At 37.3% G+C, this 72089-nt stretch overlaps 4 protein-coding genes across 4 annotated transcripts in view; 2 read left to right on the top strand and 2 right to left on the bottom strand.

Moving 5' to 3' along the window:
- Positions 1-333: 333 nt before the first annotated feature.
- On the top strand, positions 334-516 carry Smp_201240 (unnamed protein product; the record flags this gene model as incomplete). The annotated part of the gene is made up of 1 exon (XM_018791817.1): positions 334-516. The coding sequence occupies one exon, from the start codon at positions 334-336 to the stop codon at positions 514-516; it is 183 nt and encodes a 60-aa protein (XP_018645042.1).
- An 11467-nt stretch (positions 517-11983) lies between these two features.
- On the bottom strand, positions 11984-44292 carry Smp_139230 (n-acetylgalactosaminyltransferase, putative; the record flags this gene model as incomplete). Its single annotated transcript, XM_018791816.1, has 7 exons — positions 11984-11994; positions 18949-19192; positions 21900-22063; positions 26228-26497; positions 31559-31731; positions 39701-39926; positions 44178-44292. 7 exons carry the CDS (start codon positions 44290-44292, stop codon positions 11984-11986), a joined length of 1203 nt encoding a protein of 400 aa, XP_018645041.1.
- Positions 44293-57600: 13308 nt separating this feature from the next.
- On the top strand, positions 57601-58700 carry Smp_031590 (hypothetical protein). The gene is made up of 2 exons (XM_018791815.1): positions 57601-58187; positions 58232-58700. Exons 1-2 carry the CDS (start codon positions 57990-57992, stop codon positions 58307-58309), a joined length of 276 nt encoding a protein of 91 aa, XP_018645040.1. The 5' UTR covers positions 57601-57989; the 3' UTR covers positions 58310-58700.
- A 5710-nt stretch (positions 58701-64410) lies between these two features.
- Positions 64411-72089, bottom strand: part of Smp_139240 (Peptidase C1 family) — a gene marked incomplete at its 5' end in the record, with an annotated part of 9010 nt that continues 1331 nt past the window's right edge. The window contains 3 exons of the mRNA XM_018791814.1: positions 64411-64741; positions 67927-68081; positions 69502-69714. Coding sequence (XP_018645039.1) covers positions 64531-64741; positions 67927-68081; positions 69502-69714 — 579 coding nt within the window. The 3' untranslated portion in view covers positions 64411-64530. The remainder of the gene's footprint in view (positions 64742-67926; positions 68082-69501; positions 69715-72089) is intronic.

Here is a 72089-nt window from a genome sequence, read left to right as displayed (position 1 = left end):
AATAGGCAGTTAATCCTGTATGTTTTATATAAGTGATTAAGTTGCAAACAGATATGCGTTCGTGTTGCCATGTGGCTAAAAAATTACGAGTGGTTAATATTTCAACAGACATATTTCACAGGAGCATTTACATGCTGCTGATGCTTGTTAAAGAACCACGATGACCGATTACAGTCGTAGTTGATTGGTTAGTTCTATCGATTGAACTAATTATTTCAGTTGAAATACTAATCAACATTGATATGAAGCAACGAATGTTCACAGAAACTGATAAAGATAGCCGAAGTTAAAAATGAAAAATAATAAGTATAGAATGCAATAAAAAAGATCATAATGATAGGTTGCGTTATTCGAAGTCTTGCTCACCAGTGTAGAACATCAACGTTGATGTTCTATGTCGAAATGATTGGGGGCCTACTAGAGTTAGACGAGAATGGTGACGAACCAACTAACGCTGAAGTCACGCCTCGCGACCAGCCCTTACGTGGATTGAACCATCGACGCATCAAAGGATAATGGACGCTATGGAGACTGTACAACACAAAGGACGTTATTACAAGAATATATTAGTTAAGGTACAACTACGGAAGTACAGAAGTGAAAGAATAACCACTGCTGCGTGGGCCAGTCCATGGCGTACGATTGACTGGTGCGCGTTGACTATCCTTGACTTTGACAGGGATCAATGATCTGTTCGAATATTCAGTGACATTTCACCGACCCTACAACACTGTTATCAATGACTCACAAACCGCCTTCATTGGTTTAATAATCTAGTATATGCATATAAATATTACTGTATATTAGACTAAAGCTTGGTGGAGATCCAACTGAAAACAATATCTGTATTAGTTAGGAAAATCACAGAAGTTACTGCAGTGAATATCTTGATGGTTGGACTTCATTCCACTTGATCATTATCAGCTATTCTTGAATAGAACAAAGCCTGATTTCTATTACACCTGAACAGTACATTTGAATCTGCTCGAACTCATTTTCCCTCAGTGTTCATTTACATGTACAACTGCCGTATTTAAATTATCACTGTCTTGTGAGTGGTCTAAAATAGATACCTGTCGAATATCGAGTTCAAGTTTAACTTCAGTTGAATACTATCATTTTTGAATTTGTGGCTGAGCATGCTTATTACTAGAGCATATCAACAACGTAGTGTATATTGTCGATCAGCAAGAAAATCGCACTTATACATTGGAGCAAACGGTACGGAACCTTGGATTTTAGTGGTGAAGCAGTTGAGAAACATGCAAGCTCGGTCCGTGAAAGATTTATGGAGAACTGTACTTGGAGATTTACATCGGCTGAATGGTTTTATAACTAGCACATCAGTATAACAAGATCGATTAATCTTCAGTACTTTAAAGTACTAAAAGAAATACCAAAAGCAGTAGTATCGGTAATAGTAAAGTCACATTAAGCTTAGTGAATATGATTCCAACAAAATAAAGAATATTGAATAATCTCAAAAATTCAGGAAAAATAGCAAATGGAATTGATTCAATCCGACTTATTCAAAGTCTCCAATCGTTGATTTCATTAGTCGCGCGAGCCCCAACCAAGTGACCTGAAACTACCAACATAGCTGAGTCCAACAGTGACTGAATTCACGGACCATTCCCACCTTGTGGCTTCATACCCCCTAGGTTTCTTAAACCAGCAAACATCGCCCGTCGAAGGAAATGGTTTGCGGGTATGTGTAATCCAACCACCCAAGTCTATAAAAATTCAGTGCCACTAACTGGTTTGCCTTTTTCCAGCATAACACTTTGCATCTAACCTCAAGAGCAATCATTCAGGGGTCCTAACACCAGACCAATATTTTAAAGGCACCGAATATTTGGTAACTTGAGAATACCCTCTGTTCTAAAAAGATATCGTGTACAAGAAAGAACTACACGGCATACTCGCCATTTGGTTCAGAGGTGGACGATTCACCAACGCCACAGCTGTGAGCTGAGAAAAACCAACCGAGCTTTCTGAATCCGTAGCGAGATTTTGTCAGATTCAACCCGTCAGGGTTGATGAGATTCGAAAAATACGTAAAGCTGACATCACATTCAACTGTGATCAATGTGGACAAGAATACTACTGAGGCGGAATGCGTGTCAAGGGTGGTTAATGAGCCCCAAACGCCTACATTTTTACTCAAGAGCACGAAAAGTTTGTATTTACTTGGCGTCTGCAAGTGAGATGGTGTCATCTGGGTATTTTAAGTCGGTAAGTGAACCTTTTAGTAGATAACTAGCTCAGAGTGTTATTTTGATGAGGGTGTCTTTGAGAGTATTGAGCAACTCAGGTTGAAAGTTAAAAGCTATATTTTTTATGGGGCCCACTGCGTTCTATGTTTACTAGTCTTGAAATCTTAAAAAATCAAGAATGAAACATTAGATAAAACAACTTGTATTCCATGTATGTGCATTTCGTAAATAAATAAGAAAAAACCCCAGATTAGACTTGCTTAACAGTTCGTTAACTGCTACTCATAATTATGGTTCACGATTAGAAAGAAATCTATTTTCACTTACTAATTATACTGAAGATGAGGATGAAGAGTTATTACCATCAATTATGTAATGCTACAACAGATTTCGTTTTAAAATACATTCTAACTGTAATCATATGAAAAATACAACCTGGTGATGTTCATAAGAAGTGAAAGTCGTTGGATGCAAGCTGAACAGAAAAGATTAGATTCAGGAGAGAAGCTGTTACACTCTGGTCATGAGGAAGATAAACATTCCCACACACAAGGAGTTGCATTGATGTTGTCTAAATAGGTGCTAAAAATATATATGGGATGGGGATCTCATTAACATAGAGTCATCAAAGCATCCTTCACTAAAAGAAAGAAGGAGAGAATCACAATGAATGTTGTCCACTTAAATGCGATCACCAGCGATTTCAACGAACACAACAAAGATGAATTTCATGAGGAGCTGCAGCCGACAGCAGAAAAGTGCTCAAAAAAGAACTTAACAATCCTGGTGGGAAAACCAAACACCAAGGTCGGAATGGACAACACCAGGTATGGAGATAACATGAGACGACATGGACTGACTGGGAGAAACGAACGAAAATGGTGAGAGATTTGCAAATTGATGTGTCTTCAACAAAATAGTTATAGGTGGCACTATATTCCATCCACAAACACATACACGAAACTAAATGGTTTTCTCTGTACCACACCACACACAATCAGACCGGTTACATATGGAACAGTAAGAAATTTAGGAGGTCCACGGAAGACGTGAAAACGAATATAAGAACTTATATAACTTCAGATCACCATCTACCTGGTGGTTGCCATGATGAAACTAAAGCTAAAGAAGCACTGTACAACTGGGGGGACAGCATTACAAAGGTTCAATATAGCCTTCATTCGAGATATTAACAAACTGATCCAATGCAAGATAGCTCTCAACAACAGGTTCCAAGCTTCACAAAACCTACTCAAAGAAAAGGAAACTACCATTGACAATAAGTGGATAGGGATCAAAGAAGTATTAACCTCAACGTCCCAGGGGTCCTGGACCTCAAGAAGCACCATCATAAAGAATGGATATCTATCGAAACTCTGGTCGAGAAACGAAGAACAAGAACACAGCAATTAAAAACAGTCGAACATGAAAAGAAAAATCCAAGACACATGCAGAATACACAGAAGCAAACAAACGAGTGATCCGATGTATTAGGGTTGATAAGCGGAAATACGAGATGACCTACCAATAACAGCGCAACAATCTAGGAGAGAAGGAAATACGAGACAAATATATGATACAACGAAGAAACTAACAGGGAAATACGGTAAAGCATAGTAACCACTCAAGAACAAAGAAAGCAAGCCATGGAATTGAAAGTAGACATTTAAGAATCGAATGAGTTGGTTGGAAAATTCTGGTCAGGGCCCCGGTAAGCAATTACTCAGTTGTATTAACTGTTACATCTGTAAAAAGCCGATCCGATCATCTCCCTAATTTATTTTATACAAAAGACAAAATCAACTCCGCCTGTAGCTCTTCTAGAGTTACTGCCGGTCCCAAGCCCACACAAAGGAGGAGGGTTGGGCATGGGGTTAGCGACCCCATCCCGTAGAAAACCAACTCGCTAAAAAAACGCTAACCAGAAAAAATAATTCAGACCATTTAAACTCTGCCCTGGGAGTTGAAGGAATAATTATGACGCCTCATGATGAAAGCCGAAATTTTTCAGAAGTCACGAGGCCGATGCACCTTCTAACAACCAGAGCAACACTCTTTATAGGTACATGGAACGTCCGGACAATGTGGGAGACAGGGAAGACCAGTCAAATAGCAATGGAAATGAGGAGATACAACTTGGCAGTACTCGGAATCAGCGAAACCCATTGGACACAAGCTGGACAACAAAGGCTAGGTACAGAAGAGATGCTGCTCAAGACAGTCCTACTGTACGGAGCTGAAACGTGGAGAACTACTACGACCATCATCAGGAAGGTACAAATATTTATAAACAGTTGTCTACGTAAAATACTCAACATCCATTGGCCGGATACTATCAGCAACAGCGTTTTATGGGAGAGGACAAACCAGATTCCAGCTGAAGAGGAAATTAGGAAAAGACGTTGGAAGTGGATAGGACATACATTAAGAAAATCATCAATGTGCATTACAAGGCAATCCCTAACTTGGAATCCGGAAGGGAAACGGAAAAGAGGAAGGCCAAAGAACACATTACGCTGGGAAATAGAAGCAGATATGAAAAGGATGAATGTTAACTGAAAGGAACTGGAAAGGATTGCCCTGGACAGAGTTGAATGGAGAATGCTGTTGAGCGGCCTATGATAGTCGACGAGGGGTAACAGGCGTAAGTAAAGTAAAAAGACAAAATCAGTTAATTACATATGACATGAATGAAATTGTATTCTTCCTTTCTGGACACTGATAAAAGAACTTTGCTTTCCACACTTATTATTTAATTGGAACAAAAAAATATACAAAATAGACAAAAACTAGTGACTATTTGCCAACCACCAATTTAAACACTCAATAGGTAGATTGATACATTGGAAAAATAAAAAAAGAAGCATTTAGCTTAAACATTCCTAGTTGATTGTTTTGTTGTTGTTGGTGTAAATTACATGGCTTTTATATCAATACAGTTTTGAAACAAACAAACAACAAAAACAATTTGATCCAATTCACTACTACTTATAAGTAATATACAAGTTAAATTGACAAAAATAGCCTACCAAAACCGCTGGTTAAAACAATCAGTTATCTCAACTCTGATAGAAGAAGAAACTTGACTTTCCTTTAAAGAAAACTTCATCATGATATAGTATCATTAAAGAAGAAGATATCGGGGGGGGGGAGTAGTCCAAATTCAAACATACTTTACAATATATAATCAAGGAATTGAAGTAACTATATATCAATATCATCTTGAGAAATTTTGACCAAAATAATAGTCTCAAGAAAAATTAAAAAAAAATAAAACCATGATTTACATTTTAGTATTTCAGTAGTAGTTTAAAAAAGAAGGCCAAAGAACACATTACACCGGGAAATAGAAGCAGATATGAAAAGGATGAATAACAACTGGAAAGGAAGGCACAGGACAGAGTTGGATGGAGAATGTTGGTGGGTGGCCTATGCTCCTCCACGAGGGGTAACAGGCGTAAGTAAGTAAGTAATTTGAAAAATTCACTGGTTATTAGTAGCATGTACAAGTAGCAAAGAAATTTTTTTTTTTATAAAATAATGATTTTGATTATATAGATACATATATCACATCTCAAAAAGATAAATGGATGTAGGAAAACATCATTTTCAACAAAGAAATCATCATCATCATTCTTTTTTTACAATGAAATTGATGTGTCATTAAATAATGGAGGAAGAGTCCAATAGGAATCTTGTGTATTAGTGCATACTCCTAAAATGTAATAAGATAGATAAGTGAACACATGTGAAATTATTCAATGGATAGATTATTTCAATGATAGACAAATTGATAATAGGGATGTATTAAGAAGATATAAGCGTTTTATCTTACTCCATGTTAATCTTATGCTTACTTACTTACATACTTACGCCTGTTACTCCCAATGGTGCCCAAACTGAAGCAGGCGGTTTTCTTAGGGGACCACACCCGGAGCATTTGACCTAAAAATCTGATCCACAAGGCAGTAGAGCATCGTAAGGAGATGCAGTCCCATGGTAGCCAGTGACCAACGATTGATTCATACACCGTTTGTTCCCTCAGGATACTGAAGTCCATGTGCACCATTGGTTTGGAATCAGGGTTTTCCAACTCCCCTAGGTGGATCCTCCACATCCACCAACCCGGTTAGAGCGCCGGACATTCGCTTTTCGTCCTCTCAATTTTGTAAACGATACCCCCGCTGAGAGAAGGAAGTGAGTAGGACTTCCCTAGCAGAGGCTAAATATTCACGTGGCCATGTGAGAGCGTTTCGAGAGAGAGAGCGGACTCTCCCCACTTTCGGCCCTACCAGGGCATTTGGGGGCATATATATATATATATATATATGATGACAATGCTAATTCAAAACTCGAGCGAAGTAGCTGTCTTGTGAGTATTGATCCTTCTGGATGGTATGCTAACCTCATTTTATTGAAAGTATATCCTGATATCTATCAGTATATTAACTTTTGAGACGATAATGTTGGTTAGCATAAGAGTAGAATGACTAGACTAAATGGTGGTAATAATTTATGAAATCATTGATAAATATGATGAATAGAATCAATCATATTTGTATTAACGATACTATTGAAGTAGAGACGAAGCTCTTGACTGAAACATTAATGAATAAGGGTTATTCACTGAAGTTTATAAACCGCTAGAAGGGTTGTGATGTGAACAGAGACACAAGAAGCCTTGAAAAACTACAGAAGCTAATTTTGAGGACGTTATTCCATTTAATTCAAATCTTGTAAAACAGTAACATTTAATTTTGTCCTTAATCTATTCTACAGATCATAAGCTTTCGTTTGATGTATGATTCACTGCCATAGCATTTTCTGTTCCAAAGCTATTGTAATTTAAACGTAATCTTTTGTATTCTATTTTCTACTCTAATCCCCCAGTTTTGGACATAATTGTATTTTCCTAATTGTTGTACGTTGTGGTCGAGTTAGTCATCTATTTATTCATGTATCTTTTTACACTAATCTAAAATCGGGATTCCGATCAGAATTGGGAATTAATCGATTAGTGTTCCAGTTGACTTTGTCTTCTCTCTCTCGTGCTTGTCAGTCGAACAGGTGATAAAATAGTTTTCGTATCTCTATCGTAAGCAGTTGATCTCACTTTGGAACTCACGTATACTAGCCTCAAGGTTAAGTCAGTCGGCCTATCGCGTCAAGGCCTTAATCTATATTCGACAAGTTATCCTCTGCATGAAAGTGGATAGACAGATCAAGGACGTAACAGGTTGTAATACGATTAGACTTATGACGCTTCTGGCACCCGAAAAACGAGTTTACATTACGTCACTATTTAGAGGCGACTCAAATAGTCTCATGTTGGAACAGACTTAAATTAGCCATCAACATGACATTTTATGCAGCCGTGTTATTTTTGGAGCGATTACGGAGTTCCTACATCTGAGAACATGACAAAGACTCTGTGACCAAAGACTAATAAGCTAAATGTTTTGACGCGTCCCAGCTCCGCTAACTAGAGTGAGAAGTCCAAGTCCGAGTTCGGAAATATATTCCGAAAGCAACCACAAGCACAAACAATCACAACAAACACAAATCAAACGTATATATACAGCGCAAAATTGTCCTTGGGAAGCGTTTTAAAGTAGCATACTAAAAGATACAACGAACTAATAGCGTTTAAGATCCCCCAAGTGGAAACTACGACATGAAGGTGAAAACGAGCGCTTTTGGTGCGAAAACAAGAAGTCCAAATTTTCAAGATAAAATTACGAAAATAAGCCATTTACTAAGTGAGTTCTGGTGGTGTAAAATCCTCAACAAGCCCAACTTGTCATTATTGAAAAGACAAGGTCTATGTTTCACCAAAAAACCCAAAGAAAACGTAAGAGATTGTATCACATCCCATGGGATATCTTAACAAGTATATGTGTGATCAGATTACATTCGAAATGTATTGCACAAATATATAACATAATTCTGATAATCTTCATCTTCTCATTGCATTCTCGAAACTATCATGAAACTATCTTTGAAGTTGAATACACTTGTGCCTTATCTCATTATTATGTATATAATACTTTTTCAATTATGAAAATACTAAATCTCCATAAAAACCCTTCTGATAATAATAATCATATGCTCACTAGTGACTGACTTCAAGAGGTAAATCCTGGAGTTCTAGTGAGAAGCAGTGAACAGTGGAGTTCAACCAAGTCTGTTGTAGAGACATCAACTGACTGAAGACAATTGGTGAACGGTTACTCAATTTCGTGGATTGGTTGGAATTAGACATAAACACCATCGGATGTCGGCTCAATGGTCTAGTGGTTAAGTGCTCTGGTGTGAGACTGGTAGATCCTGGGTTCAAATCTTGCGAGGCGAGATCGTGGATGTGTACTACTGAGGAGTCCCATAATAGGACGAAACGGGCGTCCAGTACTTCCAGGTTTTTCCTGGTGGTCTAGTTTCAATTGAACCATGATTTCAACTATGAAAATACTATTGATTAAATGAACTTATAGAATTAAAAAAATAATCATTTAATAAAATTGTACATTTATAAAGAGAGAGAGAGAGAGAGAGATAAAGAAGAACACTTACTTAATGTAAGTCGTACACCTTTACTCATTGATATAATTACAAGGCACAATTTTGTAGTTTTATGAATTATTTGCTAAAAAAAATACAAAAAAACAAACAAAAAAATATTGACAAAAATAATCATTGATTGTTGACATGGCAATTATTTACTTATAATTAATGTAACATGAAGTGAATTAGGTTCAAATGTGAATACTAAAACAAACAAACAATAGAGGTTATGGAGATTAAAATTTTAATAATAATAATAAGAATAATAATAATATGCATTTATTATATTTTTTTATGGTTTCTATTCAACTACTCATATAAATTGTATTCAATATTAAAATGTAACATTGCATTAATATAGAATAATTGGAATAAGTTGTAGTTTCACTTTAGTTTATGGCAGTGAAACATGGCCGATAAGAGTAGAGGATATACGTAGGCTACTAGTATTCGATCATAGATGTCTTCGAAGCATCGCTTGTATATCCTGGGACCAACGAGTAAGTAATGTAATTGTTAGGAAACCGGTACTAGGTAAGGATGGCAAATCGATTGATGAAGTAGTGAAACTTCATCAGTTGAGATGGCTGGGACATGTGTTACGTATGCCCCACCACCGACTGCCCCGACATGCAATGCTTTATGGTATAGGAGCAGGTTGGAAGAAAGCTAGGGGCGGCCAGACCAAAACATGGCATAAATCCATGAAGTCACTGACAAGTGGACTGAGCCATGCTGGTAGGTGTAGACTACCTGGTTGGGATTCGCGAGATGATAGCAATCAATGGTTAGAGACATTGAATGACATGGCTCAAAATCGTTTGCAATGGCGAAGGTGCATCCACTCTTTGTGTTCTACCAAATTCTAATCTGAATTCTTCATGTTTATCTTTTTTCTCTTTCCAAATTTATTTCACTGGATTATACTCCTTGAATAACACCTTCAAACTCTAATCTTTCACATTAATGCTTATACTCTTACTACTTCTACCACTATGGGATTTGAATCGACAACTGCATCTCTGTGCTAATGTGGTATGTCAACTCGAACTAATGTACGTACGTACGAAGTTCTACGCTGTGACTGATTGAGAAATTGTTTTATTGTTAAAAATTACTCTATTAACTCTTTTTAAACTGAAAGAAAAGGTAGAATTAAATGTAAAGATTTGTATCATACATTTAACTCCGACCTGTAGCTCTTCTAGAGTTACTGTTAGTCCCAAGACTGAGTGAAACAGGAGGGTTTGGCATGGAGTCGTCAGCAACTCCATCTTATAAAAAGCAGCGCTTTGTGAAACTCTGAACTGGGAGATGAAAGATCTTCATTTAGATGGATTATGATGTCTTATGGTGAAAGACAAGATTCATTGGAAGTCATGAGGCCGATCGCCTCCCCCTTCTAACAACCAGAGCAACAATTAATAAATATAGGTGCCATACATTTGTGTATATAAAAACATATAAATAATATATATTAACTGATAAGCTATCTGTAGAAAGTTTTCTGTATGTTTTGAAGTTTCTATTCAATAAAGACATATTGTGGTGAAAAAGAACACGGGTGAGGACGATCGAAATGTGAGATGGTGGAGAAGATTTGTAACTCAGGTGGGTGATTTTGATGTAGATTTGTTCTCTGAGCTTCTACCCGAAGTTTTTTGCTGATGATGTCGTTCAGAAGGACGATGAAAGCTCCACGACCAAACCATCCAGCTCAGAGAACAAACCTACATCACAATCGAAATGTATTTGAGCACAAAATTACAGAATATCTCACTCAAATCTGACAACCATACAGTAAATAGTTAATTTGCAAACTATCAATCAATTGTCTCAATCTTGACTGTTCTTTCTGCAAATATCAGTCCATCTTCTCTGATTTCATTGTTCATGCATTCACATACCAATTACGTTTCGTTTCCATTTTTTCGTTATCCATCTTCTGCTGAAATACATTTTATGCCTGACCATCACTATATACTACTTATGTGGATATAAGTAACCCACATCATAATATATACTAAATAATCTCTACCGATTTTTTATTTCAAGTATGCTGAAATGATTATCAATCGAAGACTATTGAAGTGAATAATAAATGATAGAATGCCAAAAGTTAAAATCAATCGACTTATCTAGATAATTTTATTAGATTGAGTAGATTTATTAGTTCCACAATTTACTCAATAAGCAGTTCAATAATTCATCTACACTTTTTAGTAGTCAATTCATGAATCTAATCACATAATAGTTTCTGTAAAAGATTTACAAATGTCAAAGTATCTTCAGCACAGGATTTGACATTATTTACTTTTGTCCACCATTACTTACTTTCGCCTGTTACTCCCAATCGAGCATAGGCCACCGACCAGCATTCTACAACCCACTCTGTCCTGGGCATTCTTTTCTAGTTCTATCCAATTTTTGTTCATTCCTCTCATGTCTGTCTCCATTTCTCGGCGTAATGTGTTTTTTGGTCTTCCTCTTCTCATTCGGCCTTCAGGATTCCATGTGAGGGCTTGTCTAGTGACGCAATTGGGTGATTTCATCGATGTGTGTCCTATCCACTTCCAGCATTTCTTCCTCCGCTGAATGGAATCTGGTTTGTTCTCTCCCACAGTAGCTTGTTGTTGATAGTGTCTGGCCAACGGATCCGAAGTACCTTGCGTAGACAACTGTTAATCAACACTTGTAACTTCTGGATGATAGCTTCCGTAGTTCTCCAAGTTACCGCTCCATACAGTAGAACTGTCTTGATATTTGTATTAAAAATTCTGATCTTGATGTTGGTTGACAATTTTTTGAGTTCCAGATGTTCTTCAGTTGCAAATATGCTCCTCTTGCTTTGCCAATCCGCGCCCTCACATTTGCATCAGATCCACCGTGTTCATCGATGATGTCCACCATTACATAATAATTTATTAACAGAATCCTATTATCATTACAGAAAACAATAATGGCAACAACTTACATTTTCGATAAATTCAAATTTTTGACTGATACTATCCTTTTCACACTTTTTAAAAACTAATATTCCAGTTCCAACACTTTTACTACTCCCACCATCCATACATCCTGCATGAACACGAATTGTACCACTTTCAGTTATTGCAAATACTTGATTACCACCTTGTCCATGACAATGTGTAACACCGACAGTTTCACCAAGTTTATGACCAAGAGAATCAAGACATTGACCAGATTTATGACGAATCTAGTGGATATGTAATGTGTGTAGGTATGAATTAGATCGTAAATTTTTTTTAAAAAAAGATAATTTATTTATATCTAACCTAGTTGCCAAAACAACAAGCCCCCTTCTCCTGTAAATCAAAGTTTTATGAAAAAGCAAATTATTGTGTATTTTCAGTAATTCCCAATCGGGTTTGATCTTATTAATTACATATTAGAGGATTCGAGCCAACAACCTTCAGTCAGTCACAACGTAGAACTTCGTACGTACGTACATCAGTTCAAGTTGCCTTACCACATTAGCACAGAGATGCAGTTGTCGATTCAAATCCCATAGTATGAGCATTAATGTGAAAGATTAGGGTTTGAAGATGTTATTCAAGGAGTATAATCCAGTGAAATAAATTTGGAAAGAGAAAAAAGATAGAAACATGAAGAATTCAGGAGATTAGAATTTGGGAAAACACAAAGATGGGATGCACCTTCACTATCCAACAACCTTAGCTTTTGTGTTTAACAAAGCCTGCAATACACATGTCCTTTGCTTGGTCAGAGAAATTGTAACCAACAAGTGAACTGTTTTTTCTCTTCAACAACGTTGTTGTTGCTTTACATCTACTCCTTTCTTATTTATTTTACTTATTCTTTATTTAAACTCATAATGCATATAAAGCTCATTACGTAATTTAAGTAATTATGATACTGATCTCTTTTGTATTTTAACTGACTTACGTATATTTACTTATGTAATGATGTTCGTTAAACATATCACCTGTCGTCTTACTACAAATTTTGACTAATCCATCTAAGAAAATAATAATAAGATCAGTTTAGATTACAGCAAGACTCTCCGATACAATACAACATGCACCAATCCAATTACACTTGACGGAGAAGCATTGGAGAATGTGAAAACCTTTACATATCTGGGCAGCATCATCGATGAACACGGTGGATCTGATGCAGATGTGAGAGCGAGGATCGGCAAAGCAAGAGGAGCATATTTACAACTGAAAAACATCTGGAACTCAAAAAATTGTCAACCAACATCAAGATCAGAATTTTTAATACAAATATCAAGACAGTTCTACTGTATGGAGCGGTAACTTGGAGAACTACGAAAGCCATCATTCAGAAGATACGGGTGTTTATTAACAGTTGTCTATGCAAGATACTTCGGATCCGTTGGCCAGACACTATCAGAAAAAAGCTACTGTGGGAGAGAACAAACCAGATTCCATCCAGTGGAGGAAGAAGTCAGGAAGAAGCTCTGGAAGTGAATAGGACACACATTGAGGAAAGCACCCAACTGCGTCACAAGACAAGCCCTTACATGGAATTCTGAAGGCCAAAGAACAAATTATGCCGAGAAATGGAAACAGACATGAGATGAATGAACAAAAATAGGATAGAACTAGAAAGGAAGGTCCAGGACAGAGTGGGTTGTAGAATGCTGGTCGGCGGCCTATGCTCCATTAGGAGTAACAAGCGTAAGTAAGTAAGTAAGATTACAGCTTCACAGCCAAGATAATGAAGAATCCAACATTATGGGTGAAAAAATATTGAGGTAAGCTTCCGAATAACCAGTGAAACAGCTCTAAAAAAATAACTACGGAGAAAATAACAATTAGGTAGTAAATTTAGAAAACACTACAGTTAAAAATGTGGACCATTTTATGGCAACTCAAGGGTCTAAAGATAAAGAGAATAGCTATGAAAACGTAAAATCTCAGGTTCAATTGTTGATGGTTTCATAGGTGTGCATTGCTAGGCAGATCCATAAAGAAAGAAAATGAATTCTTAGTGCTCACTGGTTTTTAATGATACCCTACTAATGTCAATCAGTGGTGAATATTTACTCAAGAGATAATATGATCAAATAATATTAAATGAATGTTACATAGATGGAGTGGCAAGCCTTAACTTGAAATCCGGAAGTGAAGCGGAAAAGAAGAAGGCCAAAGAACACATTACACCGGGAAATAGAAGCGGATATGAAAAGGATGAATAACAACTGGAAAGAACTGGAAAGGAAGGCTCAGGACAGAGTTGGATGGAGAATGCTGGTGAGCGGCCTATGCTCCTCCACAAGGGGTAACAGGCGTAAGTAAGTAAGTAACATAGATGGAGTGGAATAAGAATACACATCCAGCTATTGGGTAAAATGTCAGTACAGATATATCAATGAGCATTAATGTATCAGTGTATCTAGCTCTTACTGTATGGTAATAATAATAATAATGAAAGCTAAACTATCCAATATAAAAATCACTAATGAAGAATAGTCATTTTTCATTGCAACACCACACACACACACACAAGTAGGTATAATGTATGAATAAAAAAAAAGATCTGACATTCATTTTTCTTCTACCTTCGGTTTCTGACTAAACTACATAAACTACATATGTGTGCGCAACAATCAACAAACAGACATATATACGGCAAGTGTTTCAGGAAACACAGAAGAAACTACATCTTGAGATGTTTATTTTTTTTAAGTAATATGTACGATCTGTTTATGTATATAGTAAAATCAATAAACCATATTGTATTATGTTACCAAGTAAACAATAGTAGACATTCGAATGAAATTGAAGGAAAGAAATGTTCATTTCAATTGTGTTAGTAGTTAAGATGAATGTACATGTTTAGATCTATACTTAGGCCGTTAAACAATATTTACTATTGTATTATTGTAATTTACATTTCTATTAACAATGTGTTCAAATTAACGAAACTCAATCTAACATTGCTTAACAGAATGATTGAAATATATTTCGATAAAGTAATAAGAAGACGAAGGAATAGGTCATAAGATTGATCTTAACTCGGCTTTTATGGTGTTTTATAAAAGTGTAAAAGGGCGTATACTAAGGTTTATTGAAGCCTTAGTCATACGAAAATTCAAACCGCTTTTTGTATTCAAAGACAGTTTGTTCTCACCTTAAACCTACCCTGCTAATATTAGCTTATTAATCAGAGTGATTAGGTTTCAAATTGTTTTCAGATTATTATTATTATCATTAAATTCACTTAGTATTACTTGTTTGAATCTTCCCATTGATATTTAGGACTGCAACTGGTCAGTCTCTTATTGGCATATGTGCATACTGTGCGGACTGCCTCGATATAGCCTTATTTCACAAGTATTGTAAACAAAGATGGATAGTGGTTAGCAGTGGAATCCAGGATGCGCGTTTCATCCTATTTTGGACTCGTCAGCTGGATGTACTTGCATCTCAGAGTTGATGTTCACTGTGGGACTCGAATCCAGTACCTTTCGCTTCAAACGCCATCGCGTTATCCACTCAGCTATTGAGTAGATAATGTTATTATCCTTATCTCCTCTTACCCATCATTTCCAGTCTATTTGACCTTTTATTTTTATATACATAAATGTTCAGAACAAGTATTTTACGTGTGATCAGATTGTTCGAAATGTATTGTGCTTATCCTATCATCACATAGTCCTGATAATCTTTGTCTTCTGATTACACTATCGAGATTTAAATACAATTAACTTCAAAAAACAACAACAAAGAATATATGATTTTTGAGTTATACTTATTATATGAAGTGAAGATAGTCTCCGATTATCTTGAATTGAATTATAGATGAACAGAAATTCGACCGATTTCAAGTTGATGGATTAGTGATGAAAGAAAACTTATTTCATGACAGAATATGAATTAGTGCTCCCTAAGTTTAATCATGAGTGAATTAGAATTGTCATCTGGTTAAAAATGGCATTGTTAAAACATGTTGAACAGACAAACGGATTAAACAACTGATAAGTCTTGGTTATTGTAGTTTTTCCCCGTCGCCACTGATAAGTCTTGCTGATTGAACGCTATACTCGGATCCTAAGCTAGACCCCCAATCTTTACAGCGACTTGAACACGAGAGAAAAGGCGCAAAATATGCGAGAAGCACTTTACTCCAAGGCTTCATTTATGTACAGAAAATATAAGGTTTTTATAGTATTTAAAGAGTCTTTGAGTTTTCCTGAAAATTCTGGAATACTACTCAACATAGTAGCAATGTAGTAATCAGCTAATTAGAACCTCTACAGGTGACTTTTCATTTTCGCGGTATTTCTAGCAAAACTTCTAATCAAACGCTGATTGGATAAAAGTATTCAATGAAGTGTTATTTTTTACATTGAAGTATGAAGTGTAAATATTGGAAAACTATGTTATTTACGATTTGTAACCACTGAACAAACAGATTTCTAACAGGAAAAACATGTACTTCTACACAATTTAGATTAAAGGTAAGCGACTTCACGAGCTGGTAATATGTTCTGACTTATTTATGTTTAGCCACTTAATAACATAATTTCTCAAATCATCTCACTTTGGGTGAGAAAATGAGGATTTGACTTTTTATCGAGCATAACAAACATGGGCCCCTATATTCCAGTTGTTTTCAAGTATTATTCATAACTTAGGCGTCTACCTCCGATTTCTAGTACAATGTGTTCCTTGGTCTGTCACTTTTTCTTTGACCTTTAGGATTGCAAGTTAGAGATTTCTTCGTAATGTAGTCTGATGATTTCCACAGTGTATAACGTATCTACCTGTCTTTCCCTATTCTCATCTTCAGCTGGAAGCTGGTTTGTTCTAGGCCTCAGTAGGTTGTTGTTTATGATATTAGGCAACTGTTTATAAATACCCATATATTTTTGATGATGATTGTAGTTGTTGTCTTCATTCTAGCTAAGTACAATGAAAATGTCTTGGCGTTCGTATTGAAAATCCTGACTTCCATGTTGGTTGACAGTTGTTTCGATTTCTAGATGTTCTTCAATTGAAGGGATGCATCCCTTTCTCTGTCAATACTTGTCTTCACATCTGCATCAGATCCTCCCTGTTTATCGATGATGCTGATTAGGTACGTGAAAATTTCGTCCTTTTCCAGAGCTTCTCCATTAAGTGCGACTGAGTTGGTGCTCTCTGTGTTGTATCGCGGTATCTTTCTTCTCCTCTGAGTATGTTGAGGCCTACTGCTGCAGTGGCTACTGCTACACCTGCTGTCTTCGATTGCATTCGTTGTTGTATATGAGATAGAAGAGTTAAGTCTTATGCAATGTCAAAATCATCTAGACGTACTCAAGCTCTCCATTGTATTCGGTGCTTCATCTGAGATGTGGAGGTCTTCATAATCCAGTCAAGGAAGTTTGCAGGTGCTATTTTGACTTCTGGTAGTTTCAGTGAGACTGATTTATTCAAGATTCCCTTAAAGTGTTGCAGTTACCTCTACGTGTGATTTCAGTGCTTCAGCTGGTATGTTGTCTCAACCTGTTTCCTATCCACTCTTCAGTTGTCTGATGGCCACTCCGATTTCTTCCATCGTTGGTGGAGTGACACCTATAGGATGGTCTGTGAGTGCTGCTTCGATGTCCAGTGGGGTTGGTCTATTCAATAGTTCCTTAAAGTGTTCTACACATCTGTTCCTCTGTTCATGGATCGAAGTGATTGGTTTGCCTTCTTTGTTCTTGAATGGTTGCCATGCTTTACCATATTTCCCTGCTAGTTTCTTCGTTGTATCATATATTTGTCTCGTGTTCTCTTCTCTCCTAGATTCTTGCGCTCTTATTGCTAGGTCTTCTGGTATTTCCGCTTATCAACCCTAATGTATCGGATCACTCGTTTGTTTGCTTCTGTGTATTCTGCATGTGCCTCGGCTTTTTCTGTTCATGTTCGACTGACTTTAATTGCTGTGTTCTTGTTCTTCGTTTCTCGACCAGGGTTTCGATAGATATCCACTCTTTATGATGGTGCTTCTTGAAGTTCAGGACCCTCTGCGACGTTGAGGTTAATACTTCTTTGATCCCTATCCACCTATCGTTAATGGTAGTTTCTTCTTCTTTAAGTAGTTTTTGTGGGGCTTGGAACCTGTTGTTGAGAGTTATCTTGCATTCGTCGGGTTTGTTAGTATCTCGAAGGAAGGTTGTATTGAACGTTTGTAATGATGTTTCCCCAGTTGTACAGTGCTTCTTTAGCTTTAGTTTCATCATGGCAACCACCAAGTGGATGGTGATCTGAAGTTATATAAGTTCATATTTTTGTTCTCATGTCTTCCGTGGACCTCATCAATTTCTTACTGACGGTGGATATGGAGGATCCGCATAGGGGAGTTGGAAAACTCTCATTCCAAACTAATGGTGTGCATAGACTCCAGCATCCTGAGGGAACAAATGGCGTATGAACCAATCGTTGGTCATTAACTACCATGGGGCTGCATCTTTTTTACGTTGCTCCACTCTCTTGTGGATTAGACCTTTATGTAGAATGCTCCGGGTGTGGCCTCCTAAGAAAACTACCTGTTTCGGTTTGGACACCCAGTCAATTTTCCAGCCCTCACATAAATCGAATGATTTATGTGGCGTATATGTTTTTGGTGCCTCCTTGTACCAATATTTATGTGTTCAAATAAATAAATAAACAAATAATTAGGAAGGCAAAAAATATAGATAGGAAATTATTTGACTCCTAAAGGACATCAAAATGGTTAATAAATACACCATGTTTTATATAATTTATTCAGTCAGATTAATAGTCAAGTTTGCATAGATTGAAGGGGGCTGTATTTGGAATCGACTAGTCGTCAACTTACAGTGTAGACATATTTACATTATCATACAATAATGAATCTATAACCAACAGACTAAAGTATATTATCACTCTTTCTTAAGCTATCATCACACGTTGCAAGCGATTTGGACGTCTCCTAGCTTCTTTTTAATTTACTCTCACACCAACAAACATCGAGCGTTAGGATGGTTAGGCACACATGATGTATGTCTTAACAATAAGTAATCTAAGTATCCTTTGAGGGGGAAAACTAGGTTACGATTGAGTTATAATCGACAAAATATGAAAGATTAATGTGTCATTTTCATTGAGAAACAAAAAGCAAATAAGTGTAATTGAAGTCATAATGATGATGACATGGTTTTCCTATTACTTACATGGATTCAGCATAAAATAAAATCGACTATATTGATCTAACCAAACTAGTGCAGTACGTACAAAATTCTTATGTAATATATGACTAACACCACCGGGCCATGTATATGGTGAAGATTTACGAAATACATGTCCAACACGACTACAAGGATCGATTAGTAATTCACCGCCACATTGCCAAACACGAAATGATAATTCAATATTTTCACCACCCCATATCTCCATATCTTCGTCATAAGCACCAATCTAGAAATGAAGAGTTATAAATTGTTATAGTGCGAAATATAGCGTATTGCGATAGGACTACGCGAAATTCTACCGATTGACCAAATTCAGATATCCTAGTTCGACCCCAATACTGTTCCCCAACTCCAATAAATCAGAACACAGCCGTTAAATGAGAATTGTTTATGGGGTCAGCAGCAGAACAAAAATGGTTTACAGACAAGGCATATTTATACAGTTACGATGACTATTATCAGTAACCAATGGAAAGGAAGGACACGTAAAGGTTGTAATTAGGACGACTCAAAATTGACCAATAGGGAAACGACACATGAAAGTCATAGTTAGGACACTGTAAATAATGGCCAATAGGAAATAACATGCGAATTATGTGAAGAGTCTGAAAACATACCATTTTACATTCGAGATAATTTTTGGGATATTCTTGTGAATATCCTAACATAAATAGATGACATTTTCCTAGAATAGCATGTATAGAAATATTAGATGATTTATTAAATAAGGTACTTAGGGTTTTGACGATCTGAAATACAGTTTCGCATTCTACTTCTAAACCAACTCAAGTAAAACTAGACTTCATTCTAGTGTACAATATGACTTCTTTACTTAGTCATTGAATTAAATTAAAACTAAGAATGTTTGTATCAGTGTAGCTTTTTTATACCTGACATCAGCACAGCATGAGAAATGAATAAAGCAAGGATTTATTCTAGGAAAGAGAGGTAATTTGAGCTACAATACCAAAATACCGACTGAGTTTGTTCGCATTGTTTTCTTTGTTTACTAATTGAGTCGTACCAAACACTTCCGATTATATGATGGGTAAATTATGTACATTATGGTGTAAATTTAATTGAATACTTCATTTCAAGAGGCTGGATTAAGCTATAACTGTCTACTGTTTGTCTAATGTAGAGTGTGGTATGATATCCCAGATGAAAAACACAATTATAGTAAAAGTTAGGGATGGGAACAACAGTTAAAGGATAAATGTGCAACTCAAGCGGATTTTTTTTAGTAGTACTGTGTTATATGTTAGTTAGTTTAATAGTTGAAACGATAATATCAAAAAATATTCTGTCAGAATATACTATATTCTGGAGTTCTATTGATTCAAAATCCATGGAGAATATGTCGTCTCATTAGTATTTTCATGTTCCAGATTGAAACTTTGACAATCATGGACCGAGAAAGAACGATTACATATGTATATTACCATGAATTCATTGTATTTTGTTGCTTTCACCTACTAGACACGGAGCATACTGTAGATTCAATGAACTTATTCAAGGTTATCAATGAACAGTTTAATTACACGCTACTGAAATTCACACCCGACCGTTGCTGCTACCTTGACGTGGTGGTCGGGCTTGTCTATCGTGATGAACCAATCGAACTATACTGGCTGAAACAATCGTTCCTCAACGTCCTACTATGCCTGACAGGTAAGTCGGTTGAAGAGCGTTAAGACTAAAAGCAGCAATCCCAAGGTCCGAAAGCGAAGTCGTACTGCCGACTGTACAGATGTGTGACGGCAGTAAGGTGTTTCCTCTAGACAACCAACATAACAGCGATGCTGCTTTCTCACAAGGAAGGGTGGGGTTAGAAAAGGACAACCCTAAAAATACACACCTCGTCTTATCCCACGGATATCCGTCTCCGACAGTAAGGTCCTTTGAAGAACGGAGCTAACACGTCAAAAATCCCCCATAAAAAGGCCATGAGTGACTGGCCTCAAGCAGTTGTCCCTTGGGCACTGCGGTCACGCTCCCAGGTCGTAAAGACCAATACTAATCCAACTTCCTTCTCAGGTCCCTCAAGGAATACCCTTCCACGATGTGGGCAGCCGGGAAGTGATATTAGCCCTCAAACCCGTAACTACACACGTAACTGACTGAAATTCACAGAAGTTATAACAATTCGAAAGCTTCAGCCTGACCTTTGTATTCAGAGTAGTTAATCAGTAGTTAATCTTTAATTGCCTTAACAACAATTAGCCTTTTTCAAATAGATGTAATCATAATTTAATGAGTTGACTTTACGTGTTCACTTTTCTTTCTAAACATATCAAATTAGTTTTATGACCAATAAACTTATCTTAACATTTTAGAAACCATTACATCAAGCAATGATAAAAACTACATTTTTTTGCAAGCTTAGTTCTTAAATTATATCACAACACATATAACCCATTCATTATTGATCGACAATTAAAACTGATACCATGTCATCAATTTAGAAGAATTAGCTTCTATGAATAATTTTTTCTGGTTAGTGTTTTTTTTAGCGAGTTGGTTTTCTACGGGATGGGGTCGCTAACCCCATGCCAAACCCTCCTCCTTTATCCGTGCTTGGGACCGGCAGTAGCCCCTGGAGAAGCTACAGGCGGACAGACATGAGAAGAATGAACAAAAACTGGATAGAACTAGAAAGGAAGGCACATGACAGAGTGAGTGGGTTGGAGAATGCTGGTCAGCGGCCTATGTTCCATCGGGAGTAACAGGCGTAAGTAAGTAAGTAAACTTCTATGAAGCTGAAGAGAAAGCTATGAAATACAAATGTGGTTCATTGAAATTTTTGAATGGAACTAATTACATCAATCATGGACAATTTGTCTACGAAAATATCAACCTGATCTTAATCATCTTTCTAAATGAAATTTCAAAAAACAAACTAAAAAAATAACAGACAGAAAATAATCTATTACCTCATAAAAGTATTCACGAGTGATGGTGAATAGACCACCAGCCATGGTAGGTGTTCGTAATGGGACATTATGTTCATCATTAATACGATCTATTTCTCTATCTACAACAGTTTCCCAATGAAAATTAAATTGCCAATCGAATGTACCCCATGTACGATCAGAACCTTAATTGATGAGAACATTAATAAAAAATAAAGTTTATTTATCATAAGTATAGTGTACATGATTTCATATTTATTTATTTTATTTAAACACATAAATATTGGTACAAAGGGGCACCAGATATATATGCGCCACACAAATCTCATTCGATTTGTGTGAAGGCTGTGATACTGCCCAGATGCCCAAACCGAAGCAGATGGTTTACCTAATGGGCCACACCCGGAGCCTTTGACCTGAAGGTCTAATCCACAAGGCAGTGGAGCATCATGAGGAGATGCAGTCCCATGGTAGACGGTGACCAACGATTGATTCGTACGCCATTTGTTCCTTCAGGATACTGGAACCCATGTGCACCATTGCTTTGGAATGAGGGTTTTCCAACTGTCCTAAGTGATCTTTCCGTGTCCAATAACCCAGTTAAAGCACCGGACATTCGCTTTTCGTCCTCTCAATTTCGTAAACACCCCCACCACAAGAAGGAAGTGATTTCATGATTTCAAATAAAAGATGATGATGACGTGAGATGCTAATAAAAATATACATGGTTCTTTTTAAAGAAAATTCAGAAACGACTAAAAGCTATTTAGTCGAAATAATATGATCTCTAAACTGATACCTAGTTTGATTGTTTATACCACGAACTGATCTTAGTTAGATAACCATAGAAAAATCAGGATACACTGGACAAATGTTTCATCCTAGTATGGGACTTCTCAGATGTATGCATAAGTGGTAGGACGACTAGAGTTTTAACACAATTGTTTTAAAATGTTGTTATAATTATCATAGAAAATCCTTAAAAAGCAGATAACGATAGAGTGATAGACCTAAACCCCCAAATGCCCTGGTACGGTCGAGAGTGGGGAGAGTCCGCTCTCCCTCTCCAAATGCTCTAACATGGCCACGCGTATATAGCCTCTGTTAGGGAAGTCCTACTCACTGCCTTCTCTCAGCGGGGGTGTTGTTTACGAAATTGAGAGGACGAAAAGCGAATGTCCGGAGCTCTAACCAGGTTGGTGGACACGGCGCGTCCACCTAGGGGAGTTGGAAATCCCTGATTCCAAACTAACAGTGAACATGAGCTCCAGTATACTGAAGGAACAAATGGCGTATGAATCAATCGTTGGTCACCGGATACCATGGGACTGCATCTCCTCACGATGCACCACTGCCTTGTGAGAATGTACAAACTTAAAAGCGGGTACGAAAAAACATTCAAAAAGACTAATGAAATCCATTTTTTAATCCGAGTGACAAATGAACAATTAGTTCAAAGGATAAAATCATTATAATTACAAAACCTAATTATTGAGACAATTACACATATAACTAAATATTAACAGTTCTATAGATAAGTGTTTATTAATTTGTAACTTATGATCTTTCAATAAAAAAACTAATGACTTATATCTTATTTCAAGTCCAGAGTCTTTGTTAAGTCTACTTTATGTGACAAACAATAAAATTATGATGATTACTAATTAATATGTACATGGTTACTACAATTCCATTTTTATATTATGACACGTTCGAAATGTTACTCTATCAACTTCTAGTGGGGAGAGTCCGCTCTCCCTCTCCAAATGCTCTCACATGGCCACGCGTATACAGCCTCTGTCAGGGAAGTCCTACTCACTGCCTTCTCGTCGCATTACTGTTGTTTACGAAATTGAGAGGACGAAAAACGAATGTCCGGTGCTTTAACCGGGTTGATGGATACGGAAAGTCCATCTAGGGGAGTTGGAAAACCCTGGTTCCAAACCAATGGTGCACATGGGCTGGCTCCAGTATCCTGGAGGAACAAGTGGCTTATGAATCAATCGTCGGTCACCGGCTACCATGGGACTGCATCTCCTCACAATGCTCCACTGTCTTGTGGATTAGACCTTCAGGTCGAAGGCTCCGGGTGTGGTCCCCTAAAAAAACCACCTGCTTCAGTTTGGGCACCTGAGCAGTATGTCAGCCCTCACACAAATCAAATTAGATTTGTGCAGCGCATATGTATCTGGTACCCCCTTGTACCAATATTTATGTGTATAAATAAATAAGTAACCAGATTGTCTTGACCTCATGCCTATTATTAATGATAGTTATCCATTGTTTTTACCAGTAACAGTGCATCCTATATGGTTAATGACTTGCCGGCTCACTGTTTCCCTTTTTTTTCTCTTCCAGATTCATTTACACAGGCTGTTTTTCAAATTTCACTCCTATTTAGCACAAAACGTACCTTCAGGTTAGATGAGAACCTGTTGAAGGTTGAATGCTACATTATTATCACAGTATTACTGAAACTCTGTTCCGATAACTGATCATTATAGCCATAATAAGCACCACTTATTATTAGTATTTGGACACAAATATTGGTACGTAGAGGCACCAAATACATATGCGTCACATAATAACAATGAGAGTATGAAGAGATAAAGAATTTAAATTGCGTATAAGAAAAGGGAGAACGAAAATGAACAGAAATTAGTGTATGAGAGTCAAATAATAATGATAATAATGGAAGAAGTAGCTCAGTTAGTGAAAGCATAACCAGAAAAAATTTCTTTCAGTTAAAGAAGTTACATCTAGTTCTATGGAGAAAGTTACAACAGGATCGCCACTGGTTTCTATTCTGAGCCATATGTGATAAAGCCTCAAACCGCTGTGCCTCATCATCTCTAGGACCCCAACCAGGGAGTCGTGAAGGACTAGCAGAAGCCAGCCCTGTATAGCTCTCTTTTATACTGCGACACCATGTCATACAATGACCACCTCTACGCGGGACGTTTCGCGAAGCCTCAAGTGATTTTACTCGCCATTTTCATGGCATCATGCATTTGCAATCAATGCTCACCAACATTTTTCAGTGGAATGGTAGCTAGTCTTGAACCTAGATCGGTTTGGCATTTAGTTGAAACAGAAGTTACAACCAATTTGCTGACATCGATCTTTTTAGGACGATGAATTTTTTGGCCACTGAAACGTAAGGTAAGATTAGTGCAAACAAGGGTATGATCAGAGTCCAGATAGGTACTTTAAAAGGAGCGGCAGTATAGTACACGACCACAACAGTAGTAGCTGATTGCGATGTGATTAATCTGAATCCAGGTTTGACATGCAGAGGGATTATGCCAGGTAGCATACAGGAAATGCCGGAAATGCGATCACTTCATTCTAACTTACAAAAATCGAAAGACTCAACAGCAAATAAAAACAAATACAATATTGTCTTCAAAATAAATTACATCAACTAAGAGAAACGTTACATCAAACCATGCGACATGATATGCTATCGTTCAAATCTATATACGTATACAACTACGACTGTAAAAGTGCCAAAATTTTAAGAACATCACATTTTTGAAAGCATGAAGTTTAGACTAATTAGCAACAGTTAAAGAACATTAATACAGGTCGAATCTATTAACTGGTGAGAAAAACGTTAGTCAATTATGTGATCAAAGGTAAACAGTGAAAAACAATCGACACGTATGAAAGCTAAGACGAAGACAATCAATTACAAACAAAGCTATAAGAATGGACTGACTTAACAGTTGTGGAATAATTGGGAAGCTCGATTTTACAGGAAGTACGGGCCGATATTGTCCAGAACAAAAATGAGAGCTTCGCAATTATATACTATAGTTTAAAGGACACAATATCACCAAGGGACCAGCTACACTCATTGAAAAGCAAATAGTAATTTTATCTGATTATGAGACCAAACAGTGGCGGACACTTACAACAGCATACAAGGGCCGAACCTAGGACCTTACAGTCTCGTTACGACTATCGATATACCAAGTCAGGTTGTGTTGGTATTTTCAATTACAATTGGTTAGAGAAAATGGAATGATTTTCATTCCAATGTCATCAGTGCGATAGTGGCTAGTAGTAAAACCCAAGATTTAAGCATTCATGCACATTCAAACAATGTTGATGTTCACGTATTGGGATGAAGATATATTCACCAACTGATGGGTCCTAAATATGACAAAACACGTCTTTCGTAATCTCACTCCTAGTCACTATTCAAAATATACCAAAAGTTTATCATCAAAGGAAATATCGTAAAATTCGTCTAAGGAACTCCTTTACCACTACAGATGGATCAAATCCAGCAACGATAAAAACACACAATTTATTGAATAGTAAGAGATAAAGGATAAACTTACCAAGAAGATATTCAAATGTATCATGACTAATAACATCAATGATTGGGCAAACTATACGTTTTTGATTTTCTGAAATATGTTTAAGTAGAGTTTCTAGCCAACCAATAGTCACTTCACAATGTGCATCTAAGAATGTAAGTGTTTTACCAGTGGAAATTTTTGCTCCATGTAATCGAGCACGTATTAAACCACTTCGACTTGACATTCGTTCAATTCGTACAGGTTTATTTAATGACTTTACATAATTTTTCAATTGATCACCTAAATGGGCTGTAGACAATAAAAATTATCATAGATACGTATGAACAAGCTGGGATAGTGTAGAACTACACCATAAGACAAAACCATACAAATAACCAAGAGTATGTACACCAGTATATATATAGGGAGAGAAAGAGAAAAAAAGAAACAGCACTTTTCAATAATATGCTCTTAATTCGAATGGATTTCACAAGGTTGTTAACATTTTCCAATAGTGTTCTAGTACTACTAACTGTTATACCTTGTGACCGAGTGGATGCCCCGTTAATGTATGACGTAATAAGACCGCCAATCAGAGGGAAGTGAATTATCGATTGGAAAAGTGACACACAAAAACCGTACGAGCAGTCTAGAGTGCTCAGTCAGTGACCAACTTGATCTCGTGTGCTGTTACGGGTATGAGGGCTAATATCACATCGACGCACCCAACGTTTTGATCAGGCAGACGCATTGTCACGACTCATCAGTGAACACCCTACGACCGATGAGAATGCGGTTATTGCTTCTCTTTCGACAGAAGACCACGCGCATTGCTACCTGACAACTGCTGTTCGTGCTTTGCCAGTCTCAGAATCTGAGATACAAACTGTTTCCAGAAACGACCCCATCATTGGGAAAACGATGAACTACGTCACCAATGGCTGGCCATCAACTGAACTTGAGGGTGACATGAAGCAGCTTTACCACCGTCGAGACTCATTGTGTCGTGAATGAATGCTTGATGTTTGGAGATAGAGTGGTGGTGCCAGAATCCCTACGATCGAGGGTGCTGAAGCGATTCCACATTGGTCATCCAGGTATAAAGCGTATGAAATCCATCGCCAGAAGCTATGCTTATTAGCCCCTCATGGATCTAGTAAGCAAATGCGTGCAGTGTTAGCAGGCAGCGAAGTGTAATGCGAGAATACCGCCGCTCCCATGGCCACAGCCTGAGTATCCCTGGTCCAGGATACATGTCGACTTTGCCGGTCCAATAAACGGAACCACCTATCTAGTCGTGGTCGACGCCTTTTCAAAATGGCTGGAAATTGTACCCATCACACCACCAACGACCAGCCAGACGCTGAAACACTTAACGGAGTTGTTCGCCTGCAACGGATTACCGGATGTAATTGTATCCGACAACGGCTCACAGTTCACTTCAACTCAGTTCCAAGAGTTTTGCAAACGCCTATCTATCAAGTATCTTCGCGCCCCTCCTTATCATCCACAATCAAACGGCAAGCAGAGAGATTTTTGAATACATTTAAGAGGGCTTTGGTCAAGTCAAAAGGGGAGGGGACGCCAGTGGAAAAACTGCAAAACTTCTTATTCGTCTACCGAACGACACCTAACGACATGCTACCTGAGCGGAAGTCCCCCGCAGAGATCCTCATGGGAAGAAGATTGAGGACCATCCATAATCTGATGCTTCCGAAAACCACACCACCGCCATCGCAAACCACGTCACAGAAGCTACCGACGTACAAGGTTGGATGCCCAGTGTTCGCTCGGGACTACAGACCAAATCATAGTCCCTGGATTGAAGCACGTGTGGTTAGGAAGGTAGGTAAAGTTATGTACGAGGTTGAGGTGGGAGCAGACAGGTGGACTAGGCACCGAAACCAACTACGTAAGTGGTCAGCTCCAGCGCGCCCATCGACTGAAGGAAAGCTACGGCTGGACATACTGTTGGATACGTTTAATCTGCCGGCAGCCCCAACACAAGAAGAAGCACAACAAGTCGATCTACGGTCCAGAAGGTGGTCACTGCGCCAACGGCGATAGACAGTCAAAATGCAAGTGGACCCCAAGAATGTCCGTTATTAAAAAGGGGAGGCGTTGGGGATGTTAAATCCCCAGAACGTACTTGGTAAATGGCTTAATTTTGTAATTTTATTTTGAAAATTTGAATTTCTTCGTTTTCGCGCCAAAAGTGCTCTTTTCACCTTCGAGTCGAGTTTCCCACTTGTAAAATATCTTAAACGCTATTAGTCCGTTATATCTTTGAGTGTGCTATTTTGTAATACTGCCCAAGAACAATTTATTGTTGTATATATACGTTTGATTTTTCCCCTTACGATTGCTGTGCTTCTGGCTGCTACGGAATATATTTTCCCCGCTTCCAACTTACTCTAGTTAGCTGGGTCTGGGACGCGCCAGAATAGCTAGCTTATAGGTTTATGGTCACAAGTCTTTGTTCCGTTCACTAACTAGTGAATTCGAAACGCTTCAGATATAACAATTGGCGACGGGGTTAAAAAAAAGTCAACTTGCAATTGGTCGAAAATCAGGCAATTACTTTGTGCAATCAGCATCCAGCATTGTCTTGGTGTCCTTGAATGCCATTGGTCCTTAGTCATACTGTGAAAAATGACGCTCCCTTCCGACCGGTTACAGTTGCTGTTTGAGCGACACTTGGAGTTCATGGTCAAATTACGCACACAGTTTCTGAATCGCCAGTGTTTTGCATATGCGTCGGAAGTAGATGGATTAATCGCTGAATTGCACACAGAACTGGGAAATGATCGCAGCCTCCATGAATCCTCGACAAGCCGTAACTTAAACGAAACAGCAGTCTCTCAAGACACGCCCAGTTGTTCATTACTGTCCATTTCCGAAACATGCCCGGTAGTGGATTCAAGCCCCACTATCCCTGAAACACCATGTCCGAACAGTGACGTTTCCAGCTCTTATGAAGACGATGCCATGCTGAATGCCCATGAAATTGTCGCAGCAACCGCCCACAAAGAAACAGAGATCAAATCGAGCAGTACACCGAATGCAGTTCCACCGAGCAAAGCTCAACATTCTGCAATAGAAATTTCTGCCAAATCTAATGATCAAGATTCTCAAGCTTTTCCAGAAAATGTGTCACATGCATCAAATGATAATCTAGAACCTAGTGCAGTTTTGATGGACGCTGTTTGTCATAGTGATCCAAAACCTACCAGCGATATTCACAATAAGTTTGATGACTACATTTCAGCAGAACCAGATCCTGACCTCACATCAAATGTCGATCCTCACCATCTAGTCAATCTTAGCGGGTTCCCTATTGAATGCGAGTAACATGTTATAAATAGAATCGGATTAAAAGAAACTTGGGTATATGAGGATCCAACATTATTTCGTGGGGAAGGACAGGCTCAGAAAATTTAAAATCCGGATATCAGCTCCGGATTTTTCAAAAAAAAAGGGAGGTGTTGTGTCCTGATAACAATAGTGAATGGTAACTTTGGTATCCATTTATGGACCAGTATTATGCATATATTTATTATCGTATAATTGCTAAATAACTAGACTATTCATACTTGTGTTCTCCTTATTATAAACTTTATTTTGACCTATGGACTATTATTGTACGATTGACCATGCTTGAGTTATCTCTAGTTTATTAATTGCTGCCTCACACATTCACAGCCAGTGGTCAGAACTATTAAGAATACATCGAAAGGAGTTGTAGGTGATAACAAAACTAATCTTCAATAATCAATTTTTCAAGATTTGATGATATAGAGCTTCAGTGGCTATTAAGTTTGCATTAAAATTCATATTAAAAGAACTGTCTTTATAAAGGTTACTAAGATGTACTTCTCAATAAATCATAAAACGTTTCTAAGTTCACCGGTTTAGTGGAAAACAGATACGTGTAAAAACATACTTGAATCAACAATATAGAATCTTGTAATGATCTATTTTAGATATGACTCAGTGAAATAAGATGTATATGTCTACCATTACGACTACATCACAGATATGATGTGTTACAATTTTGAAATGGAGAGGTGGTCGTTGATTAGACGAGATGACAATTTAAAAATCAGCGGCAAATATGTCAAACTTAGCGCTCTATTATGATTAGACAGGTACAATGAGAATGGTATGAAAAAACTCACCTATTGCCTTTCATCTTCCGTAGATATATATTACTCGACTGTTGCTGCTACCTTGACGTGGTGGTTGGGATTGCCTATCGTGATGAGTCAATCGAACTATATTGGCTGGAAAAATCGTTCCTCAAGGTCCTACCATGTCTGACAGGCAAGTCGGTGAAAGAGCGGTAAGACTAAAAGCAGCAATCCCAAGGTCCGAAGGTGAAGTCGTACTGCTGACTGTGCACAGGCGTGACGGCAGTAAAATGTTTCCTTCAGACAACTAGCATAACAGCGATGCTGTCTTCCCTTAGAAAGGGTCGACCCTAAAAATGCAAACCTTGCTTCATCCCACAGATTTCCGTCTCCAGTGGTACGGTCCCAACAAGGACAGAGAGAAAACGAAAATTACTCACAAAAAGGTCGTGAGTGACCGACCTCAAGCAGTTGTCCCTTGGGCACTGCGGTCACGCTCTCAGGTCACTAAGACCAACTCTAACCCGATTTCCTTTTCAGGTACCTCCAGAAGAACCCTTCCACGGTGTGGGCAACCGGGAAGTGATAACTGCCCTCATACCTCTAACAGCACTCAAGACCACTGTATTGATAATCAATCTCCATCTTCTGAGATATATATTCACACTAAGTCCTTCAGTCTTAATCAACATAGAGGGTAGAATAAATGTATATTATCCCAAATTGTCTGATTATTTTAGCACAAAGAGATGGAATTAACAAGACTAGTACTGAAAGAGTCAAAATAATGGTAGCTGTAATTTCAATAGGAAAAACTAAATTTCGATAATCCGTACGATTGTGACTGATTACGAACTATCTCACTTGACAACTCCGTCCACCACTGATTGCTATTATCGAGTGGACAACAAACAGAGCATATGCTCAAAATAGTAAGGAATAACAAAATACGTCATGGATACTTTTGTGATCTTACAGAAGTGGAATATAAAACTCGCATCAACTATGGAATACACCATCAAGAATTGAATTCAATTATGATTATTTCACGCAATCCAAAACTTTTGGTAGGAAATTAGAAGTTTAGTCAAAATCACAATTGATTGATCACTGGGTGGTGATAAATGTCATGCGTGTCAAGTCCTTCTTAGTGCTGATCGAATGCTATCGATCAAGTTGCAATGTGGTCACCAGTCTAGGTGGCTCGTCAAAATAAAAATGAAATAGCATTATTACTTACATTGAGTACTAGCATCATCTACAAGAATAATTTCATGAAGCAATTGTACTGGTGTACGATCAAGAACAGAATGAACAGTACGTAATAAAGCTGACCAGGCTTCATTATGGAATACAATTATAACACTTGTTTTGAATGGAAGCAATTTATCCAATGGTATTTGATGCCTACAACTAGAAGTATAAAAGATAAATAAATGGTTTGAAAATGGAATTGTTATAAATTGATTTTCAATCAAATTACAGTATATACATCGGTTAAGAAAACATTGGAAAGAATCATTAAAAAGAAATAAAAAAAGAATGGATTATCCATCCAATGTACTAATATTATGGGACTCCTCAGCAGTGCGCATCCACGATCCCGCACTCGTGTGATTCGAACCCAGGACCTACCAGTCTCGAGCCAGAGCCCTTAACCGATAGACCACTGAGCCGGTCAGAAATACTGAGTTACAAAGAAGTTTAAAGATAAGGTAGGTCCTGGGTTCGAATCTCGCGGGTGCGGGATCGTGGATGCGCACTGCTGAGGAGTCCCATTAAATGGGGAAACGGCCGTCCAGTGCTTCCAGGTTTTCCATGGTGGTCTAGCTTCAATTGACTCACGCTTTCAACTATGAAAATACTAAATCTCCACAAAACCCCTTCTGATAATTACTAATATTACTCTATCACACTCTTAGCACTGTTGCCAATATTACAAAACGTTAAACTTAACAACTGGAAGTTAAGCCCACTGATCTCAGCATTTGCGGATCGGTGAATTAGTGATTAAAACACATTTACCTTTTAATGAAATAGTTACAGTTTCAGTTTAGGTAGTCAGGAGATATCACCATTTCTGATACAAATAGCTCAAAATAGAATACTTGGTAACTGAGTTACAATTCAGTGGTTCGCTAGTGAATAAGCTCCAGAAATTCACATGGATGACTACGATTTTACATTCAATGGATATTAGACAACGGATTATTATGGAATAAGAAACAATTTTTTAACAAAAAAAAGGATTACATTCATAAATGAAATGTCAAGAACTAATGTACAGCACAAGTGTTTATTAACAGTTGTCTACACAAGATACTTCGGATCCGTTGGCCAGACACTATCAGCAACAAGTTACTGAGGGAGAGAACAAACCAGATTCCATCCAGAGGAGGAAGAAATCAGAAAGAAGTGCTGGAAGTGGATTGGGCACACTTTGAGGAAATCACCCAATTGCGTCACAAGACAAGCCCTCACATGGAATCCTGAAGGCCAAAGGAGAAGAGGAAGACCAAAGAACACATTACGCCGAGAAATGGAGACAGAAATGAGAAGAATGAACAAGAACTGGACAGAACTAGAAAGGAAGGCCCAGAACAAGGTGGGTTAGAGAAAGCTGGTCGGCGGCCTATGCTCCATTGGGAGTAACAGGCGTAAGTAAGTAAGTAATGTACAGAAGTTGGATATTTTCAGTCACGGAGGTATAAGTTCTAAATCTTTCTTATTTTCTGCAATACAACAAACCAACTAAATAAATAAATATGCAAACCATTTCAATTTTTTAGACTTTTAGTCAATTAAAACAGAGGACAAGACTGTTTTCTGACACCAGAAGTAGAATACGATATCTCTCTACATTTAGTCATAGTCGAAAAATGCATCCGATTTCCGGATTCGTTGTAGAAGCCAGATTAAACTTAACAAACAATGTTACTATCAGAAGGAGTTTTTGTGGATATTTCAGTATTTTCATAGTTGAAATCATGAGTCAATTGAAGCTAGACTATCATGGAAAACATGGATGCACTGGACGGCTGTTTCGTCCTATTATGTTACTGTTATGTTTTTACACCTGGTTTTCTTCAAAATAAAAATAGAAATCATCATCAAGCTGATCATATTCTGAAACAGCAACAATCCCCTCCCCCCCTATGAAATGATACAATTGAACGAGCATAATGTATTAGATAGAAGTATGGTAAAAAGAAGAAAATCTCGTAGCATAAATTGGTAAACACTACGAATATTCATTTTTTGTAAAGAAAAACTGGTCTTTGCCACACCTCATATACACTTACACTACTGCACAGGTTCTACTACTAATTCATGAACAACTTCAGTGTTACGCCTTAAAAGTTAGTAAACGAAAATGACATAAACAAAGCATGAATAGCTTAATGCGTCCAAGATAAGCCGAAATATGAATCAATTCTGTTTCTCGTCTACAAACCAATTTTTACTTAAAAACATTGAAACGCAATTACAGAAAGTAAAAATAAAGAAAAAGACAGAGGAAAAGTTATGCTAGAAGACAATAAAAGTTACTGTGTTTTACTCATTGAACTCAAGCTGAACAGAAAAGATTAGATTCGGGAGAGAAGGACATATGGGATAAACCTTCCCACACACAAGGAGTGTGTGTGAAATGTCCAGTGAAATGCGATCACCAGCGACTTCAACGAATACAACAAGGATGAATTTCATGAGAAACTGCAGTCGATCGCAGAGAAGTGTTCTAAAAAGAACTTAACAATCCTGGCGAGAAAACTAAACACCAAGGTCGGAATGGACAACACCAGGTATGGAGATAACATGAGACAATATGGGTTGACTGGAGAAAACGAACGAAAGTGATGAGAATGGTCAGAAGAAGCACGAAATACAATGAACAGCTTGAACGCGGTCAGACAATTTGGACTTCACAGATGACCTAACCCTTCTGTCTCATAAATAGCAACGAATGCAGTTGAAGACATCCGGTGTAGCAGCCGCCTCCTCAGAAGTAAGTCGCAACCTATTCAGAGGAAAGTAATTTCTTGAAATACAACACAGAGAGCACCAACCCAATCGCATTTGATGGAGAAGCTCTGGACAAGCTGGAAACCTTTGAGCACCTGGTCAGCATCATGGACAAATAAGGAGGATCTGATGTAAATGTGAAGGCAGTTTGATAGAGAAAGGGCAGTACTACGATAACTTGAGAATACCTGGAACTCTAAGTAACTGTCACACAATAGGAAAGTTAGAATCTTCGACACTAACGTTAACACAATTCTCTTTCACAGAGCAGAAATTTCAAGAACTACTACAACCATCATCAACAATGTACGGGTGTCTACAGACATTTGTCTACGCAAGATACTCAATATCCTGATTACGTGAGTGTGATCGATCCGTGGAAGTATTGAAGTGATTCATGATGAAATTACAATGATGTGGTTCTTACACTGACAGCTTAATAAAATAATATACACGTGATCTAACAATTGACTTAGTTAATTTAAGGAAAAGAAGGCTAATGTTATTTCTTTAAACAGCTTCATTTGGAGCCTTTCTAGGGTTACTACTGGTTTAAGCCCAGGTGAAGGGAGAGGGTTGAGTATGAAATCAACGACTCATACCGTGAAAAAGAACTTTGATAAATAAAACGCCTACTAGAAAAGGTCATTTAGGCCACTTCTATGAAGGTTAAAGCTGGATCTCAATAACTGGACCACATATTTAAATCCGGAGTATACCTCCTTTGGGTTACCAGATTCTATCACCAGTCAGAATACCAAATTAGTACAGCCGATACACGAGTAGATAAACTTGTATTTGCTAAATGAGTTTTTAACCAATAATTCCTATTTCCTTCCAGATATTGAACACAGTGAAGAAATCTATACAATAGTAAATATTTTGTTTCTTTTTTCAAACTTTACTAATGTGAACCGGTTTGTGCCGAAAAGTGAATGTCCGGTGCTTTAACCGGGTTGATGGACACGGAAAGTTCACCTAGGGGAGTTGGAAAACCCTGATTCCAAACCAATGGTGCACATGGGCTCCAGTATCCTGAGAGAACAAATGGCGTATGAATCAATCGTTGGCCACCAGGTACCATGGGACTGCATCTCCTCACAATGCTCCACTGCCTTGTGGATCAGACCTTTAGGTCGAAGGCTCCGGGTGTGGGCCCCTAAGAAAACCACTTGCTTCAGTCTGGGCACCTGGGCAGTATCACAGCCCTCACACAAATCAAATGAGATTTGTGGGGCGCATATGTATCTGGTACCCGTTTGTACCAATATTTATGTGTTTAAATAAATAAATAAAAATACACATATTTCACAGGAAAAGTGGTACATCAACTTGTATTTAGCAAATGAGAAGAGTTTTAAGAGGTATTTAGAACACTTTGACGAATGAAGAGCTACCTTTAATATCGTTTTGCATTATCTCACTTCAATATAATAATCATTAAAATGCACCCTTTAGTGTAGAAATGATAAGTGGTCACTCAGTATTGCAACGATTTTGGTTAATACTAGGAATAACCTGAAAATTATTATTTGGCAATATTATCCAAAGAATAAACGGTGTGTGAAAATCAGGAATTTATCGATACACAAGCAATGAAAGTGAATGCTATCTCCATCAATGAGAACTATCATATGATACCATTAAAAATAGTCAAGCCTATCCCGGAGCAGATAAACAAAGACACCACATCCTTATTGTGAAGAACGTGGACAGATTGGAAGAGTCAACCAGTTCATTTTGATTAAATTGGATCTTGACAATAGTTTATATAAATTTAATCAAAGAGGGGAATTAGGAGGATAGAACCTTAGCTGTTACATACTTATATCAATATCAACTCAGAGAGATAACTGTTCATTCTCTCAGGCCCCCAAATGCCCTGGTACGGCCGAGAGTGGGGAGAGTCCGCTCTCCTTCTCCAAATGCTCTCACATGGCCAGCGAATATATAGCCTCTGTCAGGGAAGTCCTACTCACTGCCTTCTCTCAGCGGGGGTGTTGTTTACGAAATTGAGAGGACGAAAAGCGAATGTCCGGTGCTTTAACCGGGTTGGTGGATACGGCGAGTCCACCTAGGGGAGTTGGAAAACCCTGATTCCAAACCAATGGTGCACATGGGCTCCAGTATCCTGAGAGAACAAATGGCGTATGAATCAATCATTGATCACCGGCTACCATGGGACTGCATCTCCTCACGATGCTCCACTGCCTTGTGGACTAGACCCTCAGGTCAAAGGCTCCGGGTGTGGCCCCCTAAGAAAACCACCTGCTTCAGTCTGGGCACCTGGGCAGTATCACAGCCCTCACACAAATCGAATGAGATTCGTGAGGCGCATATGTATCTGGTGCTTCCTTGTACCAATATTTATGTGTTTAAATAAAAATAAAAATAAAAATCATTCTCTCAGCAGTGGTATGATTTAGCTGACAATATAACCTGAACATAAGAAAAAGAAACCAGTTCCTGTTAAATTATAGTTCGGGTACTTTATTATATTAGGCAAACTAGGCTTTCTGTATGAATATCATGTCGTTTTCATAAAAAACCTATTTAACACCCCCTAAACAACTTAGGAACCCACAAAACTCTTCTTCATGATTGAAAGCGTGAGCCAATTGAAGCTAGACCACCAGGGAAAAGCTGGAAGCACTGGATGGCCGTTCCATCCCATTATGGGACTCCTCTTATATCTTATAGACGTTTAGATAACAGCGACTCATCGGTTAAAGTAATCGACTTCAAACAACTAAGTCACAGGTTTGAATTCTGCTCCACCACCTTTCATAGGTTTGGACAACTGAGTAGTACTATTAGTCTTCACACTAGAGCGTAGCTGAAGGCGAATTACACAAAATTAGACCTGATAAATAAGTTCAAAAAACTTTTTTGATGGAATTTCTCTAGCTCAGAGAAAGAAACTCCACCGAAATCATCCACTTGAGCTACAAATCTCTATCATCTCACAGTCTATAAAACATTTACAACTTAAAGGAAAATAGATAGACACAGATGCACTGGTCATTAATAAAAGCTACACGTCGAAACCATGAAACGAAGGGCTAAAACATTAAATTTACTGATCAGAGTACCTAATAATAATAATAATAACAATAATAATGATAATAATAATAATAATAGTTAGGTGCCTCGCCTTGTTATGTCTTTAACTTCGCTACATTTTATTCTTATGCTTACGAAAATGTTTCTCTTTGTTGTTTTATTGTCATAAAAGGTATATCTACATAAAATCCCTGGTTATTATTCCTGGATCAAATGTTTTTCATTTTAACTTTCGGGAAAATTACAAAAATATTCACTTTGCTACCCTGACGTAGTGGCCGGGATCGTCTATTGTGATGAATCAACAGAACTATACTGGCTGGAACAATCGTTCCTCAAGGTCCTACCATGCCAGACAGGTAGGTCGGTTGAAGAGCGGTAAGACTAAAAGTAGCAAACTCAAGGTCCGATGGCGAAGTCTTACTGCCGACTGTACACAAGCGTAACGGTAGTAAAATGTTTCCTTCATACAATTAGCAGAACAGCGATGCTGTCTTCCCTTAGAAAGAGTCGACCCTAAAAATGCACACCTTGCTTCATCCCACAGATTTCCGTCTCCGGTGGTACGGTCCCAACAAGAGCAGAGCTAAAACGAAAATTACGCACAAAAAAATCGTGCGTGACCGACTTTCACTTCGCTTACGTTGACGATGAATTGGTTTTCTACTTTCCGACTACTTGTTGAAAATTATTTATTCAATTTTATGATTAAAACTTATGGTCTGCTTTACAGTGGGGGGAATCTTCATTGAAAATGTAAGTATCAGAAGGGGTTTTTGTGCAGATTTCAGTATTTTCATTGTTGAGAGCATGAGTCAATTAAAGCTAGACCACCGAAGAAAACCTGGAAACACTGTACGGCGCGAGACTGGTAGGTCCTGGGTTCGAATCTCGCGAGGCGAGGTCGTAGATGCGCACTGCTGAGGAGTTCCACAATAAAACGAAACAGCCGTCCAGTGCTTCCAGGTTTTCCTTGGTGGTTTAGTTTCAATTGACTCATGCTTTCAACAATGAAAATATAAGTGTTATAACTTAAAGGATATTTTTAAAATAAATAAGAATTTATCCAGTTGCAACATACTGTTTTAATTTGTAGTTGCATAAAAGCAATAGAATGTGTGAACTCTTTATGCAGTAATTTAGGAGAGTTCTATTTTACCGTCACAGAGCTGAAATTAAAACAAATGGTTGTTTTTAATGATCGAATCAGACAAATCTTTTGACTCACATTGACAATACATGAGGTAATTTGGATAAGAACATCCGTAGTTGAACTTCTATTGTAAACAAAAACCATTACTTATTCACAGACCAGTCGTTTTGGTCTATGTTCATCATTACATCTTCACTAATTTTTCTAACGGTCCTAGAAGAATCCTGTGTATTTCAGTGCTGAACACCGAAAAGATCAAACGTAGGTAAGTCACCACGTCTTAATCATTACTAATTACATATTACTAACTGGTTGTGAAACAGCTGGAACCATTAGAGTTAAATATTGCTCTGTCCAAAAACTAATAAGAAAGACTTATCACTCTAGGGAAAATTATGCTTACAGTGCAACGCGAATACCTACCATCGAGTGGCTTAACTACAGTTACAGGAAGTAACACTCAGACTCTCCTAATATATCAGTGGTCTTGAGTGCTGTTAGAGGTATGAGGGCAGTTATCACTTCCCGGTTGCCCACACCGTGGAAGGGTTCTTCTAGAGGTACCTGAAAAAGAAATTGGGTTAGAAGTGGTCTTAATGACCTGAGAGTGTAACCGCAGTGCCCAAGGGACAACTGCTTGAGGTCGGTCACTCACGACCTTTTTGTGGGTAATTTTTGTGTTAGCTCCGTTCTTCAAAGGACCTTACCGTCGGAGACGGAAATCCGTGGGATAGGGCGAGGTGTGCATTTCTAGGGTCGACCTTTACTAACCCCACCCCTCCTTGTGGGAAGGCAGCATCGCTGTCATGCTGGTTGTCTGAAGGAAACACCTTACTGCCGTCACACATCTGTACAGTCGGCAGTACGACTTCGCTTTCGGACCTTGGGATTGCTGCTTTTAGTCTTAACGCTCTTCAACCGACTTACCTGTCAGGCATAGTAGGACGTTGAGGAACGATTTTTCCAGCCAATATAGTTCGATTGACTCACCACGATAGGCAATCCCAACCACCACGTCAAGGTAGCAGCAACGGTCGGGATCCTAATATATACAGAAACTAAATTTCGAGCTTTCTGTATATATATATATATATATATATATATATAATAGACGCATACACATAAATACGTATCAAACATTACCTGGGATGACGAAAATCGTCTAAATTACGACGTGTACCAATCAAATTACTAACAACAAGATTGAATTCATTCAGATGAAATGTGAGCTTAGATTCAGCTTTTAGAAACTCAGACAAGACGACTGGACGACCCATATCACCAAATTTTTCCGATTGATCATGTAGGCCAAATTTACCGCTACTATCCGCTATTCCTGAATTACCTAGATGGCCAGATATATTGACAACTAAGAATTAAAAAAAAACACGAAATGTACAAGAACCCCAATGTTGTAAATTGAAAACTTCCCGAAAATTTAGAGATAGATAACTAGCAAAAACACCGCCACATTGATTTTTTATTGTGTAACTATATAATTAAATATATCTAGTTCGATATGAATAATTTACTATAAACTGTGACTTTATTTTAGTGGAATGTCGAGTAATTGGTTATAATTATTTTTCATCAACTATGTTAGGGATATAAGGTCGTTACTCATTATCACGAAGTATGATAGTGATTGGAGGAGTTTGCTAACGGATTAGTCAAGAAAATTACCAACTGTCGGGTTAAAACGTTCTAGGTGTAATCCCCAGGTAATGATAGAAATAAGTAGTCTAGGTATTGAGAAAACGGTTAAAAGCCTATCATAATAGTATATATCCACTTGCTATTTGTCTTTTCTCAAATTTTGAACGTCTTTTAACTTCATTACTAGTTTTATCTCACATGTCCTCTTATTTATCTTATCATTTCTATGTCTTTTATTCTCCTCTACTGTTTGTATGTATCGGATAGATCCTATAAACCTTTTTTAACATATTGAAAAAGATCCAACTAATAATTTGATTAGAGAAATACTAACCAACGAAAAAGGTCACATACTAGATCACAGGAAGCAACATTAAAATCATATCGTGTTATTTAGAAAAACGATGAAGCTCTATAAATAAATTATCCAATTTCTGGAAAACATAACCACTGAAGTACTCATTTGATGCTTATTATCTTTCCTCTCAAAATGCATGTGTGCTGATAGAACCATCACAATTCCCTTCGGACATGGTATCGCATGTGCCTGCAGATTGTATCCAGAAGACAAAAGCCATTACTAGTGGTGGTGTTATACATACCTCCAGATATCACACGACAAACTATGTTTGCAGATCTAGACTACCGTGTTGAGGTCCTCGTGATTATCAAGACCGACAGTTAGAGACATTTGACGATACAACTCAGAATTGATAGAGATGGTTTAGAAGCATCCACTCTTTGTCTTTCTTAGACTTGTGGCTTTAGAATTATGTTGTATATTTTGTTTCTCGATTCATTTCCTGTTTTCAAATAATATTTTTTACTATCACTGATACTACCAATTCTATTATTTGCTATTTGTTTTGATAATTGCACCTCGTTGTGCTAATGTGATGTAGCAATTTAGGTTGATGCATATTTATGTTATGTTGAATATGACCGACCGACTGATACAATACATAAAACAACTTAGTGACAAAATAAGTTCAAAGTCATTATATAATTTAGTGTGACCGATAATGTTGATAGCCTTTATTGACTTGGAAGTGATTAGAGTCACAGGAACAGGTGCTTGAAATTGATTTTTAAATGAATAACTGGTCTTGTAAAACTGACTACATACTTTTAAGATCTTACTGTACGGAAAATTCGTTAAGGTGGTATTCTGTCTTGAAGACTATCTCATCAAAATTTAGTCAATGTGAATATAACATCTGCTCTTGTACAACACGTAAAAAAAAACAAAATATGAATCACAGGGAGCTCTACTGTACAAATAAAAAACAGCATTATTGTTGATTGAATACAAGTACTTGGTAATAGTGACCAAGAAGTGTTGTTTTTCACTTCTCAGATTTGTTATCAACAATGGCGTCCAATTCAGCCAAAGTACCTAAAAAGTAGATATTCAAGTGATCGTACGTGTAGTGCACTGAATAAATGTTTAATCATGTAGAAAACCCAGTAGATACCATATTGTGGGAATTCAAAGAAATATACATATAAGTGGTACAAACATCAGTGGATTAAAGAAACCATCTAACATAGTTCATCAACGAAGCTGAAACCTCCTTTAAAGATAAATAATAGTACAGGAGCTACTAAAATCACTGTATGCTGACGAAGTTTGCTTTAAATGCTAACAAATCAGAAATATTTGCATCTTAACCTTACGAAGTTTAGAAGGGAGCATGATACAAGACTATTTAGTTGTTCCCTAGTGCCTACAACGCCTCTTTTCACACAAGATGAGAGTTAAAATAGTGTGGTACTTATATACAGACTATGTGGACACAGTCACACACCATTATTGATAGAAAACAAATTCAAAAAAGCGAAGAATTCAAAGACTTTTCTAGCTAGATATATATACAAGAGAGAACATTTCCCCTGATAAGCGTGATGATCATTAAAAACCCAGTCTATGAACTCCTTAATAATCTTGACATAAAATTACCGTGGTCAAACTAAGTACATTTTAGGTTACTGAAGAAACTCTAATTTGTCGTGACCTTACGGTCTGAATTGCTGTGAAATGTTCTGGATTAATGAACTTGAACTTCACATTACAAAAAACTTCTAAACAATTAATAAGCAGATGGTTCTTGAATTACTGTGTTTTGTCAAAATTACTGCTATTAAAAAGGTAATATTAGATCGATCAGTCAGTCAGTCAGTTACAACGTAGGACCAGGCACATAAATGAGACGGTTCAAGTTGCCGAACTGTTGTGTTCGTATGAACTAATGATTCCTTTGTGCTTGACGACTGCCTGGTTTCGAATTCCAAATACAATACGTTCGTTTGTGTTTATCGAATACTTCTTGGTTAAATTACGTTATTTCTGGAATTCCTAGTTTGTATAATAATTCAAATACTTTAAACTACTACACATACTTCATTAGCGCAACAAAATGAACACCAAATTCATAAAGTAGTTACATCAATAGTAGCAATATATAAAAGAAGGATTGTGTACCGGAATATACAGGAAGAAAGAATTATTTCGTAGAAAGAAAGGTATAAAGCAAGTTTAATCTCACGGTTTAAGGGAAGGCAAAGAGTGTATACACCTGAACCATTGTGATCGATTCTGAGCCATGTCACAGAGTCTCCAACCATTGATTACGATAACCACTATTACTTATCCGGTGATCCCAGCAGATGCGGGCATTATTTCTAAGACATCTGTGATCAAATACCAATAACTTGCGAGTATTTTCTACCCTTAATGGCCATGTTTCGCAGCCGAAAGGTAGAATAGAACGATGCATTTCAACAGTTAAGATGATCAGTCTTACACTCCCCTGGTGACTTCAATATCCATATTTATAAGTATAGCATCTTATTCCGTGAGTTTTACTATGTTTCTCTCCTTAGTTCTTGGGTACTACCTGAGCTTTACTTATTTTCCCACTTAAATTCATTTCGGTGGTGGTTGTTACATAACTCGTTTCCTTGCGTTGTAGAGAGCCGATTTTTGATATGAAGCGTTGCAATAAAAATATTTCGACTACGAAAAGTAGTAATTTGAATCTTAGGTGAACGAAGAATATTTTTACCTATAGGTCAAATGAATGCACCGGCGCTCTTTCAAACTTTATTTGACTCAAAAAGTGAGTAAACTTCTCCCTGGAGTCTATTCGGGCCTTAAGTGGTACTTGGAGTCACACGCCCCCAAACTTATGCTGAGAACGGCATAAAATAGTTAAAGACTAGTATATCGTACAGTATTATTTGTTCGTCTAAGTAAAATTGTATTTTACTGAAGGTAAACTTAATTACAACAGAAAAAATTCGATCTGTTACTATTTCTCAGGAATAAATGAGTTAATTGTCCCAAAAACCTGTTTTTAAAGTGAACTTTCAAGTTCATGTGCTTACAAGCACATTATACTCAGGATCTAATGTACATGTAAATGGATATCCAACTACCGTTGTCAACTAGAATAATAAGAATGGGATAAATGGCCTAGACTAACCATCAATTTCAGCTGAAGTGGATAGTTGAATAATTGACCAAAAATTGTTGAAACTATGTGCCCTTGTAGAGGATTGCAGTAATACACGTTTATACGTAGACTTTTCGATAAAAAATTTCAGAATTACAAAGAAAAACCCGTTAGATGGTCAGTCCCGGTAACCCAATTTCTATGCGCAAAAGCAACCCTCAGGGCCGTTTTCCATCAACATGAGATTAACTGGAAAACCATGGAAACACTTGTACACTTTGTCTTTGCTATATTCGAACCAATAAATATCAGGAAAAATTCAAAGTACTGTAGTATTTAGTTAGTAGGAATAATTTCTTCATTACGCAAATTTAGGATACTATTCAAATATGACGACTACAAGCATTATTTGAAGGTACTTGAAAAAAGTTACACAAAAATAGTATAATGAATATAGTGGAATTGTGAGGAAAGCCTGTAAGGTATAAATAACACTACATGCAACTTACCATCTATAGTTGAGGTGTAGAAAAATATGAGTTGAAATACTAGTAAGAGAAGGATAACGAGGATAAATAGTTTGATGGTAAAGGACTTCATTGGGAAAGCTAAATCCTTTACCATCTCCTAGTAGTCACACACTCTGAACAGGGCGACCACTCGACCCTGACCTACAAATTGTATGTGAAGGTTTGAAACAAATCAAGGCTTCTCTGGTTATCGGCCTACTTAATTAAGCCTGCCATTATTCATGGTCTGTAGGGAGCTGACCAAAGGTCTCCACTATGGTTAACGCCATGTAATATTCGTTCTTCTGATGTTTTACTCACCTTTCCGACACCGTGTGTTCATTGGTCTATCTCTTTCCAATTTCCATTAGAAAAGTCCAAATTAAATCTTAATTTGTGACACATTGTTATGAGATTCAAAAAGCGTGACCCACCCACATTCGGAGTCTTACTCTTACTCTTTCTTGAAGTTCTTGACCTGGAAAATAAGAAATGTAAACCATCGGATGCTCACTTAAGATTAAGTGTCCATTCCAATGCCCGAAAGTTTCAGGTCCGATCCTCGGTAGGGTAGTAGATTTGCTCTGCTGAATCCTGCATTAAGACAGAACAGCTATTCAGTCCCATCTCGCTTTCAATAGTTGTTTAGACTATAAAAACACATATATGTCTACTTAAGTGGATTGGTGGAGTTGCTGAATGCTTTGAAGAGAAATTTTTTTATCACGGACTGAAATTCACCAAAAAGTATTGAATACCAGAAAACTATGAATTACAATCTAATACTGGTTCAGAAATTCTAACTAGTGTAAACTAACTGTCTCCCACAATATTAAATTCAATATCAACAGTTTTCTATAACTGATCGATCAATGATTAGTGACCGATGTCATAGTTGCCCAATCCTTTAGTGCTGATTGGACTCTGTTGACCAGATTGTAATGAAGCTACTATTCTAAGTGATCCGAATTAGTATGCACTGTGTTGAGAATTTCAGTGTTTAAAACTCAGAGGCAGCCCGAATGGCTAGGTGTTAACGTCTTAGACTGTGAAGCTGGTTAATACACTCTAGAATACATAGGAGGTACAAAATTTCTTACGGATGAAGTAGCTCTCTGATGATAAGTGCTCACCAGTAGGAAACCTAGTTACACGGCTTTCAACCAAATAACATTCATAGACTTCGTGTTCCATACCATATCACTACTCTTTATCAAATGTTATGTGAGTTTCGAAAAAGAGTTGATCAGTGTGATTTGTGGCCCCCAAATGCCATGGTGCGGCCGAGAGTGGGGAGAGTCAGATCTCTTTCTCGAAATGCTCTCACATGGCCTGGTGTATACAACCACTACCAGGAAAGTCCTGCTCACTGCGGCTCCTTTTTTAGGCTGGAAGCGTATCGTGCTTCAGTCACGAAATCTCATCAAATGAGTTTAGTTTCGCAATTAATTCACAGACCTTAGAGGGTCAGTTCACAACAAAAATAGTTAGAGAGATCACAGGTGAGCACAAGTCACATGGAACATAAATGCTGAGAATTTGTTGAGCATTATCATCATTCTCCTGATAGATCTGTGAAAAAATTTTCTGTAACCCTGAAAAAATGGAGGTCCTGAAATAAATAAACAAACAAAATGTTGAGTGAAGTAAAGTGTACGGTATTTGATAACATTTGCGTTGATGCAACAACCACCAACACCAGTGAACATATGCTGAAGCAGCACCGTCACAACATCGACGGCGTTAGGTTTTATTAACAAACCCGTGTCCTCCAGCATAGACTTTCCAATCTTAACTGCAGTCCCAGAAACTTCTATCGTAGACAGCTGAAGTTCCATCAATAGGGTTAGGAGGGATTGATCGTCACCTTTAAAATCGCCTAACAGTCCAGGTTTATTAGGAAGACCCCCCAAGCATAGGAGCACAGACCACAATCCAACTGACAAACAAAAAGAACGCACCTAAAAACTTGGGAGACTGATCAAGGTTCGCGATGATTCTTTGATAAGAATTAAGCACCAAATTAAAGTGAAACTGACCATTTCACCTGTGGACTGTCAAGAACAAGGAAAAATGTCGAAAGGAGAGGGACTATCCACTCGCGAAACCCTGTGAAGGTACGTTGTCTGTCCATTCACACAAAGCTTATCCGGACAAACAGAATACAGAAGCTCAAGCAATTTGAAACAAAAGCTTCAACTATCCATACGCGAATGCTGTCAGCTTATAGAACAAAACTGATAGGTTTCGCGACTAAGTAGAGCGGAGAGTGGCCATCCGACAGGAATATCTCGAACATAGGCATCTTCTCATATTTCGGACCAGAAGCTGACAATACCCGGTACGTCTTTGTTCTGAAACAAAAAAAATACAGGGATGGAGGTGCAGCACCAGTATCCACCAGTAAGTTCAAACCTGAATCTCTGTCTCTAACATAAAACAGACCACTGTTTGAGCACTCCCCTCAGTCCTCGCGGCCTGGGGAGGGGTTATTAGTTTCTCACATTCTTGGGAATCTGTTTGGGCCGGGCGCATGGTCGCCCACATTTTGTTGAGATGGCACCAAACTCCCAGTGGTACAGAAATGACTGCCCAGATTGTCTCAACATTTGTAACCCATTTTGTGACTTGGATCTTCGTCGTTGTGGTGACCTGCTACTGTTTTTACTGTATTATCCGTTACTATGTTAGACCCACATAACTTATTGTAGTCACTCTATTTGTTCTTGAGTCACGTTTTGACCTTGTCAATTATCCACTTATCAACCTTGACTTTTTATATCAGCATATGTGTGTACATATTATCCTACTCAACATATGAATGTTAATATGGTGTAAATATAAATATTGATTAACGCTTGATTAAATTAACCGCCTTCTTCACTACAGGTGATCTCACTTTGATCTCTTCTCTTCGCTTCGTCCGTTGAATTGTCTGTTCAGATCAATGAGTGGACAAAATAAACTGATTTAAAAAGTCATTCTCGTATTCGACTTATTAAATTCCGTTTTTCACTAACACGGATTGAATCGATGATTATATACGAGGATTGACGATATGTATATATGACAATAACAATTAGTCGTACGATATTACTGGAGTCAGATATTGACCTAGGAACACTAAACTATGACCCATTTGCATTCTGGCGACAGCCTCGGTGAGACTTTGAGCACTTACGAAGAGTCCTGATATGAATGGGTCTTCTGATGGTTTTTCGGTAGTCAAGATAATAGTCTGGAACTTCGGCAGGGTTTGATTTGACGTCAAGGTCGAGCACATGGCAATGAATCTACTTTCCGTACCGCAATGTTCAAAGTATTTCACCAGGGACATGTTGCGGACTATGCATACAACTTGGATAACTCCCCTCTAGAGGTATCAAAATTGGAGAAAGGTATAGGAGTGTTCGTGCCCCATGATCAAAAGTCCTACACCAACTGCGACAAAAATGTCCTTCGAGCAATCCTTGCAATGATAACATGGGAGTAAACTCTTATCAAATTTGATAGTAGGACCTCATCTTTAAGTTTTTCTGTTCAATATGATTTACTTTTAGTTCAAGAGGAGGGCCTTAACTGTCTGTGAGTCACCTTTATTCTCTTCATGCCTTTAAAATGGTTGAGAAGTGAACTTAATAGCAGACCGAATACCTGGACGATACAAGTTGTCAGAATTATGGACGATATTCCGACTACCTCGTTTCAGTATGACTGAAGTATGTGTTTCGATCAGTCATGTGGTAAGGCCTGCTCAGCCTTTCTAGTACGTTTATCTTGAGTTTTTGACTTGATGTTGACGGCTTGTGTCCGACATCATTACATTCTCTTTGAATTTGGGATAATTCAATGGGGTCGTTCTCCTGGAACTGACTCAGGGTACAAGTTTGTTACAGAGGAAGCGCGTAGTATTTGCTTCATTCTAAACAGTCAACACATTTGTCATGCCTAATCTTTGCATTTGATTTACTTGTCCTATGACCTTGAAAATTTAGTTTCATTCTTACATTTCATTTTTTCACCCTATTCTCAGGATAGGAGAACTTTTTACTAGAGAATGTGATGAATTTGACTCTCATGATTGTGGTAACGAAAAATATGTTGATCTCTTTACAAATGCGTACATAAAGCTAATAATGTTGACTGCAATTTTTCAATGATGATTTAATGAATCAGAAATACCTAAATAACTTGATTGTCGTTTCTGTTCAGTTAGTGTCAAGGAAAACGATGTGATTGATTCAGAAAATGACAGTTATGTCACTGATGTTAGTTAAGATCGTGATACACAGTCTGACAGTGAAGTTGAATTTTCAATCATGGATACTGAAGATACCACCAGTATTATGGTCTGACAACTCTTACTAGTAACACCTATAATCGAATCGCAGTTAAAATCAGAAGTCAGAAGCGAGGAGGTTGAAAGATATATTTGATGGGTTATCAATATATCAAGAAGTGACTGATCTAATCTGGCTAATGATCGTAGGAGATGCTTCCCACGCCGTTCTGGTACGGATGCATGACCGAGCGCCTTCAGCCAAACGAGTCCACTAAAACTAATATAGTCAGCATCCAATGTCGAATACCTACAAGGCTATTGATTTCGGGGATTTATTTACAGCTACAATGCTTTTCGGATAAATACAGGCGAGAGAGATGTTCTTTGATATGACAGCGTTGAATGGAGAGCACCAATAATGTCTGGATAAAATATCGGTTTACATATTCTCAACAAGGATTATCTGAATAATCTAAGGAATGTTAATAATGATAAACTAGATTCTCGATCTGAAAGAACTACTGTCGAAGACAGTTTTCAATGACGTTGAAGCGAATTAAATCATTTTGTAAAGTTCTTGAAGGCAGTGCTGACTGTATTAATGGATTAAACATTGACAATATCGAAACTATTCTGTTCTTGCAAGCATTTCTGGAGGGGGTGTTATAAACCAGCAGTAGTGGAGAAAAAATGGAGGGGCTATTTTCAATTAAAGGTAGTAAATAGTTAGTAGTTGATACTTGAGTGACGTGAGTAGTTGTTGTGACGAACGGAAGAGAAATATCAATTTGCTTCGCAAGATACACTTGAGGAAGCCTGCTTAATTAACGTTGACCCACACGAGAAACGGTTTCTTTACGACTAACTGTTAGCGGGACATAGATTGGATTAAAGCATGTTTCATACATGATGGTGTTGCTGCGCGCTGATTGTCTAATTCTAAACCAATCAGCCCGGGCATATTATTGGAGAAAAATCTAGAAGCTTCTTATGTATATACTATAAATATATGAACGTTATTCAAATCAGTGATTGCTGTTCACATACCATTGTTATTTGTGAATACAATTTCATTCCTGTTCAAAGTGTTCTGATTTTGGGGTCTTGTCGAGTGTCATCGTATAAGAATACTAAGCAGTAGGAATAGCTGGGTCGTTTATTAGCAAAATACAATTATAACACTAACCATCCCCACTCTTTATGAATATGATACGCATATGAATTATATAACTCGATCGCTTCTTACTCTAGCTTAAAATCTGCCCGATATTGGACCAACAAATACCGTACCAGTTAATTCAGTAAGGGAACTTGATTTACTAAGGGCTTCAAAATACATACGACTAGATGAAAACATGTCCACGAGCAAATGATCTTAATACGTGATTAGTTAAATAAAACGATATACTAAGCGGTATCGCCGGTGTTCGTTAGACTCCACTGCTTACGTAACTGAGAATGAAAGTTATATTATCTGCCCTAAGTCCATCTCATGCTTGTTAATGACGACAACAACATATCATCAGATAGAAGCAAGTTACATTAGACATATCCATTTAACTAATCACAGCAAATGCGACAGAATTTCCCGCAATAATTTTTTCAGTTGTTGCGCAAAGTTATGATGTTCAATATCTATATAAATAGGTGAACAGATTTCAATGCATAAGAACAGGGAAAAAAGCAATAATAAAAAGGACATATTTCTGCCTCACAGGACATGATCCATTTTCACGGTCATGATCAGCAATTTACAACATTGGTTTACCGATCAGATGCTTCCTATGTAGGGTTGTCAAATATATAAGACCAGTAAGAGCAAGATACTTCATATGTGCAGAAGTTCCAGAGAGATAATAATTAGGTTTGCGTGTTAGTATAGTGCCATGAGTACAGATTTCATTGTCAAAAACGGCATTGCATCCGTAGTGAGACTATGGAAAACCTATACCAAGATGAAACTCAGAATCATTGTGTTACAATTCTGATCCTGCTAAGTATTTATACAATACAACCGTTTAAGAAGTTTATACTTGTTATAATGTAGATCTAAAGTGTTATATGGATTGAGTGTGCGTGCTCTCTCTAATTTATGAACGCGATGATCCCCGTCAGTCAGAGAGTGAGTTTATCGATCAGAGCAATGATACACAAAAGCCGTATGAGCAGTCTTGAGTGCGTATCAGTCCTTCTATCTATCTGCCTAGCCCAGCGAATTACCTCCGGAACACCAATAACAGCCTCTGCAATATGAATCATTATTCTCAAACATACTGGGTTTATATACCAATCAAACTAACCACATCGTTACATAAAATAGAAAACAACATGTGTACAAGATTAAGCCAAATGTGGCTGTGAATGGGGGAACACTAATTAATTGACTGGGTATAACTCAGGAATAGTAAACCGTACAGTAATAGCCTATGGGTCAAAACAAAGCTCATAATCAAAGAAACATGAATATGAATAGTCACGTTACTTAGCAATTATACAATAGGAAATATACATATCACATTGGTCCACAAATAGTCCTCAAAGTTATCATTCATAATTCTCCACGGGATATAACATAAAGGGCACTTGATACAATCTGTGACCTTAAAAAACACGTATGCTTAAATTGTTTGGGGTTTGTTCCACACTTAAGGAGAAGCTCCTTAGCTGTGCATTGAGGACGTGATGCTGACGGAAGAGAAACGAAGGAACATCAATGCATTTATATATGAACCATAAATAAAACTTGACGGTCTTTAGTGAGACAGAAAAAGGCATGGTAAATTAGTAGATAAAGCTCAAAATGGTTGGTATTTCCAGAGTGAAGTGTGTTTAGAGCTTTTAAATAAGAGAATACAATAACAGAGAACAATAATTTTTAATATGTAACAGTACGTAATGTGTTCAAATGATGGAAGGAAAGCCGAAGTTAGATTAAGAAAGGCCTTTTATTAGAATGGAAAGTGCATCAAATGACAGTAACGTGTTAAGAAACGCTAATAACTATGACTTGTCGTCTCTTTTTCTTAATTCTCTTTTTACACATCTGTTGCCAGTCACTAAGTCATAATGTAAAAGTCTTAGTTTGTTTTAGGTTATTTCAGCATAAAAATGGAAGCACATTTGATTTGGGAATAAAATAATATATTTAATGTGAAAATATATGAAGTATGCAATAATGACTACGCCTGCACACATTCATTATGAAATGGAAGAAGTTGCATAATGTGACCAAGCGTGCATGCTTGAGTAGCGACATACTGAGCAGGTCTCCCCGCCTTCACCTTCTCCGACATTCTTAAAGAGTTAGATGTTGAATGAAAACCTTCTCAGACATCATATGTTTGAAATCAAGGATAGTGCGGTTGGGAACTAACAACACTGTTGTATTACAAACTACTTTCGACTAGATTGAGATCTCTTAGCCAGCATCTTGGTTACCTCATTACGGAAGGTTTATATTATTGAACAATTCTGACAAAGTGTACTAGACTATGACTATACCCTCGCCCTCAGAAAGTTGGATATAAAATCTTGATTATCTTAAGCAGAACTTACAAGGGTAGATTTATTTTTTCGGTGCCTACAAAACAGGATATGTGATGGTTGCCTACTCGCGGAACATCATATGCAGGAACATCTGGATGAGAAAGATTGTGCAACGTATTGAAGACGTTGCGTCGATAATGTTTTGGTACTATTGGACGATCCCTACCTGTAGATGTGTCACATAGTAAGGTCTCCTTACCTGTTCCCATCTGTTTAATACGCAGTTCTAAAGTTGTCGAGGATAACTCGTGCTGAAGATCAGTGTCTTCTTTGTGAAGCTGAGCGAGTTTAAGAAGGTCAATTCCATTGAAAACTGTTCAAGGAACTAATACGAGACAAAGCGTCTGCGACTACGTTGTTTGCTCCAGAAATGTGTTGTATATCTGAAGTAAACTGCGAAATGTCAAGACTCTCGCGGTGAGTACTTATCTGAAGATGAACTCAAAGAGATGGTAAGAGGTTTATGATCGGTAAAAAGCGTGAGTTCTCTTCCTTCGATGGAATGTTGGAAATGATGTACAGCACAATGCATAACTAGGAGTTCCCTACCGAAAGTGCTGTACCTAGATTCCGCGTCTAGCAACCGTCTCGAGAAAAAAATTCCTAAAGATTGCCAAGAGTGGTTGACTCATTGTTGTAAGACTCCTCCGATTGCTGAGTCGGATGCGTCTACGGCGAAACTAATGGGCGCTTGAGTGTCCTGATGCGCAAGCAGGGTTGCCTTAACGATATTTTCCTTAACTGTGGAAAATGCTTTTCGAGCGGTGTCGTCTAGACTAATTGATTTAACATTTCCACGGAGTTGGTCGGTTAACGGTTTCATAAGGGATGCGCAATTTGGTATGAACCGTCTGTAGAAACTTACGAGGCCGTTAAGAGTTCGCAAATGCTTAATCGTGGTCGGTTCTGGGTTATCCAGAATGGCCGCCACTTTGTTTCTAAGGGGTCGGATGCCTTGGGCATCAATGGTGTGTCTTAAGAAGTCTAAAGAGGTTGTTCCGGTTTGGCATTTCTGAATGTTGACAGTAATGCCATGCCTTTGGAGTCGTTCGAAAACAATGTCCAGATGCTGGAGATGTGATTCTCTGTCCCGACTTGCTATGAGACAGTCATCAACATACGCATGTACGAAGTTGAGACCTCGGAAGACGTCGTCTATGAACCCTTGGAAGGTTTGAGCTGCATTTCTTAATTCGAAAGGCATTCGTAAGAATTTGTAGAGGCCGAAGGGAGTCGAACACTTAATGAGCTATTGGTTTTGGGGAATTATTTACAGCTACAGAACTTTAGGAAAAGTGTGTTAATAGGGCATGAATGAAAGCGTTGCTAAAACTCACTCCCTCACCATTTGAAGGATTGCCCTTTGTAAACGGAAGGTTGATCTACCCAGATTATCTCTTTGTGACAGGGTCGACAATTCAACACTTCCCCAAACTGAGAGGCCATGTAGCGGACCAAAATAAATACCAACTCAAAAACGGCAATTAAATTATTCCTTCCAAAACTTAATATAATAATTTACAACTTATAAATTACGAACACAAATAAAAGTCAAGGTTCGCTACTTAAATCTGTTAGCTGGTGCGTGTTCTGTTGAGTTTGGTACCGGAATCCACAATTATAGATAATTAATAATCCTAATGAGTCTAATATGGCTACTGTAGTAAAGCCGAGCGTAGAATGCAGAGGGAATGTTACAACATTCTATAAATATAAATGATAGTTAACTAATGGTTCAGTTATCATATCCACGAACATTATAATACTAGAGGCGTGTGTATAAGAGTGTATTTATCTATGAGCAGTTAACAATATCGTGTTGTGTAATTCAAAAGCGGAAGGAAGTGTTCAAGGTCATACACTTAAACAACAAGTATAATCGTTTAATGACAAATGTACATGCAGTAAAAAATTGACAGAATAAATACAAATAACACCAAAAACTATTTACGAAATAAGTTTGTCAGGCATATCTCCATAACCGCAACAGGTCTTCGTAAGTGTTACTTACAATACGCTAGATCTGTCAGACTGTTAAAGATATTAGCGATATTAGACATCTGACAAGGACATAAACGGTAATAGGACCAATTCTGGTGTATCGAGTGCAGCAAGGCTGGTTATACTTCTTTTCCATGTTATTCGACTATTTTAGACAGATGGTATTCCGCCAAGGAAGAAGTGAGAAACAGATATATAGGTGAAAATTAGTGTCTTCAAACCGGTACTGTACACTTAGAAGTTGTTTTCACTTTAGAAAGTGATGCTTTCTTGATGGCTTAAAAAGGTTTGGTAGGGAGGAGCATGATGCCTATAAAAGCTTGCATTGATAACTGAACCAACTTCATTTTGATGATTTGTGCTGGATCTTTCAAACAAAGGCTCAATATTTACTTTGGTTTCGTCGATGATAAGTGGGGTTTCCCTATGTAAGGCTCCCTGATCACCACCATTAAAGTCGAACACGTTCATCCTCGGATAAAAAAATGACAACTGTAATATCGTTTCAGTATTAAAATGCTCACACCGATTACTCAGACGCAGATTATGTAAATGATTTAGTAATACTGCATAGCGAGGTTTTGAGGGTTACGAAGCTTGTAATAGGTCATGTGTGATATACTTTATGCTATTACGAGTTCGCCTTACTCGGTAAACGGAACGAAGAACAAAGACACAGTGGCACTATAGGGCATTGTAATCCGTTGTCCTCGGCCCTGTTAACTAGATCAAGAAGTCTTGATGGGGCGTAGAGAATGTGTTGTACAAGCACCAAGGAAATACGAGGTCACTCAGCACACAAACCAAGCTTATGTGTAAAATAATAAAAACACCCTTGGGAGAGCCATGAAGTAGCGTACCAAGAAAATCCGTCAACCAATGATAGTCGATGATTTCCGAGTGAGAAATGTAAGCTGTAGATCAACTGGGCTCCTGTTGGCGCGAAAACACAAAATTCAAATTTTCAGAATAAAATCACAAAATTAGGACCTTTTGCAAGCGAGTTCTGAGGATCTAACGTCCTCAACAATGTGTTTTGGTTCGAGTTTAGGCAAAAAGTACTTTGTGCACCAGAGAATCACAGAGAATAACTCTAATTGTAAGAACTACAAACGAGAAGTATAAGATAGTAGGTAAGCCAACGACGCTTCTGGCGTACGAAATAAACATAAGTTTCATAAGGAAAACAATAAACAACAATTATGAATAACACACGCATCAGGTTAAGACAAACTGGAAATCGAAAACAGAAGCTGATGGTGTGGAGATTGTAGCCTGATACAGTGTGCTAGTGTTGACTTGTGGCGGACCAAAACAGTAGCAAACTGACTGAACACTCTAGAGTGGGGTAGTGGTGCAGATCACTAACGTAGGTAATCTGCGTCGAATTGAGAGCCTACTCGAGTTAGACGCGAATGGTGTGAGAAACCAGTCAATATCAAAGTCAAACCCCACGGCTATTATTTAACGTGGTTTACCCTTTTGTCTTATTAGGGTACCATGGCTGCTTTGGTGACTGTGCAACACGAACGACGTTACGGCAGAAATATATTAACAAGATTAGGTACATGAAACAGAACACGACCAATACCGCACGGGTCAGTCCGTGGCATGAGATTAACTAGTTAGAGTTTTGTATCCTTGATCTTGGCGAGAATCAATGAACTGTTCAACACTAAACGACCCAAATGTCGAATAATTTCACTAGTGCCCAGTGACATTTCACTGGTCTAACAGTGATATGCGAAACTATTAAAGTTCATAAAACTCTAGACGCTACTTCTTAATTTTCAATGCCTCGTGTACACCTTGTTCAGCATATCCAGAATTTTTATATGTAATCAGTTCTTCCAATTATGACATATCTAAAGTAATGGATCGGATTTTGCCTAGTCAGAAGGGAGCAAATATGATCTGTTCATGTAGATGACACTTACTGTAGTGATCCGTTAGCGTAGCAGTTGATAGTATTGCAACTAATTTTGCGACCATAATGTGAGTGTATCACGATAACAGAAAGGTCAAGGCCAAGCATTGACAACAGTTTTGTGTACAATATCAAAGATTGTATAAATCAGATGAAATAATGAAAAATGTGGTATATGATGACAGTTATAGGCAAAATTGGTCTATGTTAACCGATCACAGATACACTGGGGCGCTTATCAACACAATGCGTTACTTGCGACATTTGTATTAGAAGCTTTTCTAATTTACAAGTTGCTTTTAATTTATCCTAAAACATAGACTTCGAGATCCAAATCGTTCATTTTTACTTGTTTGACAATATCTGTTTTTCTGTTGCGACTATGATTATTCGGTCTTATTGATAGATATCTTGGGATTACTATTTTGTAAATAATTTTTGTGTATGCCTATCTCCACAACTTCTTGTTTAGCTATTGTTTAATTGATAAATATTGAAGAAAGCATTTACTTGTTGATAACAGCTGTCTTTATAGACGACATGTCTGAATCCTGCATGGTTCATTGGTTGTTTTCAAGTTCTATTCAGGCTAATTTTGTAGAGACTCGTTAGACTTTTGTGAAGTCATCACAATCAGGAATTAGAATCAACCAAATTGAGTTGGTCAAGCTTTCTTTCTTGGGGGTTTTAGTGATTGAACTTTATACATAACGTAATTTTTAAAATGGTGTTTAGATATCGACTATGTAGTCACTGTTATTATGAGCCATTTATATGAATTGGATTCATCGTGGTGTTTTGTGTGTATATTAGTCTTACTTCAGAAACTATATAGGACTAATGGATCGTGAGTTTGAACCATAAATTTCCTGCAATGTTAGATCTTGTTTAGACTGTTTCGCCAGGCAATGCTACGTGTTTGGCTCAAATTAAATTTGGACGTATACCAATTCAGTCTACAACGCTTCGTTAATCTACGAATTTAATCGACAAATTTCAATTACTTTGGAGCAAGAGTAACCCAGAAAATCTACGAGGATACTCCAAAAAAGTTCACAAGCCCAGAACGAATTACTTGTCAGCTGACTACCGACTTTCCCATCGAATAATCAACGAGTGGAATTCATTACCTCAGCACGTGGTTGAGGCTCCATCCGTCGACTCCTTCAAAAGAAAGTTGGATCAGCTGAGAGACCATCATTGCCAGGACTAACACAGGCCATCAAGCCTCCTGTCCTTTCCAAACTGAAACAGAAACTGTAGCTTTCGCTTTTTAAGTATCGCTATTGTAAAGCTGACATGAAATTGAGAAAAATACGGTTGGGAAAACTTTTTCGTTTATGTATTTATCATTACTTCTCATGATATGACTAATTAGTTATTTTCCTTTTACTCTTTTGTTCCATCGCTAGACCTATGATCTGTACTGTCAAGTTAATTCTTATCTCCAAAGCATTTTATTCTCTTCATGACCGCCAAACAAACGATCGTGTTAAAGGTATATATAAAGGTTAAATACCGTGTAAAAAGGTAAATTTCTACCTCTGACAGGATCCCAATGATTCCAGTGAAGTTTATCTGTTTAAAAGATCCTAGAGAAGATAAGCGAGTGCATCTAAGCTCATCCCAAGTCGATAATTAAATCTTCTGATAAACTAATCACTGAGAAGTCGGTTGACAAAAGCGTTACCTCCAAAAAGTGTCTATGACTAGGTACAATAGAATGTTTGACTAACAGAATTTTGATTGCTTGAACCCAGAGGTATTTAAAAATAGTGGTCTAGTTTTGTTAGCTAAGTCGATTGAGATACTGACCTGGGTCCTAGGAGTTAAACGTAATCTCATATGACTGACCTCGATCTCTGACTTGGTTATATTCAGCGACTGTATTTCAAACTTTCAAAAAATTTAAGGTTTTTATGTTATAAATTTGAAGTCTCGTATTCATAAGATGCCTTGTCTTTATAGGGAAACTGAATATTTCGTGGAACACGCTTCAATAGTTTCCTGTGTATTGTGATTTTAGGGAAAGTCGTCATTTCTGAACACTCGGTAGATGAAACGACCAATTAGTGACAATCACATAGTTTTCGACAATCACCTGATTGTTGATACAACTGCTCCTACAAATTCAAGAAGCTCGGAAAGCGCCAAGGATTGCAGAAAACGAAAAGCCCTTCGCATCCAATATCTAGCTGAAAGTGTACGATTGCGTGAGCTTACTGTTATAAAAATGAAACGTGATATTGACAAAGTAAGCTGTTTATCAAATTTTGCAATATAATTAAACTATTTCAGTTACTCGAGTTGTGTCAGTATATAGACCAAGGAGATGTACCAGTGTCACTTTTGGAAAAGTGTGGGATATCAGTATAAAATACCAAATATTTATCAATGTTACATGCATATAATCCGCTGGAATCTTTTAGCTTATATTATTTCGACATTCATGTTATTCGCCCTCATTTTAACGTATATTTTCTGATTATTTATATTTACATTTACATTTCTTCCATCTGCTAGGGATTTTTGTGCTTTGAATTAACTTTTAGAACGTCTAACTATAGAGGTATTTGTAATTAATAAATCTTCATTTCTCAGTGATGATAATAATAATAATAAACTGACGATTATGCACCATATGAATGACTGTAATATTCCTTATCTACAGTTTCACTTAACTTTTGTTCATTTTTATTGGGAATTCTAAATTGTTTATGGTGTGAATCGATATTATAAATCATTGATTAAAAATTTATACTTAGTGATATATTACGATTATGTACATCCTAGCTATTGTTGTATGAGATTTTAAATACCGGTTATCACTTGCACTACAATGTATATTTGAACACAAATCTACCTTATTGAGACCCAAGTTTATTCATGAAGGATAATCCTAAAGTACCTCAAATAAATCCAGTATCCCAACTACTGGTTGATTATTGACTAGAGAGGACATTGCACAAACGGATAATTGTCTCTTAGTTCTCTATTATCAAGTTTTATCGTGAATAAATCAGTAATGTACAGCAGTTCCCTGAGTGGTACTTTATAAGCGTGAAAGCTGTTAAGTATAGGTGACCTAAATATATGGGTTAATGATAGCCAAATATTTATTCAGCCCATTTGACGTGCATCGTAAAGCTACCTAATTAACAATACTAACGTTAAATACAAAGTGAAAGAAGTTCAATTAAAATGTAAGAATATGATAAATACCAAAGTGATTTAACAAATGGATATACTTTAATAAATAAGAAAAGGTTATGAATTCACTGGCGTCAGTAATACTTTTAACTTCATGCTTCGGTTTGGGTACCCGGGCAGTATCACAATCCACACACAAATCAAGTAACTTGTGTGGCGCATATGTATTGGGTGCTCCTTTGTACCAATATTTATGTGTTCAAATAAATAAATAAATAGACTTCATGCTTACTCTTATACCGTATTTAGCATGTTTGGTAATGCACGCCTAATTCACTCTTTCTTAATTCTTTAACTAAGATACCAGAGAAACTAGCCAAATGAAGACGGGAATTTAAAGAAGGCCTTCATGTCTTCAGTGAACATAATGAAATAAGTAATTGTTACAGTATGTGTTGTATCTTAGGAGATGAAATTGTTATTATTTAAACATATAAACATTGGTACAAGGGGAGACCAAAGTATCGACATGCCACACAAAAATGAGGTTCTAAAGAGGTAGAGAAAGGAAAGTGAGTATAGTAAAAAAGAAGAACAACAACGAACAGAAATTATTGTATGGGGGCGAAATAATAATAATAGGAGAGGCAGTTCGGGAAGAATACAACTAGAAAGAATCCTTTCAGTTAACGAAGCTGTCTTCACTTACATGAAGAAAGTAAAAAGGAGTTACGGTAGTATCATCACTGGCTTCTATTCTGCGGCATTTCCGATAACGTCTCAAGCCACTGCGTTGCACCATTTCTAGGACCCAAACCAGGAAATCGTGAAGGACAAACTGAAGCTGGTCTTGTATAGCTTCCTCTCATACCACGACACCTTGTCATACACTGACCACCTCTCCGCTTTTTTCGAACCAGTTATAGCGTCGGCAAATAATACACGATGTGGAATCCTCTGGGACAACATTCATAGTACACCTCTAAGCTATCGAGGTCAGTGTTTCATGATGGTGACACTAATTGAATTATTGTCACTGTGTCCGAACACACGGTTGCCAAACCTGCGCGTTGCTAACATTGTGTTGCCACTAGATGTCAGCAGTCCTTTGTAGATAACGATGATCAAACACATTCGTCTAACATCCTCAACTTGCAGAGGTCAGGTTTCACAAGCATAGAACAAAACTGCTCTCACCGACGCGTTGTAGATCCGACATTATACAGCCAGACTAACATCACGAAGGCGCCAAAGATGGTCCAGATTGTCATGAGCCCCTCTGGCTTCCACTATACGTGAATCGATCTCATCTCTGACGCTGCCACCAGCAAGATAAAATGACTAATAGGAACGGTTGTTAATTGCTTGGGATTATCACAGCACAAAAGTCACAATAGTTTTAAAATGCAATAAGCTACAATAATTATTTTTATGTGAAATCTCAACATTGGTTTACGTTGATTCCAGGAGAAAGAAGTGGTCTATCAACGTTCGACTTAAACCGACTACAACCAAAGGTCGTAGTTTTTGGTAAAAATATAAACGAGGTAATTGATTGACTCATTAAATGAGAATATTGAGAGAACCTATGTATAGATATGCTGCTCTCTCCTCTGTCACATCATGCTTAGTCCTAGTCAATTCTTCAAGATAATAATCTAAATTTAACTGAAAAGTTCTTTCAGGAGATTGTTTTTTTTTTTAATTGTCTCAAAAACTTGCTCCACAGTCTGAATTATATGGTTTAAACGTTTTTGAAAGATTGTGGGTAAAATTTATTTATGATTGTCTATCAACAAACATTTCAGTTAATATGAAATATTCTACAAATAAGTTTGTCCTAACATCTTCCCATTCATATTTAGTCATGAACGACGGATTTTTGATTAAAGATTGGCTTTGAAAATACTTGGTAACAATTGATGTTTTCTACACTACAGCGTGCACTTTAGACCAGATTCATCAAGAACTTTTAATTCAGCTAAACTGTTGATAAGATTGGATTGTGGCTAGCCTTGGAATCCAGGACGAGCGTTTCGTCCTATTTGGGACTCGTCAGATGGATGTACCTGCATCTCAGAGTTGATGTTCACTCTGTGACTCGAACCCAGTAACTTTCGATTAGAACGCCATCGCGTTATCCACTCAGCTACTGAGTCCTGATAGCCACTTGCTTGTGCAAGCCACTATCCATCTTTGCTTATAATGCTTGTGAAGTAAGGCTATATCGAGGCAGTACGCACAGTATGCACATATGCCAATAAGAGACTGACCAGTTGCAGTCCTAAAACAACAATGAGAAGATTCAAACAAGCAATATTAAGTGAACTGTTGATAAGATTCTTTTTAATAAAGTATAGCTGATATTTCATAATACATTTATTTGTATTCAATCATGTTGCGCTTTACTTTTCATCTGCTACATACTCTTTGTTATATACTAGGGAAGAAGTAAGTACGGATAACTTACGGGACTTATTATTGGACTATTATTCTATGTATATTTCTATTGTATAACTATTCAGTAACTAGATTATCTATATCTGTATTCATCTTATTACAAGCTTCATTCTGACCTATTGATTATTATTATATGATTTATTGTTCCTAAATTATACTCAGTTTATTGATTATTGTCTCCCACGTTCACAGCCACATTTGGCTTGATTTTGTACAAATATTATTTACTATTTTATGGCGTGGTGTGGTCTGTTTGTCTGGTATATAAACAAAGTGTGCTTGAAATAAACGATTCGCATTATAGCAGCTGCTATTGGTGTTCTGGACTCAGGTGGACGGGTTAGGCGGATTAAGGACCAATAAGGGTGCGAGATTACTCATACTGATTGGGCGTCCTTGATTGTCACTGTGTTAAGGTCGAAGAAGTCGTATTCTATTGGTGGGTGACTCACGCTAGTTACGTCCTTGTTTAAGTTGTGAGGTCATAACGAATTAGCGACGACCTTGATCAAGTCATAACAATTGGCTACAACCTTGACCAGACACTATAATTGGCGACGACTAGGTCAAGACATAACACTCTTCTCTTTGTTGATGATACACTCATTAGTTAAACTTTACTATTCATCAAATAAAAAATTCTTAATTGATATACTATTCACACATAATTGTTAGCCTTCATGGTTTCTTATAGTCAAAATGAACGCGTCTTTGTTCGATTAAAAAGATGACGAATACGTATATTATCAATCACTACGCCATATTGAAATGTTTATTGCTAGTTTGACTTTCAGTCTAAATAGTTAGTAACTGGATTCTCAATCTTTTATAAATTGGAGGTTTTTGGTGTTAAACTACACTAAAAATGTTAGAATATGAATGTATTGTGAGTATATATACAGCCTAGAAAACTGGTGTTTAAATATAATCATCCTTAAGGATGGGACTTCACTGTCTCACATTAACTCGGCGCCGCCCCCAAATACCCTAGTACGGCCGAGAGTGGAGAGACTACGCTCTCCCTCTCGAAATGTTCTCACATGGCCACGCGTATACAGCCTCTGCCAGGGAAGTCCTACTCACTGCCTTCTCACAGTGGCATTACTGTTGTCTACGAAATTGAGAAAACGAAAAGCAAATGTACGGCGCTTTAACCGGGCTGGTGGACACAGAAAGTTCACCTAGGGGTGTTGGAAAACCCTGATTCCAAACTAATGGTGCACATAGGGCTCCAGTATCCTGAGGGATCAAATGGCGTATGAACCTATCGTTGGTCACTGACCACCATGGGACTGCATCTCCTCACGATGCTCCACTGCCTTGTGGATCAGACCTACAGGTCAAAGGCTCCGGGTGTGGCCCCCTAGGTAAACCATCTGCTTCGGTTTGGGCATCTGGGCAGTATCACAGCCTTCACACAAATCGAATGAGATTTGTGTGGCGCATATATATCTGGTGCCCCTTTGTACCAATATTTATATGTTTAAATAAATAAAATAAAAAGCTCGGCACCCAAGCACTGTGAAATCATTCGTTCAAATTTAGACGAAAGTTCTTATATATTTGTCTCCTTACGTAGTTCTAAATATTATACATTTGAATAACCAAGGCGACAAGTCTCATCAATATTTCAGTTGGAATTTACTGAATTGTTAGTGAGTACGGAACCAAGAAGGATCAGTGATTATATCTAACATAAAAACTAGGAGTACTATGATATGTTTTACTAAGTCTACAGTTCCTATTGGATTGATTGATCAAATGATTTCCACTATGATCATGAAACTGACCACATTATTGTCTGGTAACAAATTTGTATACAGCTTACCGTACGATCAATATGATGACGAAAATTACCTCATAGTTCTACAATCTCTGTTTCCTGTCAAACAAAGCCTGTTTTCAACAACGATCAAGAAGTAGTTATTCGGAGATTTGCTAAAATCATGTTGAAGATATCCTCCTAATCACATCACTTTCTGAGCTTAACTATTCATAAAATAGCATTCTTAATCAGCTCACAAGTTATCTACCATGCTATAAAGATGCTTAAACAAACATCAATACTCCTATTTGTTGGGGTGATCCAGAAAATTTCTCGCATTAAATATGACAAGCTCAGGAAACATGAAGAAGCATTTTATCCAATCAGCGTTTGACTAGAAGTTTTGCCAGAAACATCACGTAAGTGAAATGTGGAGTTTCTGATTGGCTGATTACTATACTGCTATTATGTTTAGTAGCATTCCAGAATTTTCGGGAAAAATCAAAGACTTCTTAAATACTGTAAAAACCTTATATTTTCTGTACATAAATGACGCCTTTGGAGTAAAGTACTTCTCGTATATTTTGTGCCTTTTCTCTCGTATTCAAGTTGCTGTGTAGATTTAGCTTGGGGGTTACGAGATTAGCTTAGGATCCGAGTATAACGTTCAATTAGCAAGACTTGTAGTGACCGGCTTGTCTCGACGAGAACACGATTGGAATAATAGAAACACTTATTATTATTAATGTAACCAATTGTACCAACGATTGTTTTACTGTACTTGTTTAACTGTATAAAACTCACTTCTTGTCCCGCCATCCGCCTTGTTTGCTTTGAACTCTCTTACGCTCTGCCCTTTTTGTCTGTATTCGTTGGCACGTCTCGGTGTTCTTTCGATAACACGAGATTGCCAATAAATATACTCTACCTGGACTAATTACAGCCTTCTGCTTTGCGAGTTATCAAAGGGACCAAGTCGTTTCTGGACGCGTAAACTTAGTGTAGTAGTGATCATAGTCCAACTCAACTTGACACCATCTACAGACTTATCACTACTCAAAGAAACTGATGCTCGGTATAGAATAATACTACTACTAACTGTATAGTAAAGTCTTTAATAAACAAAATATTAAAAAGTAAAAATGAGAATACAAAATTCATGTTCAATTCAGTTAATTTATTGAATTTATCAATTGAGTATTGTTATGTCATAATATATCGATTATATAACAGGATAATATGCAAAATTGGCAATATGACACATATTTTTATAATTTCTAGCTAATTTGATATAACCATGATCACCGAATTCTTCACCCAAATTGAATTTAACTAACCAATATGGAATATCATTTTCTATACCATAACCTACAACTAAAACTGATTCGAATGGTTCTTCATTTTGACAATCATCGATTAATAAAACTCCACTCCTATATAATAAAAGTAAAAAAAATATGAATTTATTGGTTTACTTATTTCAAACAACAACAACAACAATGGGAAATGTTCAGATTAAGTCAGTCAGTCAGTCACAAGGTAGAACTTCGTACCTACGTACATCAGTTCGAGTTGCCATACCACATTAGCACAGAGATACAGTTGTCGATTCAAATCCCATAGTGGTAGTAGTGAGAGTATAAGCATTATTGTGAAACATTAGGGTTTGAAGATGTTATTGAAGGAGTACGATCCAATGAAATAAATTTGGAGAGAGAGAAAAAAAGACAAAGACATGAAGATTAGAATTTGGTAGAACACAAAGAGTGGATGCACCTATACCATCGCAAACGATTTTGAGCCATGTCATTCAAGGTCTCTAACCATCGGTTGTTATCATCTCGAGGATCCCAAGCAGGTATTCTAAACCTACCAGCATGGCTCAGTCCAATTGTCAGTGACTTCATGAATTTGTGCCATGTTTTGGTCTGGCCACCCCTAGCTTTTTTCCAACCTACTCCTACACCATAAAACATTGCACGTCGGTGGTTGGGCATACGTAACACGTATCCCAGCCATCTCAACTGATGAAGTTTCACTACTTTTCAAATTAAACACTTTCTAAATTAGAAAACGTGAAAGTAACTTGTGTTATTAGGCACCGGATTCAACATTTCGTAAAGGATGACATTTTTTGGATCTGATTGGTATTAACATGGATAACCGTATTTAGACTTTGGAAGTTTAAACCTCACTCTACCTAGTTCGGTTTGAGCTGTCATATAGTAACATTAGTCTTCATTTAAACAATTTAACTCAGAACTGACCATATAAAACTATACCAGGTTATTAAACTACATAGCATCATGTTGAGAAGGGGTTAAACTTGAGACTCTACATTAATTCAGATCATTCGTTTTAGAAGATGATTTGCATAATCTCCGATGCAAATCGTTTAAAAGTATTGATGTATTGAGAAAAAAGTTCCATACTAACTAACCATCTTTAGAGAGATTGAATATAAAATCTCAGTTACTTATGGAATAACTTTGAAAGTGAACATGCAATGACTTATATGAACTAACGAAGTAGATATTATATAAATTTTTCTATCCCACAATTCAAGATGAAGTCATCACATTATGATTTCCAGGTGGAATTACCTTGATAACTAACGAAATATAAAAGGAAATGTTTCACAGAGATGCTTGGTCTGTAGTATGGATAGTTGATGATCTGAGAAACGAATCAGAATTGATTAAAATCTACGAAATAAGTAAACAGTATTCATTTAGTATTGTTTGTTTGAATCTTCCCACTGATGCTTAGGACTGCAACTGGTCAGTCTCTTGTTGGCATATATACATACTGTGTGTGTTACCTCGATATAGCCTTAATTCACAAGCATTATAAGCAAAGATGTATAGTAGCTAGCAGTGGAATCCAGCACGTGCGTTTCGTCCTATTTGGGACTCATCAGCTGGATAAATACAGTTGTTGGTAACAAGAAAGGGGTGCTTGTCAACCTTTGATTGAGTTATTGAACATGTTGTTTTATACAGAATTAAAAGTAAAATAAATGAATTCATGCTATTCTACTAGAATCTTTGTTCTTGCTCCTTTCAAAATGAAAAAGGTAACTATGTGTATGAAATACCGTATTTAGCACATATACTATATGACGAACAGGTTGTTAGTGCTCATCTAATCAAAACATCATATTCTTAAACGTATTTGCAATTTACATTTCATTATTTACCTATTTCACATAAATGTATTTAGATATATATCTTTTTAAGATATAAGTAGTGTAAGAGAAACTTTTTGAAATATTGTTTACTGACGTTTCCATATTGTACTAAACATATTACTTACTTACGCATATTACCCCTCGTGGAAGAACACAGGCCGCCCAACAGTATTCTCCATCCAACCCTGTCCTCGAAAATCCTTTCCAGTTATCTCCAGTTAACATTCATCCTTTTCATATCTGCTTCTATTTCCCGGCTTAATGTGTTCTTTGGCCTTCCTCTTTTCCGCTTCCCTTCCGGATTCCAAGTTAGTGATTGCCTCATGATGCAGTTTGGTGATTTCCTCTATGTATGTCCTATCCACTTCCAACATTTTTTCTTAATTTCCTCTTCAGCTGGAAGCAGGTTTGTTCTCTCCCATTAAACGCTGTTGCTGATAGTATCCGACCAGTGAATTTTGAGTATTTTATGTTGACAGTTGTTTATAAATACTTGTGCTTTCTTGACGATGGATTTAGTAGTTCTCCACGTTTCAGTTCCATTTTGACGTTCGTATTGAAGATTCTCAAATTGAAATTAGTTTAGAGTTGTTCCGAGTTCCATATGTTCTTCAATTGTAGCAATGCGGTCCTTGCTTTTCAAATCCTCGCCTTCACATTTGCATCAGATCCTCCTTGTTCATTATTGATTACTAAACATATAATATTAACCTAAACCAATATTATTACTACATCACTCGATGTCTGTTATAATCGGGTGGATACAATGAGAAATTCATCGTTTAAATCTATTTTCTTTTTTTGATTAGCATCTTCCTTAGCTAATTTGGCCTTTTTTAACACTTTTATTGACCTCCTTGTTTGTGAAATTGCAAACACTCGTACTGTAATGTTATGCAATAAATTTTAAACATTTCTACGTTATAAGTAATATCGTGATGTAACGTAGGTAACATTTCGTGGATGAAAAAAAATCATCTTAACAAATAATTATTTCCATAGTTGTAATCATGAGTCAATTGAAGCTAGACCACCAAGGAAAACCTGGAAGCACTGGAAAGCCGTTTCGTCCTGTTATGGGACTCCTCAGCAGTGCGCATCCACGGTCCCGCACTCGCGAGATTCGAACCTAGGACCTACCAGTTTCGCGTCAGAGCAATTGACCGATAGACCACTGAGCCGGCATCCAATGGTGTTAACGTCTAACTTCAACCAATCCACGATGTTTGAGCAACCGTTCACCAGCGAGTGCGGGATCGTGGATGCGCACTGCTGAGGAGTCCCATGATAGGACGAAACGGCCGTTCAGTGCTTCCAGGTTTTCCATGGTGGTCTAGCTTCAATTGACTCATGATTTCAACTATGAAAATACTGAAATCTACACAAAACCCCTTCTGATCGATGAATAATTATTTATAATTTAATTACCCGTAAGTGAGAAACTCCTGAGTCATAGCAATTCTTACTGCTATAGGGCCAATGTTATATACAGCTTTTTGAAGCTCTTCCTCATTATCATCCACTTGTATGTATGAGGATATAGTTGTTACTTTCTTTGATGAATCATATGTACAATTTCCAACCTAAAAAGATGTTAAAAAGACATTCAAAAATCTTTGGCTTAAGATTTTGTACAATAAATAATATTACTTACTTACTTAAGCCTGTTACTCCCACTGGAGCATAGGCCGCCAACCAGCATTCTCCAACACACCTACTTTGTCATGCGCATTCCTTTCTAGTGCTATCCAGTTTTTGTTCATTTCTCTCATGTCTGTCTCCATTTCTCGGCGTAATTTGTTCTTTGGTCTTGCTCTTCTTCTTTGGCCTTGACGATTACATGTGAGGGCTTGTCTTGTGACGCAGTTGGATGATTTCCTCAACGTGTGTCCTATCCACTTCCACCAATTCTTCCTCATTTCTTCCTCCTCTGGATGGAATCTGGTTTGTTCTCTCCCATACTAGAATGTTGCTGATAGTGTCTGGCCAACGGATCCGAATTATCTTGCGTAGACAATTGTTAATAAACACCTGCATCTTCTGGATAATGGCTTTCGTAGTTTTCCACGTCTCTGCCCCATACAGTAAAACTGTGTTGACATTTGTATCACAATAAATCATAAAGTGAAAGAATATTTCAGAGAATATCTCTGATATTCTATTAGCCTTGTGAATGTATGATGACAATTACTTGTGTATAATTTAGATGTTTGGGAAGTGTACTATGAGTTCGACATTTACTTTTGGTTAAAAAAATGACTACTTATTCCAGTGCATAGTTGTATACCATACTATGCTATACGTGTTCCTAAATGATGTTTGAACAAAGCCAGAACAACAATTGAGGCAGGCTTTATTCTATTTGAAAAAGAGTATTAATTCTATGGATTGGCGGCCTGTTTGAACATCTGGGCTACTTGTTCCTGTCATCTATATATTTCAACAAGTTATCTGTCTTTTGTTTGTTTTAACACATCATTATGTCTACTAATCGCATAACCTATTCAGGCACGTTTCTGAAAAGTGTACAACTTTTTGTTGTACAAGTTGCAAAAGACACAATCAGAGATATCGTGGTTGATGGCAATATGCAGCGAAAATGATGTACATTATTCAGATATCGATTCCTGAACTGCTAACTTCTAGCTTGAGACCATTCAGTCTTTATCGTCAGGATTGACCAAGAAGTAAGAAACGGTAACTTATTGAAATACTTTGTGCTGAGAATTCTATACCGTAACAATAATATAATACTGAATAAAGCTAATAAGTAGATTTAAAAAATAAACAAATAAATAGATGTTTCTAAATAATAACCTGACGAACCGTACTTGTATAAGCATAAGAAACTTTTATCAGAATAAGTGATTCACAAATATTAAGTCAAAGGTTGGATTTCATTTTGTATCCATTAGTAAGTCTTTAAACCATAATTGTAGTTTAAATTTTAATAGTCTGTTGTCTTATGGCTTTGAATAATACAATCATCAATGATATACTTACTTTTCCAGTAAAAGGATAATCTTGTTGAGATTCTACACCATTCTGTTTTATAAAATCAAATGCTACGGATACTGGATTCTCCACACACTCATGATCTCCAGCACAGTCTACCAGTTGTTGTGAAGATAATGGAGTAAGAGTTCCTGTCTTGATTTTGACTTGCCCTTCTAGCGCTTCAACTGAAGCAATTGCCCATGAAGATGCACAGTCTTCCTATAGAAAACGATAATCACAATATATCTGAGTTAAATCTGTAGATAGAAGACGTTCTGATGATATCCTAGTTATCATGGATAGTCTGTCAAATAAATATGTGAACTTATTTACTGAAGTTGTCAGCTGTCAACGATCTTCGATTCCTTCCACTGCTGAGTACATCTGACCTCTACTTACCGGCGAGATTTTCGATTGGTAATCTGAATGACAGAACACCTGAAATATATTCCGGAGAATTACTTAGGGTTAACAAATTTGTTTCAAACCTACGGAACGTGATTAGGTGAACGGAATATACCAACTGATCAGTAAAATGAGAAAGATAAGTTCAATGAAGAGCTCTCGTTTCAGCGAATTCATTTTCAAAGCTGTACAATCGCAAATATACATACTACTTATCTTTCAAAATGATAGTAATTACAATAATAATGATAATCAAATCCTGCTAAATATGATAACAGTGAAACAGAATAAACAAAAGCATAAGAACGTTATTTTGATCAAAAGAAACTAATGGTAACATTTTTGTCCTATTGTGGAACTCTTCAGTAGTGCGCATCCACGACCTCGCCTATGAAAGTACTATGAAAATACTAAATCTTCACAAAAACCTTTTCTGATGGTAATTTTTTTATTGAGATCATGATTGGATGAATGTGCACTGCTGAATAGTTCCATACTAGGATGAAATGGCTATTCAGTGTTTCCGTGTTTTCAATGGTGGTCTTACATTCATCTGTTCATGATCTTAATAAAAACTCAACAATCTCCACAACCGTATACTAATAATAACTTTGTTGACAACATGAACATCCATCATAAAGATAAATAAGGAGATTATAATAAAGAAGAGAAGGCTTAGTGTGGTAAGATAAAATGTTGAAATTCAGAAGAATTGTGATGAGGAAGATCACAGGAACGTAAAGAAAGCATTTGAGGACAAACGGTTTATAGAGATGATAGAAGGGAAGCAGATAGTGTCGACATTTCTTCACTCATATCAATACACGTGGACAACTACGGACATACATTCGACTGGGAAAATGTGCAGATTTTGGACAGAGGCAATTCCAAAAATACCAGAGAATTTTTAGAAGCTTGGCACTCAGGTCAATCAGCAATAAACAAACATATTGAAATCAATCCAATCTATCAACCAATCAAGAAAATTATGCAGGAACATAGGAACAAAAATCAAACCAATAGGAGATACAACCAAAACAAAGAAATAAACAATGACAGATTTAAGGTCAATAAGAACCAATCAACATCGAGGTGCAGAGGACAAGCTGTGAATCACATGTGAAGAAATTTAAACACTTCACTTCTACCCGAAGTTTGTACTGATGATGTCGTTCAGAAGGATGATGAAGGCTCTACGACCAAAACATCCAGCTCAGAGAACAAACCAACATAAAAAAAAACCATGGTAGAAGAAGAAGTTGTACCAGTTTCTTTTGGACACATAATCCTGGCTTTTGCAGAAGTATAGCTATTACTTTGATAGTGTTAACAAGATGGAATATAGCTGTTTTTGGCGGCTTTCTATTTGTCTTGTAGGTGACTTTGAACACAAAGATCGCTTTGATTGAATGACTTATGTTCTCAAGTTGTTCGATCATTGAACTTCTTATTGAGCCATTCCCATCTCTTTCCAACTGAGCCGAGTAACGTTCTCAAATTCTTTTTGATAAGACAAGCATCGAACGACCGATTTGACAAATACATTACTTACTTACTTATGCCTGTTAATCTCAATCGAGTATAGGTCACAGAACAGCATTCTCCAACACACTCTGTTCTGGGCCTTCCTTTCTAATTCTGTCCAATTGTTGTTCATTCTTCTCATATCTGTTCCCATTTCTCAGTGTAATGTGTTCTTTGATATTCCACTTTCCCTTTGGCGTTGATGATTCCAAGTAAGAGCTTGCTTTGTGACGCAGTTGACTGCTTCCCTTAATTTGTGTCCTATCCACTTCCACCAATTCTTCCTCATTTCTTCCTCCTCTGGATGGAATCTGGTTTGTTCTCTCCCACAATAGCTTGTTGCTGATAGTGTCTGGCCAACGGATCCGAATTATCTTGCGTAGACAATTGTTAATAAACACCTGTATCTTCTGGATGATGACTTTCGTAGTTCGCCAGATTTCCGCTCCATACAGTAGAGCTGTCCTGACATTTGTATTGAAAATTCTGACTTTGGTGTTTGTTGAAAGTTGTTTTGAGTTCCAGATATTCTTCAGTTGTAAATATGCTGCTCTTGCTTTGCCGACCCGGGTCTTCACATCTGCATCAGATTCACCGTGTTCATCAATGATGCTGCCCAGATACAAATACATTCTTCCTTTTTAATGTTTCCCATCAACTTAGCA

This window comes from Schistosoma mansoni (assembly GCF_000237925.1).
Source record: "Schistosoma mansoni, WGS project CABG00000000 data, chromosome 1 unplaced supercontig 0071, strain Puerto Rico, whole genome shotgun sequence".
NCBI classification, from domain to species: Eukaryota; Metazoa; Platyhelminthes; class Trematoda; order Strigeidida; family Schistosomatidae; genus Schistosoma; species Schistosoma mansoni.
The sequence above is the reverse complement of the archived record's forward strand: the minus strand, read 5'-3'. Positions and strand labels throughout refer to the sequence as shown.

Bases quoted from the DNA above. Each gene is read 5' to 3' on its own strand.
- Smp_031590 (XM_018791815.1), top strand. From the start codon at position 57,990: ATGAAACGACCAATTAGTGACAATCACATAGTTTTCGACAATCACCTG. The intron at 58,188-58,231 runs GTAAGCTGTTTA...AAACTATTTCAG, and splicing joins TGAAACGTGATATTGACAAA to TTACTCGAGTTGTGTCAGTA.